This window comes from Osmerus mordax, chromosome 25 (assembly GCF_038355195.1).
Source record: "Osmerus mordax isolate fOsmMor3 chromosome 25, fOsmMor3.pri, whole genome shotgun sequence".
Lineage (NCBI taxonomy): Eukaryota > Metazoa > Chordata > Actinopteri > Osmeriformes > Osmeridae > Osmerus > Osmerus mordax.
The window spans coordinates 4,840,544-4,905,804 of NC_090074.1; the positions used below are offsets into that span (position 1 = coordinate 4,840,544).

Sequence of the window (65,261 nt, forward strand, 5' to 3'; positions counted from 1 at the left end):
TGGACAGCCGCTCACCAGACAGGGTGGATCATTGTGGGGGTAGTCATCAGCGCTGACATGATGGAGGAACCAGAGCGGTCACACAGGGGGACGATCAAGCGCCGGTCGTTTCTCACCCGTGGCATGTGTGGTTTTCAAGCTATGTTTCTATATCCAGGTGCAGGGGGTCCCATAAGTATGTGTGCTACCATTAGGAGGAGTACAGTTATGAGAGACCCAATATCATATTTGTATTAGGTTCCGTGAAGAGACAAGCTGGGACGTTAATTCAGCTTAATCAATTAACTGATTCTCTAGATGTCCCGGTGTGCGTTACAGCAGTTTCCTCAACACCAGCTGTGATAATGAACATGCAACCCATTTCTGAAGGCAGACAAACCCTGTTTAGCTGAAAGTCTTTTTGTGAATAGATAATGTGTATCTGGTACGTATTCCCTGATTGACTGGGAGGATTGATTCATCAATTTGTCCCCTGATTGGTGCCCTGATCGGTTCCCAGATATCCTGACTGATGACTTCACCTCCTGCCTTGAGGTCAAACTGTGCGAAATGTTCTTGCCCAGACAAGAGAGCTGTTTCCAAAGAGGCCCACCGAGTGCTCAAGGTAACCTTCATACACTCTGGTGGTCAGCCAATATTTCAGCATGCTCACATAAAAGAATAAAATATTGATTAAGTAGCTGTGCTGAAATTGGAAACCAGACGAGGTGATTTACAATGATACTTGATTTACAAAGTGGCATCATTTTCATGAATCATTTGCTTTTCCTCATTTATCCTGGTGGTATGTGAATCTATCGTTACGCAACTTCCACGTTCAAATGAGGTACTATGTTGCCACCTGCTGGACAAACTTTGAACTTCCCTTCCATGGTCGTATAGTGACTACAATATTGTGATGTAATATTAACGTCTTCATTTAGCAGACAGTTTCATCCAAAATGAGTTACAAGGGGTGTATTTGAACCTGTGATCTCTTCAGTTCCAGTTCAATATTCTACCACTGAGCTATATCTCTCCTAGTACGGAGCCATTTTTAAAGAGGGAAATCATTTTCATGAAAACTGCCTACTAAAATTGAGAAAAACAATATTTCAAATTATTAATTCAAGAGATTTGTTTGTGGAAAAATGACAATTGCCACCTGGATATAAAAAGCAATCTAATATGTGCAAACTTGTCTCTCATTTTGAAAGAAAACATTACCTTTCATAAGGAAGGTAGTGAATTTAATTCTCCAGTATCTATCCAGACAGGCTGATTTTCTTATTTATATTTCTTTTTTTTTTACATCTAAAGTATGACCAAATGTTATGGGTTAGAGTCCACAATTGTCTTAATGAATAAAACCAGGCAGCTCTGAAGGCTTCATAATATCTGCCAGGATGAGATTGGATTATTGCAAATATAGGCCTCTTTTTGCACTAGTAACAAACCCGATGATGTTGAGCCTGTGTGAGACCTAATAACACACTAGCCTAGTTACATGAATGTATTTACAATGGGAAGTAGGGGGGTTTCATTTCTCTATCTCGTTACAGGAGAGGAAGTGAGTGCTGCCCTCTCCTGGCGAGAACTGGTATCCCCGGTGCCTGAGATGAGCTTCAGAACTCCACAACCACCCACCAACCATATTGTGAATCACGACAAAGTAATCATACCCGCATCCATAGACTATGTAAAGAAATTATAGCTCATCTTGTTGTCTATTTATCCTCTTGCTTCTCATCTTTAAAAAAAAACACAAGAGGTTGAGTTAACAAATGAGGTGATCATTTCCTTTCTCAGTTTAACATCTGTTTCATGTTTGCACAGGTGGCATTGCATGCGCTTCTGCCACGTATCGCTTCTTCCGTATGTCTAAGAATAGAAAGCACGGCACTGAATGTGTTTCAGAACTAGACCATCACAAACTGTACTTTCCCATAAAACACAACTTCCTCTTCAATTATACAAACAGTTGTCAATTTGAATAATTACATAGACATACTGTTACAGCACCTACATAGACATACTGGTGATTAGTAACATACTCAATATGTTTTAGGAACATCAAGCCAAATCCTTCATAATCCTTTATTACGTCTGACAAGAAATACAATACTGTAGGCCACCTGATATTCATCTCTTGGCTCCTATCTCACAGACGACCTTCTTCTCACTCTGAAGGTCACAGCTCAGCTTCCAACAGGAGGCTCATCCCACGCTGAGCCCACTTCATGTCTCAAAAAGACCCACCAATGATATATTCATCTGCAAGCCGCTAACACTCATCATGTCTCGCCCATCTCTATGTCTCCCCGACACTCTCTCTCTCTCTCTCTCTCTCTCTCTCTCTCTCTCTCTCTCTCTCTCTCTCTCTCTCTCTCTCTCTCTCTCTCTCTCTCTCTCTCCCAATCTCAACAATTCTGGCATGCTTTTCAGAATTACCACTTCTGAATTCCACTGAACATAATATTTATTTGTAATGTTTACAAATGGAATTAGTAATATTTATGGTTTAGTAAACCATGGTGGTCAGACATAATAATGTTCTCAAACTTCAAGTTTTCAGTAGTAGGCATGCCATTACGTAATAACAACTACGGAGAACGTGTGATTTCAATAGAAGTCCAGTTTCAAAACGAAGGGAACACCAGTTCAGTTCAGTCATTCGCAGATAAAATACCAAAACATATTTTTGGAAATATGTTGTTGTTATTATTGGAAAATACAAAATCCTACATACATTAGATACAAGTTTAAAGTAGCAAATTACGTCATTCAAGAGAGCTTGAACCGTGACGTAAATGCAGTTCACCAAGACATGAGCAATCGAACAAAAAAGCGATCGAGCGCTATCTAGGAGCTTGTATTTTTTCATCTATTATGCATTTCCCATGGCGCCCGCTATCGAGCTGAGTAAGAGAGGCACATCTTAGCTGTTGTTTAATTTCATTTGGTTCTAAATAGGCGTTTTTGCCTTGGCTTGACTACATTTTCGTTTCATTCTGAACCGGCCATGACCGTGGAGCAGAATGTCCTCCAGCAGCATTCTCAGAAGGTAAGCCTGCGTGTAAAGCCCAATGTTTTCCTTCTCATTTGCTAGGCTACATGGCTAGCATAATAGCAGGTAAAGTTAGCCATCTAGCGGGGTAGTTATCTGTGTGTGCAAGTGTGGCGTCAGGTCCTAGGAGTCGAGCACATAGGAAGCTAAATACTCTGATTGCGTTTAACCAAACGCTGGCACTCGATGTAAAACAAATTAGAATGGTACTGTAGCTAGAGCTAGCTAGCTTGGTTGCTAAGTTATCTAACTCGCTAGCTGCTGCTAGCTATTTTAGCTGCGCTGGTTTATCCAACTGGTGGTGACACGCCTAGCGATACGCTCTGGCGCTTGAGTGCCCCTCTCAAATGACTGTTGTGATATGTTTGTTTACGTGCAGCCATGGCCAGCTGTAACAGCATAGATGAACTAACATGCCATTTGGCAGGTCTCCTTGTGAGGCTGTGACAACTGAACTAGATCGCCAAGCTGACGTCTAGAAAACATGTCTTGCAGTGTTTGTAAGCAAATTGACCTCAACTTGCTGTCTCGGTCAGTTTTGTGACATTGCTAATACTTGCAACGCTAACAACAGTAACATGCAATACCAATGGTACTTCCTTGGTAAATAGCTACTAGCCCAAATAATACATCAGCATAATTATTTTCTCCCAATCTGTTATCTGGAATGACAAAGTCTATGCACAGTATCTTGTTAGCTAACTAGTTGTGATCTAATGATCTGCTTAGCTGACTTATACAGCCTGAACACAGCCTCACTTAGAATACTGCTTCACCACGCCTGGTTATATAACTGATGCCTGTAGCTAAACTGGTTCTTAAGATATACAACTTTTTTCACAGTTCCAGAAATTCTCCCAGGTTACCAGTCTTACTAGTAGATTATCTCAATATATTCTATTAAAGACAGTAGTAAGCTTCTGCTACGCAATATTTACCAGGTGCAATAAAAAGTGAAGGTGTCTAGAGACCCATTCATTGGAAACAATTCTTTTCTTTGGGATATATGGACAATAATTTGTCTCCTTTCCTGTTATTGCATAGCAGCCTGCGTATAACTTTGCCCATATCCTCTCACATTGGAAATGCAGAGTCATAGACTGGTCAGACATGTTGTAATTGTTATTCATTCCTATAGCCTGTCTCAGCGCCTCAGAGTATCCTCCCTATGAGTTTGGCCGGCCAGTTAAACCATGGTGGTGTCGTTCCCTACGCTGAACGAATGAGCGAGTGTGTTAGTGCTTCTGTGTACACGAGGCTTTCATGTGAAGCCCAAACAGGCTTGACCTCCCTATAGAGCAAGGCCTACGTACCGCTGAGAGAAATGCGCCAGCCCCCCCCCCCCCCCCCCCGGAACACAATTGGCTTCATTAGCCGCGTGAATGAACCAGGTTAGACTTGTGTCCTTCGGAATCCGGGCCCCCGTCGCATTCCTGTTCCCCTTAATTGAACGCAGCAGCGATTTCGGTGGCCGTGCAAAACTTTCCGAAGCACCCCTTGGTGCAATCTCCTAAAATTCCAGTCGAGGGAGGAGTGGTTTGTTTGCTCAGCAAGGCTTGGCCAGCCGCCTCGACTTTGGCTAGGCCCGAGGCAGAGGGCTCGCTACATAATTTAGATACTGTTACTCGAACAGAGGTGTGACCTCGGGCCGTTATCGCTCGCTCTAATGGCCCCCACGAAAAACTGGTTCCTCCGGGAGAATACTTTCACTGCTGAGTCGGATGAAAACGCTGGTCGTTATTCTACCAGGAAGAACTGAACTGAACTGAACCCAAGGCTGGAGGAGTTAGGCTGCAACTCCTAACACAACACACAGCCCACATGACGTGTTGTTTACCCCGCGAGTCACATGAAAGTGTAGGCCGCTCTGCCAGTACCCAGAGCAGCCGACTGTAGCCTCGAGTCTCGACGGTAAGTGCACCCGGCCATTGTTCGGAGTGCACTCAGTCAGGGACAGGGGCGTTAGGATGCACTGTGTGACGGTGGGGCCGGGCATTGTGTGTGGTAAGCGCTCGTCTACCCCCGGCTGGGTTTGACGCGAGCGAAAACCTTTTAGCTGCACTCTTTAGCAGGACACTGTCACGTTGAGCGTGGCGCACAAATGCAGATTTCCCTGCTACGGCCAAGCAAAACACAACCTGGTTGTGTTTTGTTCACTCGTGGGTACATTATGGTCGGGGAATCCATTGGCAAGCCCGCCTGCTTTTCTTTTTTATAAAATGGAGAAATGTTTTCCTCAGAAATCTTGTCTCCTCTCTCTCTTTCTCTGGCCTGCTCCATCTCCATCCCTCTTCCGGATCGCTCCGTCCCCGTCTCTTCTGGTCTGGCCGCCTGTGTTTGCCCTCTCACCCCTGCCCCCCCCTCCCCCCGACAGCACCAACAGACTCTACTGAACCAGCTGAGGGAGGTTACAGGCACCACAGATGTTCAGCTGCTCCAGCAGGCCCTGCAGGTAACACACACACACGCACACTCTCACACACACACGCTTATACACACACACACCATTTCTCCTAGATCCATACACATTCACACTTCCATGCCCGGCAGGTGCACTTTGTAACATTGATGTCAGGGTGACGCTCACTCGCTGCTCCTGAATTCCCCTATCTAATTCCCCACTTTTTTTTTGAGGTCTTTTGATTTTCAATTATGATGTGTATTATTCCTTAGCCTAATATAGCTTCCAGACTGTTGGGCCTTTGATCAGTTGAAAAATTGCTTTTCATGAACTTCAACAGGCACGTCAGGTTTAACCGAAACGTGCATCTGAGTCCTTTTCAAAACAAGACCAAACGAATCAAGTCGGGAATGATCAAAACCCCTCCGCATAACCCCAACATAATCAGTGTTAGTCATAACACAGTCGTAGCATAATCATCCTAGCCGCAGTCGGTTTGAAGCCCCCCCCCCCCGGAAGAACCAACCGTCCCCGTGTCCCCCTCAGGTCAGCAACGGGGACCTGGCCGAGGCGGTGGCCTTTCTGACGGAGAAGAACGCCAAGGTCCCTCAGCAGGATGAAACCACCTACTACCAGACCTCCCAGGTGGCCAACGACAGATACATCAGCGTGGGCAGCCAGGCGGACACCAGTGAGTACCAGCCGCTCGCCTCACAGGGCCCCCACACACACACACCCGACCACACGGACAGACCTCGCCGCACCCCGAAACCACCGGGAGACTTCCGCGAAGAGATTCAGCCCGTCTGCATTTCTAGCGATACACCACAGGCATAGCTATTTGGGGGGAGAGAAAAAACGTAGTTTCTTTGCGGTTTAGAACTTTTTTTTATTTTTTATTTTTTAAGTGAGCAACAAGGTAAAGGGTGCAAGTTACGGCAGGGGGGGAGGTGGGGGGAGGAAACCACGAAGAATTTGCCGAAGTAGCCTTGTGTGGTCATGGGTGAGGAATGCCGGAGAGGGTCATGTCTTATCTGAGGAGGAGGGAGGACTATGTGGGAAGCGGCAAGAGAAGGTCATGTTCCTGCAGGCTCTGCTGACTGTCATGAAGGAGGGACCTGAAGGAAGAACTCCCTCACTGGAAAGCGTAAACAATTGAATTAAATCCAGCGTATGGGCTTCTTTGACACCAAATCCAGTTTATATCAATATAATTACCCCTAATTGTCAATTGTATACCTATCTTTAGCTACGTTTACCTTTTTAAATCTAAAAAGGCAGACCCAACGCATCCGGTGTAGTATCTCCACCGATTTCCGCGAGCGTCCTGTCCACGTCGCGGACCGTCCTACGCCCTGACGCCGCTGCTTGTGCTTCCCCAGACGTGATCGACCTGACGGGGGACGACAAGGACGACCTCCAGAGAGCCATCGCCCTGAGCCTGGAGGAGTCCAGCCGGGCCTTCCGAGAGACGGGCATCACGGACGAGGAGCAGGCCATCAGCAGGTGGGGCTCCGGGCCTGGGGGCGGGGGGGGTCGGGAGTGGGGGGTGGGGTTTCCAGGGTTCCTCAAAAAGCCCAAATGGAGGGCCGAGACGCAGCCCTGTTTTGAGCTCGTGCGTGTGGGTGGGGTCTCCCGCAGGGTCCTGGAGGCGAGCATCGCGGAGAACAAGGCCAGCCTGAAGCGCACACACACGGAGGCGTGGAGCGACTCCCCCAACCCCCACGACAGGAAGCGCACCGACAACTGCCCCGTGGGCCTGAAGAATGTGGGCAACACCTGCTGGTTCAGCGCCGTCATCCAGGTAACACACACACGCAGACACACACACACACACTCCAGACTCTGCCAAACTCTCACCGAAACACAGAATAATCAGAATCAGAATTTGGTTTATTCGCCATGTATGTTATACAAACATGGAATTTTACTGTGGCAGGGAGGTGCAAAACACTAAACATATACGGATCTGAATCGAATCTCCATCCCTGACCGGACAAAAAGGTCCCATTGCGAAAGCCTTACAATCGGGGTCTTTGTAAGTCCCCAAGCAGGATTGAATTCGATGAGAAGCCCTGGCTATCCTGTCCACACAAAAAAAAAAAAACTAAGATTGGATTAGCGAATCTAACCTCGCAGAGGCCCTTGTGGAATGTGACCTGAGATGAAATATGCGTGATGAACACTGGATACACCGTCACATGACGCTGAGCCCCGAGGGTAACGTGAGCTACCATGGAGATAGATGGCAGCGCACCCAGCCCTAATGCCTCTTCTGGGAATCCCAGATTCAGAGTCAACAACCCTGCTTTCTTTGCACACGCCTCACCCTCGGACCACCGAGCAGCTCTTTTATATAATCTGTGACCTATAGCGGAGGTCTTTATGCGCCTGGAATCCTTTTGGTTTCGTCAGACCCACAAATGCAGCACTAGCCTGTATTAGCAGAGTGGCTACATCCAATGTACGGAACCCAACCTATGTCTGCCCCCTCGATAGACCGTCTGGGAGCTCATTTGGTTTAGGAATATGACGCCTGTTGGAAACGTTTCATGAGCGTGTCGTGTGCTTGTTGTCTTGTTCTAGTCTCTCTTCAACCTGCTGGAGTTCCAGAGACTGGTTCTTCACTATGCTCCTCCTGCCAGAGTCCAGGACCTGCCTCGCAACCAGAAGGTTAGCGACACACATGCACACACACACACACACACACACACACACACACACACACACACACACGGCTCGAACTGACAAGACATATTTATCTGCTCTCAGCAGAGCGAGGCTTAAGGCCCAAATCCTCGGCGGCAGTCGGGGTGGGGGAAAAAAACAACTCCCGCTATGTCAAGAAAACGAGGAGAGGGCATTCGCCGCCAGAGTTCCTTTCGCACAGTTCCTTCCCCTGCAGAGCGCTACATACTTAGGTAGCTGGCTATCCCTCCACACACACACACACACACACACACCCCTGGAAAGCGCGACTCGACCCCTGTGGGTCGGCCGTGGCTGGTGGTTGTCCCAGCTTTGCAGCAGGGGAGACTTCCCCTCAGGGTTTCTCAGCGGGGTCAGAGGGCCTTAGATGTAGGTCCGGAAGCGTGGGTCAGAGTGTCTCCCATTAGCTGTGAGGAGTTTGGACTGGAGTGCTCTCTGGGTCTATACATGCAGCCGCGAGGGGGGGGGGGGGGCTCAGCCTGGCGCCCCCTAGCCTAGGAGTAGAGGACGAGAGGCGGAAGGAGATTCCTTGATTCGACCCTGGTTCCTGTACCCAGCATCGACCCCCACCGGGAAAATGAGCCTTCGCCATTGGGGGGGTTGTTCCTTCCTCTGCTTGGGCCTAGCCTCACCCAGCGACCACCACTCCCCCCCCCCCCCCCCCCTCCCTTCTGTATCCCGGCGACGGCGGGCCCAACTGTAGGGCGGTTAACGCACATCCACTAATCGGGGCTTAGCCTCTGCTGTAGTCCTATAGCTCCAGTCCTCGCCTGGGTCTTAGTCCCTCGTGTGTCACGGCCGGGGCTCGCTCCGTACCCGGCAGAGAGATTAGGGGGTCCTAATCTGTCATCAATATCCCTGACTTTGAAGAATGAGACCGTGCCACGGGGGCCTACATGTGTCTTTTCACACACACACACACACACACACGTTCTCATTAATCCTTTGCGCTGGGCGGCGTCTGGTTTAAAAGCACGCTGGCGTTTTTGGGTCGGTTTGCAGAAGACTGATGGGGAAAATGTTCAAAATGGCGCGCGTTTTGCGAGCTAGGGGTTAAGGCGAAGGTTTAGGGTCTTGAGCCAGTGTGACATACTTCACCCCCCCACCCTCCCCCACCTTGCCGGGGTAATTCAGCTGTGTGCGAGCGACGGTACCAGTAGCTATCATTAGATCGTTTTAATGGCTAAATAAACCCTTTCACCTGGAGCTGAACGGGAGTCGGGTGGAGAGCAGAGGTAGGTGGCCCATCTCCGTTAGCTGATACCAGGATGTGAGTGTGCGTGCAAGGAGGGGGCGCCGGAGAGGACGGGTGGGGGGAAACTTGTCACACTAACGTCCCCTCCCCCCCCGCCTCCCCCTTACCCTTCCTCGCCTTCTCCCTTTACCCCTTCTCCCCTCCTCCCCTCTCCCTCCCTCCCCCCCTTCCCCCTCCTCCCCTCTCTCCCCCCCCCCCCCCCCCCCCCCCCCCCGCAGGAGCACAGGAACCTGCCCTTCATGCAGGAGCTGCGGACCCTCTTCTCCCTCATGGTGGGCTCCAAGAGGAAGTACGTGGACCCGTCGCGCGCCGTGGACATCCTCAAGGACGCCTTCAAGTCCAGCGAGTCCCAGCAGGTGAGCTGGGGGGGGGGGATGGCCTCTCGGAGGGAGCAGCGTGGTTGGTCTCCTCGGCCCTGGAGACCTGAAGAGGGAGACACATTAAACATATTTGTAGACAAACATTGTTTTGGGAGGAAGTTGAACTACTACTTGTTAGTAGTAGTATGGGTTGGGTGTTGGTAGTAGTATTAGCATATAATACTGCGAATAATAAAACACCATTAGTTCTTGTTCTTGTCTCCCTGACAGCTGCCCCCCCCCCCCTCCCACCACCACCTTCTTTAATGTACCTACGACATACGATTTGAACCCTTCCCCCAATAAACGTTTCGCTGACTCCGCCGACTGTCATCGTTCCGGACACCTCCAGCTCACCCTAAACCTCACCTCGTCTAGAAACGTCAATCCCGCAGCCCCGCGACGCCTCCACCGAAAGGACCGCGCAAAATCGTATCGACCAGGGATTAGCCCGGATATGCTAATACGCTCCAGCCTAATGGGAATATGACAAGTGTCCAGAGGGCGATAGCGCCGAGCTAATGTTTTTGGCCAGAGGTCTAGGGAGGGTGTCCGTGTGGCCAGGAGGCTGGGGGGGGCAGGGACCCAGGTGGGTGGGGCAGGAAGGGCCCCCTGACCCTGGCATCGACACTGCACTATACTGCATCGGCAGGGGCCAAACACCACACCCAGTTGATGTGCCGTGGGTTTATGTTACTGTGTTTGGGCTTTGTTCATTGCTTCCAGGCGTCGTTGGAAATTGGAGCCTCTTGACCTTGGTGCGTGCCCTAAAGAAAAGGAGTTTTAATGTGTCTCCTTTTTTGTTCTCTTTCACGCTCTTTCTTTCTTGCTGTTTTTTTTTTCCCTCTTTCTTTTTTCTTTCTCTTCCCCCCCCCCTTCTCTCTCCCCCCCTCTCCCTCTTCCTCCCCCCCCTCTTCCTCCCCCCCCCCCCTCTCTCTCCCCCCCCCCCCCCCCCCTCTCTCTTTCTCCCTCTGTGGTGCCCACAGCAGGATGTGAGTGAGTTCACCCACAAGCTGCTGGATTGGCTGGAGGACGCCTTCCAGATGAAGGCGGAGGAGGACAGGTAAACATCTTCAACCCTCCGGCTGCCGGGGGGGGAGGGCACCCTCTAAACACTGGGGGTCAGGTGGCTGAGCGGTTATGGAATCGGGCTATTAATCAGAAGGTTGCCTGTTCGATTCCTGGCCGTGAAAAATGACTGTGTCCTTGGGCAAGGCACTTCACCCTACTTGCTTCGGGGGGAATGTCCCTGTAACTACTGTAAGTCGCTCTGGATAAGAGCGTCTGCTAAATGACTAAATGTAAACACGCATGCTTGGTTCTCGTAGGAGAAGCGTGTTCACGTATGGGATCACGCGTTGACCCTTTTTTCAACCGAGAATTCAAGCGGGGGCGTCGAAGCAAAAACCTGGCGTTTGTGTCAGTCACCCGCGTGCGTGCGTGCGTGTGTGGACTCGTAACTGTTCTTCTCGTTCCAGGGAGGGGAGAGAAGCCCAAGAATCCGATGGTGGAGCTGTTCTATGGGCGCTTTCTGGCCGTGGGGGTTCTGGAAGGTGAGAGGATGGAGTGGAACTCGGGTGCAAGGGAGGCGAGAGAGAGACTGAGAGAGAGACTGAGAGTGAAAGTGTCTCCTCGCACCTCCTCCCCAGCCCCCCCCCCCCCCCCCCCCCGGTAATGAAAGTTGACCTGCTTTTAATGAGAGGTGGCACATGTAGAAGAACCGGGGGTGAGGGAGGGGGGGGGGGGGGTGCATTGATCCTGGAGGACCTTGGCGCCTGATTGACATTGCGCTTATTATGCATGACAATACCAGAGAAGCGCCCGCCAGACACATCTGCTCCTCGCGTGACCTCAGCGCCTCATCTGCATGTCCCCTCTGCACCCCCCCCCTCCTCCCTCCTCCTCCCCCCCTCTCACTCTCTCTCTCTCTACCCTTGCTGGGGTCTGGAGGTCCTGCCTTTCATGGCTGCCAGTGAGGCAGAGATGGGGGGTGGGGGGGAGGGAGAGAGGGAGAGATGGGAGGGAGGGAGAGGGAGAGAAGGGAGGGAGGGAGGGACGGAGGGAGAGAGAGGTAGAGGGAGGAAAGGAGGGAGAGAGGGAGAGTTCCAAAGAGCTGCCTGCTGGAAGTGCTGGCTCTGCACAGAACGGTGCGGAACAGTGGAAAATCACCTCGGCTGTAAACGAGCACGAAAGGCCTGACCCATTTCCTCCCTGACGTCCCATATGGCACACACGCACACACACACACACACACACACACACGGACCAGGCTGCTTGGCAGCACCCCTCACACAGCCGTGTGCCTCTCATGAACATTTGGCCCATTCGGTTCATTTAGGTGTTGAGATGAAACGAGGAAGCAAATGGTTGTGAACTAGTTGTTAATGGTTTGGCGTGTGTGTGTGTGTGTGTGTTCCCTTCTCAGGAAAGAAGTTTGAGAACACGGAGATGTTTGGCCAGTACCCTCTGCAGGTGAACGGCTTCAAGGACCTTCACGAGTGTCTGGAGGCGGCCATGATCGAGGGAGAGATCGAGTCGCTCTCTCACTCTGCCGAGAGCACTGCCAAGTCTGGCCAGGAGGGTCAGCAGTTCACACACAACACACACTTTCACACACAGACACACACACGCACACGCACTCACACACACACACTCACACTCTCACAAACACGCTCTCATTCACACACGCCCTCACACACTCGCACTCTCTCACACTCACACACAAACACATGCTCAAAAATAACCACACTGCACATGCAACCAGCAGCAACAGCCCTCGACTGTGCCACACACACACACACACACACACACACACACACACACACACACACACACAGGGAGGGAGGAAGTGGAGGGAGGGAGGGAGGGAGGGAGGGAGTGGGTGGGTGGGTGGGTGGATGGAGGGATGGAGGGAGGGAGGGAGGGAGTGGATGGAGGGAGGGAGGGAGGGGATGGAGGGAGGGAGGGAGGGAGGGAGAGTGAAGGAGAAAAAGTAAGTAAGAGAGAGAGGGAGGGGAAAAGGTAAGGAAAGAGAGAGATGCAAGGAGAGAGAGAAGGGGGTAGAAAGAGGGAGAAGCAGAGGAATGCGGGTGTGGCACATTCCACGAGAGAGAGACAGAGAGAGACAGAGAGAGACAGAGAGAGACAGAGAGAGACAGAGATCGAGGGAGGTGGACTGAGGGTGAGACCTGGGAGGGGGGGGGGTGGGGTGAGGGCAGAGCGGGTGACCTGGACCGTGGAGTCAGGAGAGGAGACCTGGATGTTCCTCCCAGGGCTCCGCGGGACTGAAAGGGATTTTGAATTTTGCGGTGCAGCACAAGCGCCCAGCACATACCAATCCTGCTTCCCTACCCCGCTGCCTCCCTCGCCTCACTCCCTCCTCGCCTGCCTCCCTCCTTCCCTGCCTCACTCCCTCCTCCCCTGCCTCCCTCCCTCCTTCCCTGACTCACTCCCTCCCTTCTGGTGGATAGAAATGAGTCCTTAAGTCCCACGGCGAGCCTACCGTGTTAACTGCTTGAAAGGAGAGCAGCAATTGGAGCAGACCATAATCCCCCCCCCCCCCCCCGTCTTTTCCCCACAGCACTGGTTCACAGAGCTCCCTCCTGTGTTGACCTTCGAACTCTCGAGATTCGAGTTCAACCAGGCGCTGGGTCGACCCGAGAAGATCCACAACAAGCTGGAGTTCCCCTCCATGCTCTACATGGACAGGTCAGCCGAAGATCTGAATCCACAGTTTTTTTTCTTTTGTATTTCTGAATCCCACAAATAGCAGTTTGCTTTCAAATGCCACTTTGACAGTGGGTGTCCCGGTGGGTGTCCCGGTGGGTGTCCCAGTGGGTGTCCCAGTGGGTGTCCCATTGGGTGTGCCAGTGGGTGTCCCAGTGGGTGTCCCAGTGGGTGTGCCAGTGTGCTCAGGACAGTGTGTGTGCTGGTTTCAGGTACATGGACAGGAACAGGGAGATCACCCGGATCAAGAGAGAGGAGATCCGGAGGCTGAAGGAGCACCTGACCCTGCTGCAGCAGCGCCTGGAGAGGTACGCCCCCCCCGCTCTCCCAGAGCGCCCCCCTTAGACCGGCAGGCCTGGACGCTCTCGTCACGGAGATGGTTAGGTCGAATGGCCGACAGCCTCTGATGCCAGCGCTTTCTCTCCTTCCTTTGTTTGCTCCCTTTCCCTCCTTGCCTCTCTTCCTCCTCTCTCTCTCTCTCTCTCTCTCTCTCTCTCTCTCTCTCTCTCTCTCTCCCTCTCCCTCCCTCCCTGCCTGGTTTTCTCTCTCCCTGTCCTCACTCCTTCTCTCTCTCTCTCTCCCTTTCCTTTCCTCCATTCCTCTCTCTCCCTCCCTCCCTGCCTGGTTTTCTCTCTCTCCCTGTCCTCACTCCTTCTCTCTCTCTCTCTCCCTTTCCTTTCCTCCATTCCTCTCTCTCCCTCTCCCTTTCCTTTCCTCCATTCCTCTCTCTCCCTCCCTCCCTGCCTGGTTTCCTCTCTCTCCCTCCCCCTCTCAGGTATCTGAGCTATGGCTCTGGCCCCAAGAGGTTTCCTCTGGCAGATGTCCTGCAGTACGCCATGGAGTTTGCCTCCAGCAAGCCTGTCTGCACCTCCCCAGTGGAGGACATCGACATATCAGCACCCCCTAGTGGCACAACAGGGCAACTGCTGCCCGCTGCGAGGTAAATAACACCATCGCCTGTAAAACAACGACAATGACAAAATGTTGGCATTTTTGCCGTCAAGGCCGAGGCATGGATGAATCATTTCCAATCACGGATTCCGTTTCTGCTTTCATTGATAAGAGTTTCCATACTTGAAAGGAGTTCTGTGTGTACAGTGTTGGGCACTAATAAACTTTCGAAAAAGGGAAGCAAAAATCATTTCATAAATAATCGAAAGTAAATGTAAATAAACAAAAATGTCTCATATTGCCACACTTTTGGTTGTACAGGAGACAAAATAATGATTTAAGAATATTAATATCAAAATATTTCGGGTGCCAAAGACGTTGGCGCTGCACTGCATGTGGAAGATAACTCCAGCGTTCTGTCTCCAGCCCAGCTGAGCAGGGCCCCTCCTGCCCCCCCGAGGGCCCCGGCCCCGCTACGGGCCCCTCCGGCCTGCCCCTGCCTCCGCAGCAGCAGAGGGTGCCCATCCACAAGCCCTTCACCCAGTCCCGGCTGCCCCCGGACATGCCCATGCACCCGGCCCCGCGCCACGTCACCGAGGAGGAGCTGGGGGTGCTGGAGGGCTGCCTGCACCGCTGGAGGAGGGAGGTGGAGAACGACACCCGCGGTACCCTCACACACACACACACACACACAACTACACACACACACTTACACACACACACACCTATCATTACACACACACACACACACACACACTTACACACACACACCTACCATTACACACACACACACACACACCTACCATTACACACACACACCTACACACACCTACCATTACACACATACACACTTACCATTACACACATACACACACACACTTACCATTACACAAATACACATACACACTTACCATTACACACACACACACTTACCATTACACACGCACGCACACACACACACTCACCCACACATACACGCACACAGCACACACACACAGTGCACACGCAAACACACACCCACACGCCTGAATGTCCCACAACTGTGATTAATCAACACGATGCTTCCCTGCAGATCTCCAGGGAAGCATCTCCAGGATCCACAGAACCATCGAGCTGATGTACTCTGACAAGTCCATGATGCAGGTGAGACACACAGAGATGAGAGAGAGAGAGATGAGAGACAGAGAGAGAGAGAGAGAGAGAGATGAGAGACAAAGAGAGAGAGAGAGAGAGAGAGAGAGAGAGAGAGAGAGAGATGAGAGACAGAGAGAGAGATAGGGAGACAGAGAGAGAGAGAGATATAAGTATATTGCTGGAATTCCACCGTTGAACATGTTGAACATGAACATTCTTTCATGCCAATAAAGCCCATTGAACTGACACACAGAGAGAGAGGGAGAGGGAGGGGGAGAGAGAGAGAGAGGCCCAACACCCCGCACGCCCTCCTACCACATTTAAACTTCAACGTGCTCTGTTCACGACAATGTCACTTTTGAAACATGTTATTGACCCTTTTAAAAATGTTCAAACGAAAGGTTCCCTACCGGCTCCACGCCGTGCTGGTCCACGAGGGCCAGGCCAACGCGGGCCACTACTGGGCGTACATCTACGACCCGCACCAGCGGCGCTGGATGAAGTACAACGACATCTCCGTCACCAAGTCGTCCTGGGAGGAGCTGGTGCGCGACTCGTTCGGCGGCTACCGCAACGCCAGCGCCTACTGCCTCATGTACATCAATGACAAGAAGCCCTTCCTCATTGAAGGTACACCCCCCCCCCTCCCTCGCCTCTCTGGTAGTCCCACTACTGCTAATGGGGTGACCGGTATTATCTGTTTAGTCCTGGTCGGTTTCACTTTGCTGTTCCGCTGACACGCCTGTTTTTTTGTTTCGCGAGTGCTTGACTGGACTGGAAGGACTTCAGTCTGACGGACTGAAGTCCTTCAACAAAACGTTGAAGGACAAAATACAAAACGTCAGCTCATAGGCTGACGTTTTGTATCTTTTCTTTCTCTCTCTCTCTTTGTTTGTCTCTTTCTCTCTGTGTCTTTGTCTCTCTCTGTCTCTCTCTGTCTCTCCTCTCTCTCTCTGTCTCTCCTCTCTCCCTTTCTCTGTGTCTCTCGCTCCCCAGAGGAGTTTGACAAGGAGACGGGTCAGATGCTGAGCGGCCTGGACAAGCTGCCCGCCGACCTGAAGCTCTCGGTGAAGGAGGACAACCACCTGTTCGACAAGGAGCTCGCCGACTGGGACCTCCTCCAGGCCCGCAAGGCCCAGCAGGAGAAGCTGGCCCTGGCCGCCGCCGCCCTGGCAACCGCCTCGGCAACCGCCGCCGCTTCTTCCGCCGCCTCCCCTCAGCCAATGAGCACGCAGCCCAGCCCGCCCGACAACTCAGGTCAGGGTCACGCGCTGCTGTGCAGACGAGAATACCTAATGGCCAGATCGATGGTGGGTGGGAAGATTCCAGCTGGGTTTCTGAGGAGGGTGGGGGGGGGGGGGCGATGCTTGAGTAGGCACATGGGTGTTGAGTGACCGCCACAGAACGCCACACTGTTAGCCCGGAGAATGTTATCTTCCTCCGCGGTCGGCCCCCTTGGTTGAGGGTCGTTTCACCTCTTTGTGTGTGTTTGTAAAGGATGAGAAACTTGACCTTGACGGTCCTTTTTCCTGGGCCCTTCAAATGCTTTCCTTGGGGGGGTTTTTGAACTTGTGTTCGAGAACTACCCTAAGGGTCACGGTCAGGGTTAAGGAGCTAGTGGGTGGAGAACAGGAATGAGCGAATGGTCGGGCCTCACTAGGATAGAAAAACCAACCAGTGTGTGTGTGTGTGTGTGTCTCCAGACCCGCAGCATGACCCAGAGTACATGGAGCAGCCGTCCCCTACGGATGACTCCAAGCACCTGCAGGAGGACACGGAGAGGGCCATCGCCAGGGCCGCCTCGGAGCAGCTGGAGGAGAGGGGCCCCGAGGCCCTGCTGAACGCAGTAAGACCCCCACACACACACACAGCCCTGCTGAACGCAGTAAGACCCCCCCACACACACACACAGCCCTGCTCAACGCAGTAAGACCCCCCCCCCCACACACACACACACAGCCCTGCTGAACGCAGTAAGACCCCCCCACACACACACACAGCCCTGCTCAACGCAGTAAGACCCCCCCCCCCACACACACACACACAGCCCTGCTGAACGCAGTAAGACCCCCCCCCCCCACACACACACACACACAGCCCTGCTGAACGCAGTAAGACCCCCACACACACACACACACACAGCCCTGCTCAACGCAGTAAGACCCCCCCACACACACACACACACACAGCCCTGCTGAACGCAGTAAGACCCCCCCCACACACACACACACACACACAGCCCTGCTGAACGCAGTAAGACCCCCCCACACACACACACAGCCCTGCTCAACGCACCCCCCACCCCCTCACTGGCTCTCGTCCCTAATGCTGACTCCAGAAGATACTGCCTCTCCTTTATGTTCAGAGGAATTCAGCTCTGTGAGATTTCTCCCTTTATCCTGCCAGACAGACTTGACTCCACCAGGCTGACTTGACTTCACAAGTGTACTCTTTTGACCTTATCAAAGTCATCACTGAGTCACGACATAGCCATGCACACCAGTATTGATTTATGTTTTAACTCATCGTCCTCATCATCATAGCATAAAAAAAAAGGAAGGTTCAGTTTCAGTCGTTCTCGACGAGAGGGACTGAACTATACCTGAGACAAAGGCGAAAAGACAGACTTTGCTCGCATCCCCCAGGGATGGAAACGAACACCCTCCCTCTCTCTCTCTCTCCCTCCCTCTCTCCCATCCACGTCGCCATCTATCCCCACCTGTGTCCGTCTCCTTCAAGCCCCCGCGCACTCTCTCTCTCTCTCTCTCTCTCTCCCGTTCTCTCCACAGGCTCCCCCCGCCCAGGTCGAGGGGCGGGCCAGCTCCCCCCTGCCCCCGCCCCCTCTCCCCCCCGCCGCCCCCCCCGTCGAGGGCGAGGCCGGCGGCCAGCGGGTGGTGGAGGTGGCCATTCCCCACGTGGGCACCTTCGTCATCGAGTCGGAGGCGGGGGGGTACGACGACGAGGTAGAGAGAGCGGGGAGGGCCTCCCCGACCTCCCTGGTGTCTCCTGGGTCCTAGCTGCATGGGTGTTTTCTTCGTTTTGGTTTTCCTCCCCGCCTGGCTCAGACCTTCACTGGAAGGCGTTTTTTTTCTTTCTAGATTGATCCGACTAGGTTTGAGTTAACAGAGGGTCCACACAAGCCCTCCGGTTGGTTGCCGCCGAAGCACGTTGAGGTCTGGAGAGCTCCCTTAGCTTCACAGACAACCTCAGCTCGAACCTCAGGCCCTCACCTGTGTTTGCTGCCGATAATGTAGCTTTCGAATGCGCTCGTGGTTTGGTGTCTAAGATTCCTTTCATGTAATACACACACATATATATATATATACACAGAATATGCCTTTTATATATATATACACGATGTATATAAGTACAGCATGTGTAATTTGCGTATATTCAGCTTGTGTTACTTGTGTGTGACTGAAGCTGTTTATCAGCACCATGGCTTATTTCAAGGGGTTTGGTTTGGCTGGATTTGGCTGCACCCTCGACGGTGTTCCGTTCTGTGGCCGGCGCTGGTGCGCGGTTAACAAGCCTCCGGTCCCACGGGCGCGTGCTAGTCGTGACCCCCCACGGAGCCTTGGCTACACGCGGCCGGCTCCTACCTGGCTACAGGGCGGGGGGGGGCTTGCCCTAAGCCACGCCTCCCGGACGCCTGTGTGCGACTCCCCCCCCGAGTGCATGAGGCCCCCTGCTAACCGCCGTCTATGCACCGTTGCGACGCGCATGGCCGCCGGTGTTGGAGCTGCCGGTGTCAGCGTTTGCCTGTCCTGTGGTGACACGGTTCCCATTGGGGGGCGGGGGGGGCGTGTGCATCCCGTTTGAAACGAGGTCATCCCAGGATTGCTGTGTGTCCTGTTGTAACCCCCCCCCCCCCCCACCCCTTCCCCGGACAGGCGATGATGACCCCAAACATGCAGGGTATTATAATGGCCATTGGCAAGTCCAGCGGTGTGTATGAACAGTCTGGCCCTGAGGCGGCCTTCTTCAAGGTACGCCCTCTCCTTCTTTCTCCCTCTCGCAACCCATATTTGGTGTTTTGTTTTCCCTCCCTTCACCCTGTCTTCCACTGCATGCCAGCCATCCCAGCAACTGTCCCATTCATCTTTTTCTCTCTCTGTAGTCGACGTCTGTCGCGCTTGCTCGCAGCCGTCGCTCGGCAACGACGCCCATGCTCTAAACGGCCCTCTGGTGTGTTGTCGTAGCAGTGACTTTGCAGGAGACCGATATTTGACATTTGCGTCCGTTACTCGGCTGCTTAGCTCAGGGAAGGGTCTCGGGAGGGAAGTGCATTAGCAGACATCTGTATTCGTGTCCACACCGCCGTGGGATGATGCCTGTCTCGTCCTCACTCGGGTCTCTCTCTCTGTCTCTCTTTCTTTGTCTCTCTCTCTCTCTCTCTGTCTTTCTGTCGCTGTTTCTCTTTGTTTCTTTCTGTCTCCATCTCTCGGTTTCTCTCTGCCTCTCTCTCTTTCTTTCTGTCTATGTCTCTCTCTGTCTTTCTCTCTCTTTCTGTTTCTCTCTCTCTGTCTCTCTCTCTCTCTTTCTCTCTCAGGCCATCAAGGTAGAGTACACTCGCCTGCTGAGGTTCGCTCAGGAGGACACGCCCCCCGAGAGCGACTACCGGCTGCAGCACGTGATCGTGTACCTGATCCAGAACCAGGCCCCCAAGAAGATCCTGGAGAGGACCCTGCTCATGCAGTTCGCCGACAGGAACCTGGGCTTTGACGAAAGGTGACCGCCAGCCGCACGTCTTCGCGGCCTTGTCATTGAATTTATTTCGAGGAACAATTGTCCCTTCAGTGTTGACAAGCCTGAAGCCCCCAGCAGAGGGCGACAAAGCCCAATTCCACGTCTCAAACGATGAGTCGGCCTTTTTCAAACAGTTTGTTGCCTGTAGTTATACAGTCGGTTCCAGTTACGTTCAGGCTGTGCGTTTATAAAAAGCAGTCCGGTCATACACAGAGGTTAGTAAGCTAGGTCAGACCTGTATCCGGGTTTGAACTTTCTCCAAGCTGTGTCGGTTTTGTTGCAGAACGCTGCCTAGGAAGGGAGAAACTGTAAACCGAGACAAATGAGAGAAAAAATGCCACATCACTGTAGGTTACTGACTGGATTACCTCGGTCAGCGTCCAAGATTGTCATGTACACTTTGAAAATGTTCGGCGGGCGATCCATATTCACGAGCAAATTGATTCCACTCTCCTATTTTGAGCGAAATAATTAGATTTGCGTGCGAGCGTGGCCTCGATAGCAGCCTCCAGAGGACCGGATTAGTTCTGTTCTCAGCACTAAAGGGTGATTAATCGGCCTGTGTCAAGGCCCAGGGCCACTGTGTCCCGTTTCCATCTCCCGAAGTACCTCTCCGAGACCCAGGGAGCGCCCGGACCCAACCGCCTTTCGTCTCTTCCTGTCTCGGCCTCTTCCTCATATCGTTTTGGCTTTTCGTAACTCCCCTCTCCCCTCTTCACCTTCTTCCCCTTTCTCCTTCTCGTCCGGCCACAGGTGTAAGAGCGTCATGAACGTGGCTCGTGCCAAGCTGGACATGATCAAGCCGGAGGAGGTCAACCTGGAGGAGTACGAGGTGAGTCGGAGGGTCGTTCGCGTGTGGTGGAAAAATACCTAAAAATGCTTTCCCCTGAGACGACTTGGCGTCCACAAAACGCACTAGAGAAGAGCGCACCTCTAAGCGCCTGGACGCGTGCAGCGTACGGCTCGGCGGATCGCGTGCACCTTTTTGCCCGACGCGTTGAAATCGATGTGATGGTAATAGATGTGCTTTGTCTCTGCCCCCGCTGTTCAGCATCCTTTCTTTTTTCGAGCTAATTGTCATTTGATTTCCCTAGATATGGCATCAAGACTACAGGAACTTTCGCGATACAACCGTCTTTCTGATGATTGGCCTGGAATTGTTCCAGAAGAAAAGGTGAACGCCCGACTCCGTATTCTGAACGTCGAACTAGTGTCCGTGTCGTACTCCGAAACAGAGTTGGTGTTCCTGCAAACCCCCGCTGTTTTCGCCATTTGCAAGCCATGAACTTCCCTCTAGCCACCTCCAGAGGGCAGCAGATCCTTTGACTTGAGAACCCGTCTGTCTTAGATCAAGACGGTTGTTCGAGTCGATAGATAAAGCCTCTGTTTCTTTCGTGAACTTGTGGCGTTGAATCCCGCCACAACGCCATTCCTTCTCCTGCGTAGTTCTCATTTCAAACACACATTCAGTTCCCTGGGAACATAACCCCACGGACAAGTTAGTCCCGTCTCTCAATGCTACCATGTATTCGACGAACGATTATGTTTTTTTTGAATGTTGGTCTGTTTCTCTTTTTTGTTCAGTTACGTGGAGGCCTTGATGTACCTGATCTACTCCTATCAGTACAACGGAGAGCTGCTGCTTAAAGGGCCGTACCGGGGTCACGACCAGGAGGTCGTCGGTCGCTACCGGAGGCAGTGTCTACTGGTGAGTGCTTTCCCCCCCTCCTCCCCCCTCCTGCCCCCTCTCAGATGCACTTACAGCCATGCAGTGTCTCTACATGGATGTCCCTCCATGTCTACCTAATGAGGTTAGTGGACTCTTAAGCCAAGGCTCCACGAGTTCTCCCAGACGTTAAAACGAATGCCGCGGAGCCCTCTGTAGTCATCCGTAAAGCACCGATCCGTTTGATCGATAACGATAATGTTTTAATTGGCCATTCATACGTCTGTAATCGAAAGAATGGGCCACGGAGGAAACGTTTCGGAACGCGCGGATTCCTCCGGAACACGAACATTGTTTTTTTTTTAAGCTGTCGGCTTCTCTCCCTCTCTGACCCCGGTCGACTCGGTCATCCTACCCCTCCCCCCCCCCCTCTCGGTTCCAAATTACAGGAGTGGGTCAAAGTGACTCAGCCAAACTGACTGTGCAGAGAACGTGTCACTGTAATTTCGAGAATTGATGGAGGGAAATGAGAAATGGCTTGTTCTTGCTGAGGCATTGCATTGGCAGTTGAGATTTTTTTTATATATATATATATATACGACCCATAAAAAGATTCTCTGGAGCCCGTTTCAGCAGACGCTCTCAGTTTGGTCGGCGATCAAAAACTCGGTTCGATACTCCAACCAGACTACCGTTTCCATAGCGTTTCTCTCCCAGGCTGCTGGGTGTGGGGAGCAGCCAGGCGACGTCGCCAGAAACCCCCCCCCCCCCCCCCAGAACCTGCTCCTCGGGGGCATGCTGTAGCCTGCTGCACCCGGTAACCTTACACCGGCATTGTGCTCATAATGTAATCATCCGAGTGGGAATAGGAAGCAGGAGGCCCTGGCGAGTGTAAACACATTACCCTGAGACACGGCCCTGTCCTCAGCTAACCCCTCCGCTCCGAGTCAGGCCGCCATCTCAGATCTCCGGCCAGATCCCTGGGTCTCCTGTCCCGACCGAGCTGTTTACCCTGGGCTCTGTTTTAATTGAAAACACTGCTAACATTGACATAGTTAATGTACTGGGATGTTTCGCCTATTCCCCCCAAACCCACTAGTCCCCCGGTTCCGGAGAGAGGCCTGCGAAAGGGCTCTCCGACTCCCCGAGGTCAGGGAGTTTGGGTCTGCGTCGGTTTCGAGGCAGGATGGGGGGGGGGGGGAAGAGATGAGACGTGCCCGTGTGCGTCACTGCGGACGTCAGCCCCGCCGACTGGAGAACATTCGGGGACATTGAGGATGTCTGAGGGGTTGCCTACCACGTACTGTGTCGGCGCAAATGGGACCGTGTCTTACCTGAGCCGCCGGCGAGGCTGATTGAAATGGTCTAAATGCTAATGAATGCGCTTAGCGGGGGGGAAAGGGAGGAGGGGGCGGGGGAGCAAATACTATACCGGTCTTTGTCTGAGGAGTATGACAAACAAACAAATTTCCTGAACTCTCCTGGCGCGTTTGCGCGTTTCCCCCCCCCCCCCCCGCAGAAACTCAACGAGCATGCGGCGACCCTGTTTGAGACGGGCGAGGAGCCCGAGGTGAGCGACGGGCTGAGCATCATGAACGAGCTGGTGGTGCCGTGCATCCCCCTGCTGCTGGTCCACGACACGGAGAAGGACCTGCTGGCCGTGGAGGACATGAGGAACCGCTGGTGCTCCTACCTGGGCCAGGAGATGGAGTGTGAGTACATTTACATTTAGTCATTTAGCAGACGCTCTTATCCAGAGCGACTTACAGTAAGTACAGGGACATTCCCCCGAGGCAAGTAGGGTGAAGTGCCTTGCCCAAGGACACAACGTAATTTTGCACGGCTGGGAATCGAACCAGCGACCTTCTGATTACTAGCCCGATTCTTTTAACCGCTCAGCCACCTGACTCCCACACCTGAGTACGGAGGAACCAAGAGGATAGGGGAGGTGTGTGTGGGGGGGGGGAGATACTGTAGGGAATCGGATGTTTGTTCTGTCACTGTTCACCTTTTGCAGTGCAGGTCGACTGGTCAGATGCACAGTAATACAATGACTGAATTGAAGATGGACACTTGTTGACGACGATTGTTGGCTAACGGTTGTCGACATGTGTAGGCGTTGGAGACCCCGAGCACCCTGACTAGTAGAGAGAAAGTGGTTGTGAGATGTCCCTCCTGGCTTGAGCTCGACCAATTTGTAGAAAGCTCTGGCATCCCCATAGCACCTTCCCAGAACTACAACCAGAGCCTAGTTCCTCTTATGTGTTTGTGTTTTCCTCGAAGAGCATGTTCCGGAACATGAAGTCATATCTTTGTGCAAATATTTGTCTCGTGATGGAGGACGGGGGGAAGGGGGAGAACTGAATGCGATTGACGCACAACCACGGTAATAATCTTCCCTCTGTCGTCGTCTCCCCTCTAGCGAACCTGCAGGAGAAGCTGACAGACTTCCTCCCCAAGTTGCTCGACTGCTCGACGGAAATCAAGAGCTTCCACGACCCTCCCAAGCTGCCCACCTACTCCACCCTGGAGCTGTGCGAGCGCTACGGCCGCGTCATAGCCTCCCTCGGGCGGGGGCCCGCGGACGGGAGATGAGCTGGTGGGGGCCCCCCCGCTTGCCCCTCCTCCATCAGCCCCCCCGCCTGGGGCACTCACCCAACGGACCTCTGTATTAACCCACGCCTTCCTTATAACCTGGGGTCGCTCGCCATAGCTGTTTACTTCTTCGTTTTTTCTCTTTTTGCTGCTATAGGTTTTTATCCTTATGAATACTATGATTTCAGATGTGTTTTTAAAGCAAAATGCGACAAGAGAGTGGTAAGGGACAGTCCCGGGATGAAGGAACTCGAACGAGGAGTCTAGTGACGGCGGTCTTGCAGTGATTAAAAGCCAGCGCATGCTGCTCCAGCTTTGTTAAACAAGGTTGATTTAACTTTGACGTTTTTTTTTTCTTTTCGTAGTTGTCAGGTTTTTTTCGTTTGTTGTTGTTGTCTTTCTGGTTTAAGCCCCCACACCCCCATTCCTTAAGCACCCCCTTTTCTGCGTGAAAACACGACCTCCCAGCTGCTCTGCCACCAGTTTGGTACAGTATTATCAAATATTTTGTTTTTGTTTTATTTTTCTAAATAAAGCGACGAAGAGAACCTTGAGATTTATCAGCGGCTTTAAGTATCTCAAGTGGGTCTCTCGACCCGAGGACTGCACCAGAATGAGATGTTTTGAGTGCTGTGGTAGACAACCATGGACGCTCTGGTTTGTTAATAAATCGAGAGAATAAAGTTTTATTTATGGCCCTTTTAGGCCAAATACATACTTGCTTTGCCTAATGTCCTGTGATTTCATTTCTGCATTTACAACACATGAAACACCATAAATGTCTACATTTGTCCCATACCATGGTCATGGATGAACCATAAGTAACGAAAAGTAGGCTATGCCAAGAGATTATGGCCAAATATTTATGGGTAAATCATTAAGTTGTAATGACACAGAGCAAAAGCAGTTGTCAAATAATAGATGATAGAATTATAGAAAATGGTGAAATGAAATGTGGTCACTATCTATATTTTGTATTTTTATACACATTCTTCGTTTTCAAATACACTGGACCCCTTTGCACATTGTGCCAAGATAATTAACCAATCGGAATAGCCTTTGTGAAATTGGGCGCCAACCCGCCACATTTAATTAGCGTTTATCGGTCAAAGCCATCATTACCCGATCTTCTCACTTGAATTATCGATAACTGCCCACACCATCTTGCTTAAAATCTACTTAGTTAGACCAAGGAAAACATCTTTAGCCTACCGTGAAGCTGTTTTAGTGTGGTGGCCTACTGTACAGGTGATGGCATTGGGCCTACCAGCTATTTCGAAGAAGGCCTCTACTAATGGAAACCTTCCACCTCACAACGCTAGCTCCTGGTCGGTTTGAAGTAAGTAAAACGAATGCTCCCTCGACTAATTGCTCGGGTAAATTTAAAACGGCATTACACAAATGCAATGTAATCTAAATATAGCCTATTTGTCTGTTGCGCCGATAGGGCCTACTATATAACATTGTTTTCGAAATAACAAGCACAATAGGCAATTTTCCTGAAATGGTTTTGTATGTATTTGATATTACACATGAATGTTGTCAAGCATTGGGCTTAGCTTCTTTAGTAGGCTATTAGTTTACAAATGTTAGCAAAATATTTTCTCGTTACCCTAAATGTGGAATATCATAAGATTTCGATGATTTTTTGGCTGCCAAAGATGTAAGTTTTAGAAGTAGCCTAACTGTTTCCTCTTAATTCAAATCATGATAATAGGAAAAATAACCTTGCAAGAATTTCATTAGGCAAACGGAAGTACCCGCCACTTTCTATTCAATGAATTGTTGCCTTTTAATCCCTTTTGGGAGCTTTCTCTAAAATTAGTCTGGCTTTCAAAGGCCAGACAGAATCTATCTGTTAAACATGACTTCTCTCCATTGTTGACCGCCACACTCCGCTGATAAGAGCCGTTTCCATGGTGATGCTTCATTGTCCGCCAGTCTAGACGGCCTGTGACACATGACACGCCGTCCCATCCCTAGCCGAGGTGGATCACATCTGTCCAGAAATCAATGGTCTACTTCTCTCATCTTCTGATTTGTTGACCATTGTCACAAGGTCCCCTGCCCCCAATGAGGTGGAGATCTATGCAAAACTGTCCACACCCAGACCTTGTGTTTATCGCCATCTCTTCCAACTTTACTCCCAAGCCATGCATATTTGATAGGTGATATGATAATGAAACGATCCTTCTTCTTGTGTCAGCATACACAAGCACACACCCCTTAGCTGGCTTAGCTCCCAAATGAGGACTCACATTTCCAATAGCATACAGAAAACCACCGTTTTCTGTGAATAACCACTGGGATAATGTTACTATCTGGAATGTAAACTTTAAAGGATTTACTGGATGTTTTGATATTCACAATTAGATCAAAATGAAAACAAAATTCCAATTGTGTTGACAAGAAATTCTATGTTACTCCTTATATTTTTTTTAAATAGTAACATAGGCTTTTGCACAATAGAGCTGCTATTGAGGCAGTGAAGATCGGTTACCTATATGTTTATTACAAATAGGTAACACACTAGGTTTACACTAAACGCTCATGTTCAGGTTGTCATTTGTATTTTGCTGTGAAGCAGGACTCTCAGACAGTGACTCGGCAGCTGTGCTTTACTGACCGGGCCGTCTGAATAAATGAGCAATACAGCCTTGTTCTGCTGCCTGCCACCAGACTTTCCAGACAGCATCATGGCTGCCACTAAACTATTGTCTGGCTTCCGAAATGAACTCGGCTGTTACTGCCCCTCGGAATCGGGAGCTGACGATTCGAATGAAATCACGAATAGGTGTGCCATTGTCTGCCTGATTCATTTGATACCACCTTTTCCCACTGGAGGTGTGGGGGGGAGGGGGGGACGGACGTGTTGATGAATTGCTAGATTGCTGGAAATATTCTGCTCTCTATCCAGGCACTCGAAATGCTAAATTCGTTCAAATGTCTATTTCGGCAGCGTTATTTAATCCGCTGAAAGTTGGCAAATCAACTGAGCTGTACACGGAGGGGTAAGGCACCGTAAAAAGATCTGCAGCTCCAGGTTGATGCCGTTGGCAAACCGCAGACGTTGTTTAAACAGAAATCTGTAGAGGACACTCTTTACAAAGGCTCCCTGAACAGATATTTTCCCCTTTTTGTTCATGGGGCTTTTTTTTTTTCTCCCTGAACTGAATATCAATCAACGGACACCTCTTTAGTTGGGTAAAGCCTAAGAATAGGGGCGGGGGGGGCGGGGGGGAGAGAGAGGGGAGAGAGAGATTAAAAAAAAAGGAAAACGGGTGCTCAAATTGCTGTCTCTTCACTTAGCGCTTAATGATGCTCTCTAAGAGCCCTGCCCTCATTGGGCTCTGTTTTACGGATCGGATAAAAGTTGTGCAGGGAAAAAAAAATGTCGTCTGGGCTCCGTGCCAGTGGGTTGGTGTGTCACAGCAGCCACTATCTTGCACCGGGGTGCTCTGGGAAGCTTGACTGAGAGGGGGGGGGGGGAGGGGGGGAGGAATAGAGGGATGGCGGGCTGGCTGTTTTGGGGAGGGGTGGGGGGGGGGGGGCAAGAGCCTCACAAGGTACCACTTCCATGGAGACGCAGCTGGGCTGTACAAGGCTCCCATCAATGGACAAACAAGAGACCCGGAGCTATGTCTGGCTGCCCCTGTTACTGGGAGACCCAGCAGCCAATCTCAACGCCAGGCACCGGGGCTGTGAGGCGCGGCGCCGCTTCCCAGCCAATCACCGACTTCATAAGAGGAAGAAGCTCATTAACATCACGCCGGTAATGAATTACGTTTCGGCATGTTACTTTTCTCACGTAGATTGGCTTTCTGTCCATTCGTTTTGGCTGCCCGGCAAATCAGTGTGTCTCCTTACGTTGAGGGCTGTTTTTGTCTGTTTTCTGTCCCGCTAACATGTTTGCATCGGCGCCCTATACCTCATTGAGTGCTGTATATTTTCTCTTGCTTGGCCTGATTTTTTGTTTTCCTTTTGTTTTCTCGGCTCATTGGCAATTTGAATTCAGTCTCCTCCCCCAAGAGCTCTCGAATATCTCTCCTGCGTGGTTCGGTCCTGTGAACTATCAGAGACGATCGCCTCATTACTTCGTTTCAGGGGGAAAAAAACGACGCAGAGGTCACCTCAGTTTCTCTTTTTCCCTTTTCTTTCTTCCCTTTCTTCGTTCTCTTTCTCTCGCACACGTGGACTCGCGTGGACACGAGCACGCGCACACGCACGCTCCATTGCGTTTTCTGTAACGCTCCGCTGGACTTCCTAGGGGAAAAAAGTTGAAAGTATCACAAGCCTGGCAAAAAAAAAGAAATGTGTTCTCCCTGATAAGACTGCCACAGGATGCAGCACGGATTCTGGTCGACTTTCACAGAGACTTCAGTGTTTATGATAGCTGGCTTACCACACGTATAATGCGGGCATACGTGCAGGTTGCTGGAATACCTGGCACTTCACCGTATCTTATAGAAACATGCACAGAGGGTTGATATAAAGGTATTTAACCTGCTTTTGTTGTAGGGTGCTGCCTGTTTGGTGCCAACCCAAATGCGTTAGCTGGTATGAGATAACCCATACTGTGGCATTACCAATACCCAAGTCCAGTATAAAAAGAAATCAAATTCAAAGAACAAACAGCTAAGTAGACGAGAGAAAGAGAGATCTACTTTGGGGTGAAGGGGCCTTGTCCTGGGTTGGCCGTAGGTAGTAAGCTACTCCGGGCTTGTGGCACGCCAGCAGCCCTCCAGCCACGGGGAATCATGAGTCAGAAAAGAGAAGGGGGGGGGGGGGGGGGTGCTGTGCTGTGCTTCCAGTCCCTGACGAAAATGAGCGATGCATTTAACATGTGAAGAAAACATTTATTTCAAACCGCGGGGGTTCTAAATCGTTATCTTAAGCCACTTTCAGCGTACGTGTGCTGTCGTGTAGTTTATTTCATTTTTTTACTTTTTAATTTGCCCCTTCTCTCGCTCCCCGCTCCAGATCACAGAGGAACTCACTCCGAGCATTGTTTTTCCCTGCCAACCCACTTGGCATATCTAGTTTTATTTTGAACCCATGAGCCATTTGGCAGCCAGAGCGAGCGAGTTGCGTTCAAGGTATTTATGAGGTTGTCCTTAAGAAACCTTGCTTTATATCAACAGTTGACTGATGTATGTGACAGTGAGGCTCGTTTTTTTGGAAGGCCTTTTAAAGAAGTTGTCCCCGTGAATAATGCCAGTCGTGGCCATGCCAAACCAAAATATATATATATTAATTCTGATGGCTTTCAAACACCAGGCACTTTCCTGAAACAAAAGTAGAGGGGGGGGGGGGGGGGGGGGGAGAATATCCTGGATGTTTTGCCCTCCCCCTTGCTATTACAATACCCAGCCATGTTTTTATTAAATCAAATATATTCTAAGATCCTATTTGATTATGTATTACCCCTGAGCAGAGATCTGCAATGGTATTTTGTTACCATGAAATGTGATAGAATCCAATAAGAGAGCTCAGGATGAATGGCTTCTAAGCTGAAATCTGTGGGACAAAACTGAAAAGTGAAATAACTTCTTCGGGGCTTCCCAGGTTTGTTTGGGTAAAATGCGTACCACGCAGGCAAAGTTCTTACCGCGGTGGCTCCGGGTTTGATTCCAGCCTGGGCCATTTACTGAATGTCTCCCTCCCTCCCCTGCCTTTTCATATCTCTACATACTGTGACTATCAAAATACAGCAGAAATGCCATAAAAGAAAAATAGTTTACTGTTACAATATTGCTATTGCAAATTAAAGCCACATTTGAATGAAATGTGACTTGGTTACTTGGCGTACTTTTACGCCAAGTATCTTGAGCATATCATACCATACCCATTTCAATATAAGCCTATTTGGGATGTTTTCCAGGTTTAGAAAATGTTTCATCCAGTAAATGTTGTCTGGGACTAAACCCGAGAAGAAGGGAGCTTTGGAATCATTCCTCTCCCTAATTTGAAGCTAACATCTCATGAAAACAGCCAAGACACCACAGGGTGAGCTCAGTCAAGCAGCCGTTTGTAATTGTCCATCATTTCCATCAGAGCCTTTTATATTCAGCCTGAGATCTCCTGTTTCTGCATCATTCCCTCGGATTCACTGAGCTGTGTTATTAGTTCATCAGCAACAGATTTCTCCTTGGCTGGGAGCGAGTGTTGTGAGTTGTTTATGACTTTGATAGATCGGACTGAATGGGAGGCAGGGGCCCAACCTACCCAGCGGAGGGAGTTTGTAAAGTAAACACCTCGATTTGGATAGATGGTTTCCAAAACCAGACCTTTTTTCCAGTCTCGACAACCTCCAACCTCTGGGGTGGGTAGAAATGGCAGTAGAAAGGAGATGTGGGTATGTTACAGCAACAGCAAAAAACGGACTTGCTCTATCGTGGGCCAGAAGTCATCTCTGATGCAACCGGTACTTTTACCAGAATTCCCTTTCAAGTAGGGACAGTTTTATCTTTGTTAAGTGGCTACCGAGGTCAGGTTATATGATCTTGTGTGGAAAATTAGGCCCAAGAGCTTTTAGTATACACTTACACACTTTAGTCCCCCCTCCCCTCACACACACACTCACACACACACTTGCTGTGTCTGACCCTAGGGTCACGGTGCAGTGACTCTGAGGCTTGTCTAGCGGGGCCTCTTGAAACCCTGGCCTTTACATTCCATTGCCCCGAGGAGGGGGTTGCAGTCAGGCTTATTAACACACAGAAAGACGTGGGGAGAGAGAGAGGGAGAGAGACAGGGAGAGAGAGAGGGAGAGAGAGAGAGAGAGAGAGAGAGGGAGAGAGAGGGAGACGGGGAGATTGAGAGAGACAGAGAGAGAGACACACACACAGAGAGAGACAGATAGACAGAGAGAGAGAGAGAGAGAGAGAGAGAGAGAGAGAGAGAGAGAGAGAGAGAGAGAGAGGGAGAGAAAAGGAAGTCTCTGGATTATGCACTGTTTCCTTGCCTGAAAGCCTGAGCCTGTTCCCTCCCACTTTGCCAGCTGAGCAGCACTTCTGCAAACTAAAGGAAACGGCGAAAACTTCAACTTGCTATTCTCCAGCTGCCCCGCTCTCCTCACTGCCCTACTTGTTTTCAACTCTCCCCTCCCCTCGTCTCCCCGCTCCCCCACCTTCTTTCTCTCTTTCTCCCTTTGCTGGTGTGTGTGTGTGTCTGTGTAAGGGGATCACTTTGTTTCCCTTGCCTTTTTCCGCGGTGCGGCAGACACGCGGTGGAGCGGATTGGATCGGAGAAGATACTGATGGGGCACAGCTGCACGGAGTAGAAGCCGGTCAACCCCCCCCCCCCCCCCCCCCCTCCTCGTAACCTCCCCCCCCCCCCATCTCCACGTCCCTACAACGGGACTACAACCACTCACCCTCTCTCTCTCTCTCTCTCTCTCTCTCTGTCTGTCCCTCTCGCTCTTGCTCGCTCTCTCGCCGTTTCTCTCTCCGTCTCTCCCCGAAGAATGGGGGGGCTCCGTATGGGAGCTCCGAAACATGGAGTGGATCCGAGGGCTAGGGAGAGAGAGGAATCTTTTTCACTTCTGGCGCAGGATGAGCTGTGTGGGGTGAGTGTCTGCCTTTCTCTCGATCCGTCTTTCTTCCTCTCTCTCTCTCTCTCTCTCTTCTCTGTCCTTTTCTTTCTCGCCCTCTCACTCTGTTTTTGACGCTTAAAAAACAAAACAAAAAGTTAGACCCATGCAGCATAGGCTAATGTTCTCGGGTTAATGTAACGTGAGCATCCAAACAAATTCCTTTTGGAGTTGAATCGCTGTCTTTTTCACTGGATAAAAAAAAAAAAAGTCTTTCTTTTCATGGTATATTTGTGAAATAATCTTTTCCACGTGCTTTTGGAAGAAGTTGATCGTTTTCCCCTTCCGTCCTTCCCGGGCAGTGAACTGTCGATGCTTTGTCGTAGCCGTGGCGATTGAGTTGCAGTGTTACAGTGGAAAAAGAGGGCTTTGTGCTTCTTTTTTTGAGTTTGCACTTTGCTTGAGGGGGCAAGGTAGAAGGGGGAGGGGGGGGGGGAGGGGGGGGTGAGAAGCTTGGAGGGAGTGGTGGCTTTTGTGTCAGAACTACCCCCGAATTCACAACCCAGGCAGGTCATGAACAATGCTATGAACTCAAGTCAAACAAGCGCCTGGTCTCCAGCCTAGGGGAACTGTTGTCTAGCAGTTGGAGAACATGTGCCTGCCTTCAACTTGGAAATGACCGTGTGCCTAAATGGACTTTTTTACGACGGCTCATTATGGTGGCTGATTATTGAGCTAATTGACATGGTGCAGTTGCTCTGGGTGGTTTCCCTGTTTGTGCACACACAGGAGCACAAGTCCCTCTGTTAGCCTATTTAGCCGTGCCCCATGAATCCTTATTCTGTGAACAAGTTGCTGAAAGGCTGCTTGTTTTGCAGTTGCTTTGCAGTTGCTTCATCTATGGAACGTCCCTTAACTGATCACAAGACATTTTGCTCGATGTGCAACTGCTCAGAGGAACTGCTGTAAAATTTTAGCTTATTGAGAGAGAAATCTGGTTAAAAACTGCTGGTGAAAAATGGCAGTGTTTGATTATTCGCTTATTTCTTTGCGTAGTTTCAAGAGGTTTTTTTGTGTCTTAAAAAAGGATCTCTTGATTTCTGTTCAGTTTTCTTTACAAATGAGAACATAACCTTTTGTAAACTCCAGTAGAAAAAAATGCTCAGATTGAAATGTGAATAACTGGAATCAAATACTCTTATTTGGTTGTGATTACTTTCAATTTACAGTGTAGGTCCTAGGCCTTTGCCCGTGTAGGTCCTCGGGGAACTGTGATAAGTTAGCGTAACAGCCTAGCCCACTGTGAGAGACTGGACTCCCTGCAGCCTCCCGGGAACTGCATAAAGTTTCTCACTTTGATGTTTGTCGTCTCACTTTGATGGTTTGTGGGTTGTTTCTGTTTCAACTTCCCTTTTTTGTTTCATTTTTTTTTTTTTTATCTCACTCACTTTCCTCTGAAGAGAGTTCTCTGAGTTTAGTTTATCTTCTGAATGTCCATCAGATGTCTCCCTGACACAGGAATGAAGTGTTTTGACAGGCGTTAATGGACTGCTCTTTCTCCCGTGGAAGTTGGCATTTCAGAACATGGCCTTGGGCATGGAAAAAGAAAATAAAAAATAAAAAGAGGGAGAAAAAAAAGAAATGGACTAGCGCAGAGTTGCGCTATAACCATTGTTTTGGGTCCGTGTTGTCAATGCGGCGTTCTAAATGTGTGCGTTCTTTCAGGGGCACTACTCGAAGTGTGAGAGGAAAGCGATCAGGATCTCAACTGTCTCCACTGCACTTTTTATAAATACACGCAAATGTCCTCCAGCCAATCTAGTTCTCTATTTTCGTCATGTAGGTCACTATCTCCTGAAGAAGCAGAATTGCACACCTTCCTAACGAGCGCTGATGAAGTCATTGTAGCAAAGTTTTATTTTTGGCCAAACTGGCTGCTGTTCCACATTAGAGGGGCCTCGGATTCTACGGCTCATTCTCCCCGAGAATTTGTCTTTCGAATGTGCTTTTTTTCGGGGTCTAGCAACACATCTTTACCGCTCACATTATTAATAAGCAACCACTAATGTTCTTGTGTGAAAGCGACATTAAACTCACGTTCTGTATTTTGTGGGGAACCCAATCTCCACGTCAAAAGGAATATGAACACGGTTTCTCTGCGGCAAGGATAACGATAGCAAAATAATATTGTTCCATTTTTTGGGGCTGTCTTGCATCCCTGCTGCTCAGCATATGACAAATCTATCTCGGGAGTTGCTCCATGAAAAAAACATGGCTAACCTGTGTAAAAAGATACATTCGAGAAATCTTCCCTGGCGTTGTAGTCATAAGTGTAGATGCAGTATAGCTTCTACCTTTTGTCTGTACAGGTGTGGCTTAGTTTTTTTTGTTGCTTTTCTGCCCGGGCTATGTACTGTTAGCAGCTGTCTGTACGGCAGTCAGAAGCCTGTCACAGGTTGTGGAGAGACTGTAAACGAGCCTGTTTGCTGGGAATAGAAGGAAAAGCTCAATTAGACCCAGTGTTTTATTAGCTGCTAGCCGCCGGTGCTACGTGACTGACAGGGCTGCCTAGTCAGGATGGCAACACCAGCTAGAGACCCAACGGGAAGTCAGACCGGGACCAGAAGGCAGAGGGACGTGGAAGAGTGACACATCTTGGAGAAGAACACATCTTCTTAACGTTTTGACGTTGTGGAGGGGGCTGGTTCAGTGTCGTGTTCGCGGCAGACAGGGCTAACGCTGAGGTACGACTACGGCACACGGAGACGGCCGTTTTCGTTTCAGTTTGGTTCGAAACTCGCAAAACAATACAGCCGCTCTCTACTTAACATATCTTGACGAAATGAATAGGGGTACTGCTGTAGAGAGAAGTCCCCCCCCCACACACACAAGGAGACAAACTCTTACACATTGTGGTATTGAATGTGCACCATGTAGCAATCTCCTAGAAATGGCCCCCATTGGGGTTTGTTGTAAAGAGGATGATGTCATGTCTGTGATAGAGACTGTGTGTCGCTTCACCAGCGATCCATTTCTTATCCAGCTCCCCCGTCGGACACAAAAAGTAGAGAAAGAGAGGGGCAAAAGGGGAGGATTGTGGGAGGGGGCACATTCCTCCTCAATAACCCCCCCCACACCCTTTCACGCCCAATTCTTAGACAAATGTAACCCACTCACCCACTTGTTCGTTCTTTTCTTTTTTTTTGCTGCCAGCTTTTACACAGGCAAGAGGATCTCTTCCTGAGATACTTAAGTCTGGATTCATAAGGAGATTGGGGCCAAAGACACTGGCCCAACCTGGACCATTTAAACCACCTTATTTATGATGAAGTGCTGAAGTTGTTCTGTGGCTGGTTAGATCAATTTACATATTCCATTTGGCAGATAAACGTGTCCAATTTGCGCATTTTCCCCCCCCTCCGCTTTCAGAGCGGTTTGTTTTGGACAGTTGGCCCGTTCTCCGAGGGGTCAAAGGATCACAGGCAATTTGTCTGCTCGCCTTTTGAGCTGACAGGGGCCCGTCCGCCTTGTTTGCGAGCCGAGGGGAGCTCGTCTGGTGTGTGCAGCGGGGTTGTGTACGTGTGTGTCGACCCGACTGTCGAGAGCCACATGACGTTGGCTCTGCACCACCCGCGCCGGCTGGGGTCCTTTTAACCACCTCGGTGCGGCCTTTTGATTGCCAGACGGCTGTGTGGGTGTCGCGGACAGGGTTGGGGGGGGGGGGGGGAGGAGAGGGAGAGGGGGAGAGAGAGAGAGAGAGAGAGAGAGAGAGAGAGAGAGAGAGAGAGAGAGAGAGAGAGAGAGAGAGAGAGAGAGAGAGAGAGAGAGAGAGAGAGAGAGAGAGAGAGAGAGAGAGAGAGAGAGAGAGAGAGAGAGAGAGAGAGAGAGAGAGAGGAGAGAGAGTGAGAGGAGAGAGAGCAGGGGTTCATGGGAAAATGGCTTCCATACATTAACACTTCCATCTTGGGAGAGTGTGGTGGGAGACCTGCGACGGGTGGAGTGTAAAGGGTGTTTGTGTGACGAGGAGGGGGGTGGGGGGGGGGTCTGTGTGTGTGTGTGTGTGTGTGGGGGGGGGTGGAGGATAATGGAGGCACAATGAGCCACAGCAAACATCGGGAGTGAGACAAAAGGCAGCTTCCACGCAGGTCACAGTTGGGGCTAACTCTTCCCATTGTCTGAGGGAAGTGATCTTAATTGAGGGATTTTTTTTATTTTTTTGTAAAAAAAAATTAAGCCCTACCAGCAAAACGATAGGCTCTGCTGAGGGGCTGATGTGCAGGGTCGCCGCCAGGCTGATATGTGTGTCTGTTTTGGAGAGAGAGGGGTTAGACAGGCGCAGCGGCTTCTCTATGTGGGCTGCGTTCAGCACCGAGCATGGAACACTGAGGTATTATTATCACAGCCGGCATATCAGGGGAAACAGGGGATGAGCCACTACCCTCTATCAACCACTGCACTGTAGGGAAGGACTGTACGTGGAAAAAGCTCAGACAGACATGGTAACATCCGATAACAGGTCGCCCACATGTTTTATCGCACGATTAGGCTCCGCTTTATGGGCCTTAAGGCGTTTTGAGGGTTAGGATGAGTTTGTATACTGTACGTACGAGTGGGTGAAATATGTATGTGCTACTGATGAAAATCTGTTTTTGTGATGTACATTTGAATAAACCTAAACCTAACCTTTTGATTATCCCCAATGATATTACCACCAATGTCTGTCAGACAATCATGTTCATTGTTTAAAAAAAAAAAGGTTTAGCTGCCATCACTGTTCATTAAGATTGCTTGTCAAACTGCTCCATAATTTATTACACAAAAACAAGCACTTATTGCGGGGTAATATGTTCTATGAACGCTAAATGGCATCAATGTTTGTACTACAGTTTTTACTCTTGTGATTGAATATATTATTTTACAGCCTCTACCCAAGCTCAGTTCTGTCTATACAGAAATTCTTTTTAGCAGTCTGACATTAGGAATCATCCAAAATGTTCAAGCAAATCCAGTCTAGTTTGTGTGTGTATGTATTGTGTAAGTCTGTGTGAAATGCTATGCATGTTTGTGAGACTGAAGGGCTGTTATGGGACAGGTTTAGAGGCTTTTAACGGAGGTCTGGGAAGTGGAAACCTTATACGTCTTGGCTGCTGCTCTTGTGTACATGAACCCCACAGCTGCCGGGGACAGAGAGAGAGAGACAGAGAGAGAGAGAGAGAGACAGAGAGAGAGAGACAGAGAGACAGAGAGAGAGAGAGAGAGAGAGGAGAGAGAGAGAGAGAGAGAGAGAGAGAGAGAGAGAGAGAAAGAAGGGACAGTGGAAGAGGGAGAAGGAGAGAGGGGAGAGAGCGTGGTGTGCGCAGTAATTAGTTGTCTGGTTTTCTATTGACCAGTCTGGTTCGGGGACCTTGGGGACTGTTAAATTTGCTATTGAAAGTGAAAGGATTATGCACCCAAAAGAAATTAAACAGGGGCAATGAATAGATGGTGGCCCAAATGGACAACTGCTGTTTTATCTCTCCCTCTCTCCCACCAGTCTTTATGTCCAAGTCAGGTGGATTTGATTTTCCTGCCAGAAGAAAGGATTTATTTGTATTTTTTTATGATGGAACGGAGAACATGAAATAGGTTCTGATATGTTTATGCAGTGGTAATAACCCCTCGTGTTAAGGAGAGCTCTTAAAGCAGTCCTGGGGTCCATCGCGCTCTTGAGCCTTCGCAGCAGAGTGTTTGTCAGGAGGGGGCCCAAATCCCACATCATTTCCCCCCCGGCGTTCGCACCGCACAAGGGTGCGCCGCCCAGAGAGTGTAATGATATCCGTTTGAATGAGGAGTGGCGGCGGCGGCGCAAGGGGGAATCCACGTCGCCTTCTCAGTCCCCCCCCCCCACTTCCCTCCCTTGGGGGGGGGGGGGGGGACTTGTGTCTCTGTTTACCCCTGCTGTGATTGGTCTCACTTACAGTGCGCCCAGCCAGGAGGAGAACATCTGGCTCCATAGATACGGAGACACACTGCGTTTCGCTCCACGGTGCCTCGCTGGTCGGACGGCAATGAGGGGGTGACACGTCCAGGTTCTGTGTCACCAGACAGATGGGTATTGAGGGGGAGGGGGGTGGGGTCTAGGGAGGGTCAGGGGGGGCGGCTTAAGGGGCGGTCAGAATCCTCAGACCAAGCAGTAACCCAATCCCCTTGTAATGACTGCCAAGGTCTGCCAGAGGGGGAGAGAGAGGTGGTGGGGGGGGCGGAGGAAGGGAGGCAGGGAGGGAGGGAGGGGGGGAGGGAGGATGGGGCGCGTACAGTATGACGGATCTCTTGCCTCAGTGAGTTAACATTAGCCTTCATCTGCGTGCAAGCGCTTGAACCTGTTGAACCGCGGGCCTTGAACGTATCTTGGGAATGACAGAGGCATGATGTCATTCCCTCTCTCTTTCTCTCTCTCTCTCTCTCTCTCTCTCTCTCTCTCTCTCTCTCTCTCTCTCTCTCTCTCTCTCTCTCTCTCTCTGGGTGTGTGTTTGTCTAGCTGGCAGAGTGAGGCCTGCAGCCTGAGAGGGCTGTGGTTGAGATCCAGGCAGCAGGGACGCACCCCGGCACAAAAGGGAGAACTATCCAAACACAGATAAAAATGAGTCCTCTTTGCTTTCTCTTTCCTCACACTCGCCACAAAAAACCTCCACAACCCCCCTTTTTTATTTTTTCTTCTTTTCTCACAACTTCAAAGGCTTTTTGCTTTTCGGCGGCGGGGGTGGGGGTGGGGGGGGGGGGCGGGGGGGATGTGGATTCTGTTTTCCCTTTGATTGGGTTTTGACATGATTTAAACTCTGCCTTTTGTGTAAACCGGGGATTTTTTTGATCCAGACTTGGCTCTCGTGTGTCCTCGCTTTTTGATCCACACAAGACCGAGCACCCTTGCCGATAAGACGTCCAATCTGGCTCAGATCGCCTCCGATCATGACAGTTTCAAAACAGCAGACTCTGTTCCAGGTGGCCGGTATGGAAACATTGGACCTCCTCCTCGCAAACCACCAACGTTTTGGACCAGCAGAATAACATGTATACATCCGACTGTTGTTCATGACTTTTTTTCCCTAAGACACAGCACACAATCACAGCTATTTCCTTTTTCAAGAACCTTCTGTTGAATCGGCTAGTACCCCAGATTGTGTTTGCGTCAAGGGGGTGGCGTTATGGCATGAAACCATGACCAGTTTCACCTGTGTCTTGGAGACAGGAACTGGCTACTGGCTCTGTGTTGCAGCGATGCAAGTGACAAATATTTGAGGCCAGCCTTATCTGCATGTGGGGGACCGTTGCCCTATGCAGTATGAAGCCCCCTTTACTGAGAGGCCTAGGAAACCCCAAATTAATTACGCCCCCCCCCCCCCCCCCCCCCACGCACACACACAAAAATAAGAGAGTTTTTCCACAAGTACACTTGCACTTATAGCAGTTCATGTTGTTTAATTGTAACTTGTTTAACTACATGCTCTTATGGTTCTTCCCTTTGGCACTTACTTTGGTTGTTCACAATGTGTGCTTCATGTTTTGGCTACTCGCAATGTTTTGGGGCTATCTCGTTGTTATGATCAGTGACCTATGCACTTTGTAAAGTTCTCTCTTGCAAGTCGCTTTGGATAAAAGCGTCTGCTAAATGAATAAATGTAATGTAAGAGAGAGCAAATGTCACATGTCCAGGTTCTGAGAGAGGCAGCGCGCTCGCCGTTTCACACGAACGCAATTAGCGAGCGTGCGGTTTGTTTAGAACCAAATCACTCAGCGATGTTATCGCCGAGTCGAGTGCTATTTGTGTATTTGCTTTTTTCTTCTCCCTGCCGCTGTTTGTTTATGATTACCATGCACAGGCCCAGCGCTGTGCTTACCTGACCCTCCATCACAAAAGCACCGAGTCATCGTTTTCGGCAAATCACTGACGCCGATGACTCAAACAAATTGCCGTGAACGGCCGGGTTCCGAATCAACACAGCGCCAATGGAGGATTTTGCTGTTTCGCGAGAAGTTTTCTCCGGAACAATTTCCAATGATTAGAACATTTCGTGGTACCTGGGGTTTGTGTGTGTGTCAAGTCACGTCCGTTCATTTATAAAGCCCATTTCAAAACAGCCAACGCCGACCAAAGTGCTGTACAAAGTGATCAAATAAGGCAAGCAACAATAAATAGAAACAACAGACAAACAAAACAATTAAGCACGAGTGACCCCAAACTCGCGCGTGTGTGTGTGTGTGGGGCTCTGGATGCAGGGCGCTCTGATGCTGTGGCTGAGGTAGATGCTTGGCTCCGAGGGCTTTAGGCGTGACGAATCGCGTCGACTCGCCCGTCCTCCGCACACGCAAGAGACGTGGGGGGCGGCTGCAGCTCCACCCCGTCTGTCCCTCTCTCTGTCCGTCTCGCCGTCTCTCGGGCCATGTGTTTTCCTAAACCACCTCCATATGATTGTGTGTGTGTGTGTGTGTCTGAGAGAGAGAGCGTGTGTCCGGGTGCGAGCGTCACCAGGCTCCCCTTGTCTCCCAGTCCTCTAACCCCTAATCTCCATATTGTCCGGAGCGTCTCCTAGTCCTCCCCCCCCCCACCCCGGAGCAGGAGATGGGTCGGGGACCACCTTCTTTTTTTTCAAGGGTCCGACGGAGGGCCCCGCTGGGGTACGTCCCAGGCCGACCCGCGGAGCAGGAACAATGGGAGTGTTGGGCTGTGTGTGCGTGTGTGTGAGGCACACGCATGCCCATGCGAAGGGGGCGAGGCGGAGGGCTGGCGTTCGGCCTGCGAGGCAGAGAGAGGAGAGAGGACGCAGAGGACACGGGGTATGCCGAACGAAGCTCTACGCTTCCCTTCTCACTGTCTAACTGACGGCTCGTTTTTTTTTGGGGGGGGGGGGATTTGGGGGGGATTTGTTTTGTGCGTGCGCTTTCGGGTTTGGACGGGCGTGTGTCGCGAATGTCGCCGCTGAGCCGCTGGTACTGTTTGCTCGGCTCGCTCTCTTCGCTCGGCTGAGCTTTGTTACTTAGGTGCTGGGATATAGGCTGCGTGGAATTTTTATTACGTGTATTTGCGTGTGTGCGGGTTTGTGTCTGTGTGTGTGTGTGTGCGGGTGTGGGTTTTGTCTGTGTGTGTGTGTGCGGATGTGGGTTTGTGTCTGTGTGTGTGTGTGGGTTTGTGTCTGTGTCTGTGTGTCATAGAGCCCATTTGTCTGTGTGTATGCATGAGCGTTTTGATTTACAAGCTGCTGTGCTGACAATGGAGTTGACCTTTTGTGCGTGTGTGTGTGTGCAAGCTCTCGTGTGTGTGTGTGTGTGAAAGCTCTCATGTGTGTATGTGTGTGTGTGTGTGTGTGCGCGCAAGCTCTCATGTGTGTTTGTGTGTGTGTGCAGGATGGCATTGTATGTTTACTAATACCGTATATGCATGCATGAGGGTGCTCTTATTTTGGTGTTTGTTTACTGTTTAAGACAGGCGTACGGGCTGGCATGTCAGGCAAAGTGTGTGTGTGTGTGTGGGGTAGTACCCAGGAGAGCAAATGTGTGTTTTCTCTCCCTGCGATGGCTCCCTAGTGCAAGGGTCCCGCAGTTTTTCTAAAGCATTCATATGGAAATCGAGGGCAGCGGAGGGGCAGATTCTCACATCAACTTGATCTGGTCATGAATGGCGACCAGTGTTTGAGCTAACCCAGAGCTGGCTTTAAGACACTGGTCGCCTTTGGCCCCCCTGACCAGGGGAGAAATAGGGAGAGCTGAAAGGCAAGCACATTCCAGCAGCACTACACACACACACACACACAGACGCAAACCAGCGCACACACACTTGTCCCGGTACCTTGGAAACGCACACCCACTCCAGTGTGCTCAAACACACTTTATTAGGAAACTCGAGGTACCGCACACATTTCTGGAACCATCGAATACTGTCCCTTCTGTTTTTGTCTTTCGCTCTCTCGCACCCTCTCTCGCACACTCTCTCGCACAGTCATGTTAGGACTCAGGCGAGTCGAGGGAGACTGCGTCTCTCCTCCTCCTCCCTGTTTTCGATCCTCTCCATTATACCTTTTCTTTCTCTTCCCCCTGTTGCCCACCCCAAATGTCACGATGACTGTGACCCTGAGCCTCCTTGACTAAGTGGATGCATTTCTCGACTCAGCCGTCACTGTTTGGATTTGCATTCTGGTTTTCTCACAAGCCACGTTTCCACTGAGAGCTTCCTAAGCAATAATTACCCTCAGGTTTGACATACTAGGCTACTAGCCATTTATGGATAGTTGTGTTTTTTTAATGGTTGCTCTTGCCTAAAATGTGTACTGTGTAGGGTATAATGTTATAGTATGCTGTGTTTATATTGTAATATTCAGTAAATAAGCTTTCTGTATTTGGTTAAATTATTTAATTCTGTCCAAGGAATGGTTTAAAAGTACATGATATTTAAAGTACATGATATTTCTATTTTATTAATAGGAAAGTAAGAAGACAACAATTCACACACGATTTAAATGAATTGTAATTTATTAAGGGATATGAAAATGTAAGTATAAAACACCACAATTACAGAAATGCAATTCTTTAGTGCTGTAGTGCAATTAAATAGTTCTAAAACTAAAGAAACAGCCATGCTGATTTTCAGTAAATTCGTAGAATGTTCCAGAACCTGAAATGTGTACAGTGCTTCGGTATGTGTCCTTAACACTGAGGATCCCCCAGACTGAAGCTGGATCAAGCAGCAGGGGGTTCCATCAAATAAGATTGGTCTCGGGGTTTGTCCTACAGGATTAACTATACCACCCAATCGGTTAGAGAATTAGCTTTTTGTTGCTACTTTTATTAAAGTATCATGCAGACTTGGTTTGCTTCCTTTTTTTAAAATCTCTTTCATCTTTTTGTGTCACATTTTTGATCTGTTTATATATTAAATTACTTCTCTTTTTTTGAACAGAGCTATGCTTTTTTGGCTAAACACTTTCATGTCATTGTGTGCAAAAATATTGCATTTAGCATGGTAAATATTTTTCAGGGGAGAAGATATTAAATCCACCATTCATTGAATTTCGTTTTTTTTTTTACCTTCATTAAGTGGAACATTTTATTAGTTTTAATACTTTCTATTTAAACATACCTAAAGCAATTACACAGAGAGGTCTCGACAATTTAATTCAGTATTGTATACAAATGTTTACAGAAATTGACAAATGATGTACAGATTGGATAAACTAAATGTGGCTAGACAAAAAATGGTAGACAATATTATTTTTCACATTTTGCCATCTTCAAATGCAGCAAGCTTTCCCAAAACAATTTTCAAATTGTATCACCCATTTTTGAGTGGTGAGTTCAAACGAACATTTAGCGTAAAAAAAAAAAGCATTACAAATTTGGTTAATTTGCTGGTAATTCACCACACTGTTGAGCGATCATTTGATATAGCATTTTCTTATTTTCACTCTTTTTATTTCTTTATTTATCTATCATATAATGTGTGACATCACCTTGTGACAAGTTCAAGACTGTGTCCCAGCCTATTAAGGGGGACGCCACCAGGGTAGGCGTCATTAAAAGAGCAGCTCTCTCCAGGAGGGACTCTGTGTGTCCTGTTGTTTTGTTTGTCCATTAGCCCTCATTTAAAATACAATGAATAGGAGAGGCAGACGGTGAGCTTGTTAACACACAGGAATCCGTGAGTCAGGAGTGTGTCTTTGTGAAGGGGGGGGGACTCCTTCAGCATTATGATGATCGTCTCTCTCTCTCTCCCTGGCGATACCCTCCACTCCACCACCACAAGTGTCCGACCAGTGAATAGGCAGGATTTGTTGCTTTACACCTAATTAAACGGCCCCTTTGAGTGGTTTGCATGCGGAGGGTTCGTTTTGTTCCAAATCACAGCCAAAGCACCTTCTTAAGCTAATGTTAGTGTTTGGTGACAGAGCCAGGCTGTGTGTTAGGACTCTCACCTTGTGTTGATGCAGACGAGCTGGCCTTTGAACACGTGAACTATAAAGGGTTAGGGATTGTAGCAGGGACTGTTTTCATCTAGTGTCTATTTTGAACCTTAAATGACCTCGATTTTATAAAATGGCCTAGCTGCTGACTAATGCCTGTATAATTATAAACGGCTCGCACTACCACAACACAGCTTTATTAACTCAAATAACTCAAAACAATGTTATCAAACAAGCACAACCAGTGAATTACCTTTTTTTCAACAAAACAAAAGAACAATTTCTGCTTGAATGTTTCTTGGTATCCAAAAATAACCACATTAGCTGTAAAAAAAAAAAAAGAAAAAAAAAAAGAAAAGAATATTTGCGGTGAGCCAGAGCCATTGCAGATGGATTGTGTTGTCTGACGCATGAAGAGCCTGTCTGCAGAAGCTGCCGAGATTAGGATGTTCATTGTGGTCTGTGCTGGCACCTGTGGGCTTGATCTGAACGAGGGGGCCACTAGCCTCGGTGGGTGTCGGAGAGAGGGGGCAAAGGGGTTGACAGCAGTAGCAGCGTGTGTGTGTGTGGTGTGTGTGTGTGTATTAAAGGGGTAATATTAGGCAGGCAGATTGTGTGTCCCCTCCCCAGCCAAACCACATGGATCAGTTATACAGTCATGTCACATGTGACCCCCCCCTCCCCTCCCCCCAGGAGTCACGTTGGAAGCTGCCTGTCCAATCGGCAGCCAGAAAGCGCCACAAGAATAGAGAAAACGTAGGGAGGAAGCTGTCCGCCTGAATGCCGCCATCATAACTTCTCTGTCATCTCCCCGCATTCTCTGTGGGTTGATGGGGGTGTCTTACTGCCAGGGTCCTGGGGCAAACCCCTCCTCTGGGGAGCCACATGGCTCCAGGGAGTCAGATGGCTGAGCGGTTAGGGAGTCGGGCTATTAATCAGAAGGTTGTTGGTTCGATTCCCGGCCGTGCCAATGACGTTGTGTCCTTGGGCAAGGCACTTCACACTACTTGCCTCGGGGGGAATGTCCCTGTACTTACTGTAAGTCGCTCTGGATAAAAGCGTCTGCTAAATGACTAAATGTAAATGCTCCAGAAGAGATGCTGTTGTATCTGCCGCAGGAGCCTGCTAATACCCAGGCAGTCTCCAGGCAGGATTGTGGCGATGATGGGACGGCTTGTTTGCTTTCAGGTCACGGGGGCCGGCCCACGAAGATGGGGCCTGTGATGAGGAGAGGGGTGGGTGGATGGGTGGGTGGGAGGGAGGGAGATGAAAGAGGCCCAGACAGTGACTTGTGTGAGGAAATCCAAAGCCGTCTCCTGTTACCTTTTTAATCGATTTTTGTTCTGCTGTCATTCAATTACGACCCAAATGTGATGGATGGCCCAGAGTATGGGCAGTATCAAGGCAGACTTGCTCGCCCAGAGCTGAACGCTCGCTTGGTTCTCTTCTGCTTTTCCTCAAGTGGTCAAGGTTAAGTTGAGTAGCTGTTGAAGTGAATTGATTCCATTAAAATGGCATATCCGATTCCTCACTGCACTTGTTTGTAATTCTCTGGAAATCAAAGTGAATGTAGGCCATATTTTTTTGTCCAACTTTTTTTGAATACTTACTTTGTAAATGAATAGCATTTATTTTTTCGGGAGCCCTTTGTATTGAATTTTGTAGGCTATGTTCCATGATAATGATCCACCCATAAACATTTCAATAACATCCCTTTATTAACTGGTGTAAAATAGATCTCTAGACACGAGACAAAAAAGTAAGCTGTCATTTAAATGTTATTTGGTAAATACTTTGCTTAATTATTATCTCACGTGTGTCTGTGTGTGTGAGTGTCTGGGAGAGGCAGACAGATGAATATATAGAAAGGAGAAAAGGAGATTTGTCATTTTCGTGTCTGGTTTGGCCTGTCTATGTGGGACATTGCATTGTGTTTCCTATTGGCAGCTCCATGCTCCGCTAGCCTCCTCGGGCCCTCGTTCCTACCGCTGACGCTGGGTGTGTGTGTGTTTTCCCATCTTCCAGCCTCAGGGCCCCATCGTAACACTCCTACCCTCCCTGTCGGGTAGCCCCAGATCTGGTGGATCATCTGGCATAATCTGGATCTTTTATTTTATCTTCGTTTAGCCTTTCTGTTTACTAGTTTGAAAACAGTGCAGATATCTGGTTTGAGAGAGACCTGTGCCTTACAAATGGCAAATAAACTCAATGTGATTTCATTACATTTTCCTTCAATCACATATTTCTATTTCTATATTTCTAATTTGCCTAAATTCTCACTCCCTTGAATTAATGAATTGCGTGTGCAATTTTAAATCGGCACGTTATTACAGGCGATATACGGATACTCTTGTTTTTAAGATGTTTTCGTTTTATTCTCATACTTTAAAACGACAAGGACACGTGCTATCCTAACTATCTAAATATTTCAACTATTAATGCACATAAAATTGATGATTCAATATTTATTTTCTCCAGAAAACGTGTGTCAACATTTAGCTTATTAGATGGGTCCCAATATAAATCCCAGTGGTTATCAAGAAAGGTTTATATCCTGGTTCCCAGCAGGATTCATCCGATGCCTGTGGTCCCTATCTTCTATATGTGTTCCAGCCACATCTAGGTGGCACCGACCTCAGATCCCTCTGTTTGCTTGTGCCGTGTTGGGTGTGTGGTGGCTGTGGCCCAGCCACTAGCAGGCCGGGGATTATTGTGGAGGCAGCCGGGATTGTTTTGAGGATCCTGGGGCCACAATGCCTTTTGTTTTCTCACTCCACTGGTTCCTTTGGTCTCCCTTTCCTCTGTCTTTGAATTTGCTCATTTTCTGCCCTGTTTTGTCCCAACCCACCCCCCCCCCTCCTTCACAAACCCTTCCATAGCAACATGTTTCGTGGAGTACTGATTTTTGGACCCTACATTTTGACTTGTCTACAAGTGAACCTATACATTTATTTCGAAATGTTTGTCTATTTAACTTATTTAACAGCTTGCATATTTCATCCAACGAAAGTGAACTAGTACTTTGCTTTCAAATATGATCAATTCAGATGCAAATGTAATTCAGGTGATTCTCAAATTCAAAAGTTTACATGTCTGTAACCGATTAAACCAATAAAGTGTTGGCATTTTCTGATATTTGCTATATTTAATTTCTAAAATATTTGTAATAATTTTGTTAAAAAAAGACATAAATAATAAATGCCATTTGATTCGAATTAGACAAAAGGAGGGGTTCTTTTGTTTCAAATGGACGACAGCGCTAATTATTCAATGGTAAAATATTGACATTCACCCCCTAACCTAGGCTAGATTTTCTACACAATATGTGATACTCAGAGCTGCTCTGTCTCTCTCTCACACACACACACACACGCAAGTCTACCCCCTGCGCCCCCCCCTTTCTATTAAAAACCCATACTCACGGTAAACATGATCTCACAGCAGGACATGAGACTACCTGAAGACACAAACTGTAATGACAGCTATCATTTTCGCTTTATTAAAAGCTTTATTGCTTTCAGATGGCCTATTCTGACTTAGAATAGAGAGTCCTTGAGATAAAATGTTTACATTGGTTCATTCTCAACAGCTAATGTTCATTCATTTGGAATTCAAATTGTGGACAATAGTTTTATGCAATACTATATAGTATCACATTATGTGGACTATAACAAAATTAAGACTGGGTATAAGGTTTCCTGCCGTGTTTCTTCTCTAAAATTAAAAAACCTCCTAAATAAATTAGGACAAATGATTGATTTGTTGGTTTGTGTATTTTTAAGTGCTTTTCTTAGATTACACTATTACATTATGAAACTCTTAATTCTATGAAACATTGATTGCATTCACAATGCAATATGGGCAGTATGAAACGATGATTCAGGGACTTGTAATCAAAGTTCAACTTCATAAATCCGTTTTTAAACTAAAATACATGATTTTCGGGGGGTTCGGAACAGTATGAAAAACACACGGAAAGGAAAACGACGGTCTTACAAGTGAGAGCGAAAAAAGAATCCCAGGTCTGGCGCACAACACAGACCTGAGGTAGAAACAAGAAAACGCTTGCTAAGCTATCCGTTTCACACATGCACGGACAGAAGGTTCGATATTCATTCGATCGATGAATGAAAAGGCACAATGGCAAAATCGGACGGGGGGCTCCTTTTCAAATCCACGTCTCCGATGTCCCCCCAACCCCCCCCCCCCCCCTCCGCCACCCCTCCACAGTCTGCAGTCGCTGGACGGCCGGCGTGGCAGGCGGAGGAGAGAGAGAGAGAGAGAAAGAGAGAGGAGAGCAAGGGTTACATCAAGGCTGCTCCCTGGACCGTGCAAACAAGTCTAGACCAGTGACCTGTTCAATGGCTCCTTTTGAGGAGCGGGGCAAGTTCGGTCAGAGCGAGGAGAAAGACAGGCGTGCCCTCTTTTCACTGACGGAGCAGCTCACAGCCCACGGCTTCCAGGAGGTAAGGAGGGCCGGGGAGGGCAAGCATCTGCTTCCATGGTTACGGGCCGGGTATGGGGGACCCTGCTATTGAGGAAACTTGGTTCTCATGCTCCCTCTGAGGCAGTGTCACGCATTTTAAAATTGCGGGCGGGCCGGTGCAAAGGAGCAGATCCACAGCGAGTCGCTCTTTGAGTGGGAAATAAAATGATAGCACATGGCAGTTTGAAGTGGGGAGGAGGAAAGAGAGAGAGAGAGAGAGGGGGATGCTTTGGGGATGGGGGCGGCAGGAAGGAAAGAAGTACGTCACATGATCGCCGTGTTCAAGATTCAAAGTAAGATATTTTTTGGGGCGTGAGGTGAGACGTTATTTTTCATCTTTCTATCTTTTTTGTGTGTTTTTTTTTTTGGGGGGGGGGGGTCTCGGTTAAAGCAGCTTTTGTCCATGAGTCGTATTGTTCTGTGGAAGTCGCTAGCGTAGATGATTTATACTCTGAAAGAGCAAAGGTCAAGGTTTATGTGGTGAACTCTTTTGTTGGAAGGTGAGGAGGTATTCTTAATGAGAATTCGCCCCAGACATCAACATTTACGTTTGGCCAAGAGTTGTTAAATAAATAGAATGGGTGTATAATCTAAACAAATAACGCTGTGCGGATCTTTCTGTGCACATTTGTTGCCTAATCTTTTTATTTTCCTGCGTAGCTCTCCATTTTTTCATTCATCTTAAACTATTCCTATAAAATATATATTTTTGGAACACTGTCAACATTACAATGTTGTAAAGAGTACAAAAAAAGTCCCAAAGGTATAGTCGTATTTTTATAGTCTGTTACAATCAAATCATAGACAGGGTCATTTTTTGGGGGGAGCATTTGTGAAAACCCACGTTCAAATTCCCAATTCACGTTTGTTTGTTTGTTTTGCGTTTGAACCCGTTGCTGTGTGTGGCGAGCTTGTTTTGTTGTCGTTCTCTACGGAGGAGAGAAGTAGGAGGCAGGGGGAGCGTCGGAACGTTGAATTTGGCCGCAGCAGCTGATGCTCGCCCCCCTAACACGCTCCAAACAGAGCGGACAGATGGCCGCCCCCAAGGAAGGGCTCGGGGCGGAGGATTTGCTCCCAGGGACCGTGGGAAAGTCTTTGGCTGACTTCACCTGCTCAGGGAGCTGCGACCGGATTAAATACCAATAAGAGAAACGAACACTAACGTTAGCGCGGCGAGAAAGGGAGTCCTTTCTACGCAGTGGTTTTGTGCCTGTGGAGGCTGGATTCGGAGACTCGAGATGTATTTACGGGTCAGAATCTTTTATTTCGAGATGAAACTATCTCACGTGAGACGTGGGAGAAAGAGACGAAAAAAATCTTTTTTTTGTCGTTAGCTTGGCGTTGGGACTGCAGTGTCCTGGCCTTTTCCCCTTTTGAGCATCATCTCTGTTCTCTATTATCGTCCTCGTTTCGGAAACGGAGGCGGTTGATCTGTGGTTTGCACGGCCCGTTGACACTGTTTGACCATCTTCTTCTGGGCTTTTAATTATCTCGGGCTCTCAGAAGGACGGCCATGTGTGCTCTTTGATTTAGTGTTATTAAAAAAGACTCGAGGCTGCTTGTTAGGCTTTGAACTGATTCACACACACACACATCCAATTCCTAGTGATTGAAAGAAGCCACATGCATTGCATTTAATGGAACATTTAATCAGTATTTGAACAAAGAAAAGATTCACTTGTGATTGAAGATAAGTGCTGGAACATTAGGTTACGTTTGTAGGAGTGTATAATATACAAGTCTACATAAAGGCATTTAAGGGGGAGAAAATGGATGTACAGACTGTATAGAAAAGTAATAAGATCAAAACTTGTCGTAAACAATTCTCAAATATATTTAGGTAAAAATAAATTGCAAAATAAAATATATAGTATAACGCTATGTGTTCAGAGGCAGATTCTTCTGTCTATTTTGACTGATAAAGTGTATATTTAGGCCCTGTAATGTCCAGTCATCAATCTTGAGTAGCTTTTACTGTGTGTTACCCAGGGCCCTGACTTGGGCACCCCCAGATGTTGATGGAGCATAGAGACCCCTGCCTCATTTCTATTTTAAGTTCCTGGTCCTCACAGAAAAAAAAAAAAAAAAAAAAAACAGACCAATACTGTTGTCACTGAAAAGCATTTTGTTTGATGGTGGTTAAGGAGTTCCATTGGTTCGGAGTCAAGTGCACTTCATCTGAGTGGGGTGTGGGTGGGGGCAGGCAGATTGTGGTGATCAAAAAAAAAATGGTTATGCATACTGCAGTGCAGTAATGCCAACAGTGTTTGACTTGCAATGTGAACTTGACTTAATTTTCGGATGTCCAAGAGACCTTCTGAGAGTTCTGCTGAGAGCACCACAGACATATCTAGACGCACAGACCCAGCCAAGGCTGCTTTTCTAATCATGAAATCACCTGGGGGGAAACCGGAACAATGATTATAGGATGAAATACATTTTCGCAGTACACTGTGTGTGTGTGTGTGTGTGTGTGTGTGTGTGTGTGTGTGTGTGTGTGTGTGTGTGTGTGTGTGTGTGTGTGTGTGTGTGTGTGTGTGTGTGTGTGTGTGTGTGTGTGTGTGTGTGTGTGTGTGTGTGTGTGTGTGTGTGTGTGTTTTATAGTGTAATGTCAACTGAATTTCAGGAATCCACAGCAATAATTTGTGTAGCCTAGAAACATGTCAAATTATTTTCTTTATATTGTTGTTCCACGTTCTGGTTGTCATCCTTAATTTATGCTATTATGTTATTATCCCTAAATGCAAGGATTACATCTTGCTAGGCACATTAATCAAATCACTATTGTAGATTTAGCCAGGGCATGACTATAGAGTCTATCATATTTCAGTTAAATTGTTCCATACCTTACTTGGTAAAGACACAACATTTAATCACTGGATGATTTAGTCATGTTCTGTAAACAAGGAAATTATATCGCTCTTGTCTCTTAGTATCTTAAATTGCCCTAAAAAGAACGACTAACATCAACTTCAAATATTCTTTCAGTTCAGACGGTGTTTTACAAAGGCATTTGTCGTAAGTTAATATTATATTTTTTTTTTTAAGTAGTTACATTTAATGGTAAAAAACAATGCTGTTTGGTAGTGTTTTTTGTGTTTTTTTGATTTATTGGCCTCTGTGTCATACTACTGTTAAAACCAACACCTCATTTACAGTAGAAACCTACAATGCTTAGTATGGACACACAGGCCCCCATACATACTCTACACAGTGCTGGACTGTGTACATGGATGAGAGGAGAACACTAATTGGGTTATTAGACCTGGTTAACCATGTGTGTCCCTAAACTCTACATAAATACACACTGAAACACATTCGAGGGCTCTGGTCTACCAGACCTGTTCACATCAGCTGCTATTTTTAACATGCTAATTTGCTATTGGCCCAAAGTACTGGTTTCAAAGCTCCACATCATTAATCATAGAGAGGGTTACTGCAGTAATTACACTTTTCTCTCGATGTGCATCACTGTCTCACAATGTATCAACACCACAGTGTATGTGTTTTATCTGTCAAACATAGCCACGCACTTGGGCATACCTTGATGAACAGTCACACAACACTCTAGATTGTGGTCCAAATGTTATCCCTGTGTACCTGAACATCCCAATCAGCGGTAGTGAATGCTTTGTGCCTGCTAATAACGATTTGGCCATGGAAGTCTTGTTAGAAGGTCAGAAAGGGATTGTCGAAGCAGAGCGTCGTTTCAACGTGTCCGCCATAACTTGAGATGACGCATGATCATAATTAAATATACAAACCTCCCAGGAAACAAACAAAGGGGTGGTGGTGTGTGTGTGTGTGGGGGGGGGGGGGGGTGGTAGAATCAGTGGCAATGCTATGTAACCCCTTTAAGATCATTGTTCCACAGAAAATGGCCCCCCGGGGCGAGTGACACTGGGTCTGAATGGCCTCTCTTCCGTGGGATTTAACGGGTTAACGTCAGACAAAGGGAGCGGGGAACATGTAGCACAGCAGGGGAGGCCCCCCAGTGGAAACACCAGGCTGCCGTCTAATCCACCGCTCTGTCCCTTCCTGTTTGCTCTGCCTGGGATCATGGATGACTGACACGCAGCGCGCTCCGGAGCTGCTACACGGCTTTTTAGTGAGCAGCCACATGTTTAAGCAGGAACACATCTCTGACTGCAACCCCATCCTCTCCTCCTCCTCCCCCCCCCCCGCCCCCCCCCCCCCCGCCCCCCCCCCCCGCCCCCCCCCCCCCTGCCCCCTTCCCTCCTGCCCCCTTCCCCCCCCCCCTGCCCCCTTCCCCTCGTTCTCTGGCTGAGCCTTCCTCCAGGCTATGCTACAGTTTCCCAGTCTTTTGTTCAGGCTGGCCACAGAGATGCTATTGGAAGACAAATGTTTTAATTCCAATTGGATGAACATGAACTTCGGGCCAACTCTCGGCTATGATTCGCCCCAGCTGCGTTCGAATATTAAACATTTGCAACGTGTTGACAAAACCTGAAATTAATCTTGCACGTGGACCTCACAGTGGTAGGGCACGTTCAGCTCAGTCCAACCTCTGGGACAAATGTCTTCGTATTTTCCTAAATATATTTTTGTCGCTAAAGTTTAGATACGTGGAAATGCTACTTCCATTCTGCCAACGTGCACAGATGAAATATCACTGCATCCAAGTCATATTTATTAGGATCCTTTTTGGGGAGTAATGGTTGTGTATTTCAAGATGGCTTTATGTCACTTTTTTTGTTCTTGCATATTATGAATTTAGCTGATGCTTGTATTCAAGGCCACATACTAATAGTGAGGAAGCACAGTAGACTTCTCATGTTGAACAAGGTCAAGAAAATGTGTTCATCGTAAATATATATTTTTTTATCCTGAAAATATGCCATGCTTCTCGTGAACATTAATTAGCTGTAAATGTAGTCAAGCAGGGAGTATCGTACCTGACAAAATGTAATGTTTCTGCAGTAATTCATACTACAGTAACAAAATACCAGGTGCAGTTAATAGTGTGACAGAACTGTTGAGATATCCCTAACGATTTAGTTTCAGAAATGGGAGAAAATAAAAATAGCAACATTTGTTGCTGGAAGTTAAACAGTTCCAAAAGGAGCAGAATTAGCTATTTAATGCTCTAGAATTCCCATGTAACTATACTTGAGCAAAGAGCAGATAATTATCATGTCATGACCCAGTCCTTAAATGTATTGTGAAAACAAGACCTGGTTTAAGTATTCCAAAATGTATTCAAGCTACACTATACAAATGTCTCTGACAGCAAAAACTGTGGCAAAATTATGCAGTGACCATCTTAAGCATTCAGTTCATGCCTACCGTACCTTTTCAGACGGTGCAAAGAAAGCCAATTACAGTCTAATGGTCTTCCCCCTCATTGTGAGGCAATACCGCTGATTCACCTGCATGTCACCTGCTCTATTAGCTACTGCAGGAGCTGTTAAGACTCACACAATCCTGCTCGGTGCCAGGAGGGAAGATACCTTAAGCGCAAATAGTCATTTAAAAACAATTCAACTACGAATACATATCCCATGTATTATGAGTTCTACCTTATTGACTTGTTCTTGCTAATTGTGTCTGACTGCTTCGCAAAGAGCCTAATTGCAGTCTTAAAGCAGGCAATATATTTTTCCAAAAGCTTACACTAATTTGAGTAATTTCCTGTGTCTCTTCCTCCATTGTCAGTCCATTGCTTTGATAATGAGAGGCTGGGCAGGGGATTATCTGTGGGACAGCGTTTGGTAAGGATGTGCAGAGAAAAGGTATCATTATGAAAACTACCTCTTCTGCCTGCCAAATGAGAAATGTATCACTCTATATGATAGCCTGCCCTGTACACCGTCTGCAGAGTAACTATGGAAAACATCTTGTGGTTTAAATTATAGTGGGGTTTGTGGTTCTGACATATTTATGAACAACTTTTCCTCGCGAGTGATAGACTGTAGACTGTCTCAGGGTTGAAACAATTTAGGTCGATGGTCGTTTTTTATTTTTTTGCGGGTTATTGGCAAACGTCAAATATACCATATCCATTCCGTTTCTTCCTTGAGAAGGTTAAGGAAACAAGTTTCTACATGGTTTATCTTGTGGTTCTGTAGTTATTGCGTCTTGTGGACACCCATTCCTCAACAGTAACAGGCAGAACTTAGCTTGGCACATGCCACTCCTAGTGGGATGTCGTTGTGATCTCAGCCTTCCATCTCTGCATAATAGCAATTGTATCAAGCCTATCAATGCTTATCGAATGCAGTATGTCCAAAATTTGCATTTCTGCACTGCTTTTGTTGTCATTCCTGGGCAGCCTGATATGAACCAGCAGTGGTAATTAAAAGCCGAGTCATAAGAGATCCCGGACAAAAGGTGCCATAGAAATCCAATCCATTTAAATTGTCTTTTGAATTAATAAAAAAATAAAAAAACGCTCAGGTTAATTAAGACGATGCATTTATCCAGCACTGTGTAATGCCATATTCATTGATCCACATTGAGAATGTATGCACTCATGTGTAAGATACATTTATGCTTCCCAAATTCAGATGTTTGAAATTCATTAGATATTGATCCTTTATAGTGATGCTAAAAGCACAAGGTCTGATAGCGGGCCCTATCTGGAACGCTGTTCCAACCAGGTAATCAATTCGCCACCATTCACATACTGATGTCCTTTTAGTTTGTTATTGTTCTGCTCCCCCCATTGCTTCCTTGGCAAAGGCATCCCTATCTATCCTTGGCATAATGACTTTAACTCAATGCCACTACTGTTCATCTTATCTTAATTAACGCCAAGACCCCTCCCCTTAAGAAGCAGCTTTGTTTTAGGTGGGTTCGAGTTATAGGGATTATCTGTGCCCAGTCTTCCTCCAGGGTCAACTGCTGGCTTCTCTTTACCAAATCACCGTGAGACAACATTTTCTATGTCATTGGTTTCCTTGTGAAGCAAACAGACAATGGAGTGATTGGGAAACATCTTTTGTCAAGACCACAGAAAAAAACAAGATTTAGCATTGTACAGGGTTTCTTTTGAAATCGCTCCTTGTTTCAAGTCAGTCGTACCTGGTTGGTTGAAAATCTTTATTTTTATTTTTTTGTCCCTTATCTCCACACAGCCTCTCACTCTCCCCACCACTCAGAACCCTGGTCCTCATCTCCCAGCCCTCCCTTCCTCTCTGCTGATTGGCCCCAGTGTGGCCAGCTGCAGCCAATGAGCCTCGCTAAAAGTGTCAGTGTTTAGTCTGGCGCTAGGCAGCAGGATCGACTGACAGGCAGGTCAGGGAAAGTCATAGTCCTGGCTCCCTGCCTGGCAAACCTCTGTTAGCATTTAAGGAGTGGGGCCAGACCAAGGCAAGGCCAGGCCTCTCAGTAGGGGAAAACCAGTGAAGCTTGTGTGCACAACCTCAAACCCTCTCACCCCTTTCTCACTGTATGCTACTTTGTTTTTCAGGAGAGTTTTTTTTTTTCTTTCTCTCAAGACTCCAAAAGAAACTATGAAGGCTTCCTCGGTCATAGAATCTTTGATTTAAAAAACATTGTTCTAGTTTAACGAACGATACCCCCCCCCCCTGCATTTTTAGGAGCGGTAGCACAGAGTTGACCTATTGTCAGAAACATGCTGTACGTTCCCCGCGAATAAACAGACATGGACCTGTACAGTTCCCTCCCGATGTTTGGCCTCTCTGATTATAGTCTGGATTAACCTGTTGTCTGTTTTTGTGTCATGGCTTGAGGCAACATTAAATTAGTGGTGATAAGGGCGGACTCGCTGGCTTTGAGACAAAAATAACTGTGTGTCTCTCTGGTGAGCCTTTAGAGAATAAAACTGCGGATATTATCTTCCCCCAGAGCTTAGGCTGCCTGTAGATCAGGCTTGTGGTGAAGATTAACAAGCCATGTAAAAATAATGTTTGACATTTTACTCTGACGGCAAATGACATGCCTCAGAAATGTGGGGAAATTGCATGTGTGTATGTTCATGCAGCAGCACAGTATATTAGTCTTCAGACAGAAAGGCTGCCTTTTATGGGCTAGCTCACCAGATTTCATCAGAATTGTCGTCCTCGGTTTTGTGGTAACCAGCGTTATTTAATGCAAAGGGGTACTTTTGCAATTTGATCAATAAATTCATGTCCAATTCTCTTTTGAAGTAAGCGTTTTTCACTTTCTGTCTCTCGAGTCAACTAAATCTTCATTTTTCACATCACTGGGAGGAGGTGTGTCTGATTTTTCACCCCTGTCTGGTTTGTGATGGTATATTCCATCCCAGGGGATGCAAAAATCCCCCCCCACACACACACACACCCCCCGGTCTTATTTGAACTGTGACCCTGGCCTCCTGCCTCTCAGGATATGAAATGACCCCCTCCTTCCCCTCAGTGGGGGGGTGCAGGAAAGGGAGGTGGTGATGGGCTGTTTTGGATCTGTTTCAGCTGAGTCTGTTTAATGGATGTGGAACCAGATGAGTCTCAAAATCCTGTTCAGCCCCTTTGTCCGAGACTCCTATTACTCTGCCTATAAAAAATCGGCTCTGGACACTCGACCGGTCACCCCACTGGCCGTGATAAAAGATGAGGCCCACTGGCTGGACAATGGATGACGCATGAATGACTTATGGTTACCACGCAGACCTATTATGTGGCCATATACTAGTATACTCTCTGGCCCTTAGCGTGTCCAACTTTGTAAATGGCAACATTTCTTATTGTGTTGCTGAAATACCGACACAAAGATGTATAAATATGAATTTGTAATGTGGAGGAGACAAGCCCTTGTCTGGCATGCCAGACACTGACAGACAGGGTTGTAATCATCACAGGAGGTGAGCAAGCACGGCACATGTTCAGCAGTTTAGATTTAAGGCTAAATGATGTGGGGGGAAACACATGTAAAAGAGGGTTTTGTGGCATAAATTAGATCTCCTCCCTGGTGAATGCCTCACTCTGTTAGAGCCAGAGGTACATGTCATATGCTTAAGTTATTGCCATGAACCGACTGACTTGTTCTGGCTCCTACTGTAAGGATCCAATAAACTACAATAGTAAGAGTAGCTTTCTCCATGATGTGTATTCATGGGACACCCATCAGGAAACCATAGAACAGCAAACTATCCGATCTTGTGGGATATCTGCAATCCATAGCAGTTAATTCCACAAGTATCCCTGCCCAGTTTGAACCGCAATCAGTTTGATAGAACCTGACACTGCCATGTTATTGATATCTGGTATCGGTCTCATTTCGATACTGCCATTTGTATCTCAGCTTTGTGTATTTTCAGGCCAAGCTGCCTTTCTGTGACCAAATTATCGTTATGATCAGTCTGCTGTACCCTTGCAAAATTGGTAAAAGGCAATGTATTTGAAACAAGCTCCTAAACGGTCTGAGCTAATTAGACATCCTGTTTTCATGGCTGCCATGTTAGTGTGCTGGTGCTTTTACATAGGCCACTATGTAAGACCTGCTTAGAGTCCACTGTGCCAACACAGCTGTCGACCTTTTCTCAGTCTAATACGTGAGTTCTGTCATCTTGCACTCTAGAAATAGTGTTTCGATTACGGGAAAAGTTGTCGTTTGGGGGCTATTTCTAGTTGCGTTTACGTTTGCGTGTGTGTGTGTGTGTGTGTGTGCAAGGAGGGGAGGGGGGGGGGGCAGGCCCACATAGTTGTGTGTTGCAGAGCACCACAAGTCGTGCCTTTTCTCATTTACGTAGTCGAAAAGAGTGCGGTCGAGGAGCTGAATTTGAAGCGGCCAACATGAACATCAAATTGACTTTGGAAGGCTCCGAGCATTCCTGCTCGACACCACATTAGCCTCCCCTGCTCCCCACCTCGAGATGATGGGCAGCCTGCCAGGTAGGGGTTGCCATGACTCCTAACGCCACCCCTTTGCACTGACTCCCCCCCGCCCCCCCCTTGAAGGTGCCGAATTTTCGGGGCAGGCTGGGCTAAGGTTTTGATTTAGACAAAAGATGTCTTCACAATGTCAGCAGAATGCTTTATGAGAATGCCCAAGCTCTCTGGTAGGAAACCATGTGACCTTCCAGCCAAGGTTTTGTAATGGTGCCAGAAGGGAGAGAAAGAGAGGGAGGAGAAGGGGGAAAGTTGGAATGCGATGCTGGCAAAAGGTTTTTATTCATTTTTTCTTTTTTTTCTTCTTTCATTCTTGTGTTGGCTTAGAAAATGGCGGACGGCGCGGTGCTGAATTTAACCCGACTTGCCACGGAACTGAGCTGCGAAATACAACTCAAACCTTTTCGTTTTATTTGGAGTGCTTGTTTAGCCTGGCGCCCATGTCGCATTGCTTTTTAATTCGCATTCAATCCGGCGGCTTGTTGCCGGGTAGAAAAAATGGGCTTCAGAGGAAAAAGCCAGAGCAAATAGATGATAAATCCAACATGATAGTAGCCTGGGTAAGTGGCATTGACACAGGCACTGTCCCATTACTCTTTACCTGGCTTTGTCGCACTGCGGCCGCGGGAATTTTCCGCTGTTTGGGAAACTCTGTTGTTGGCACGGTTACTGGTAGCTGACCGTGGCACGCTCCATTACTCTGGCAACCCTTGTCCATCCAGCAGATTTATTTAGCTCCTTGCCATGGGCTTTTAGATTGTTACTGCCTGGGCTAAGTTGGGCTAAGCTTTGCCACAACCTCAGAGCCGATGGCATAGGGAGGATTGGCTAGCCTCGTCTGGGGTCTAGACTGGGACACAGACCTCTCCTCCACATTATTATATTCCCTGAATTATGGACTTCCATGCAAATGTCATTTTTGCAAATAACCTGAAGCGTTTTGGTGATTCTCAACCGAGTCACTTTCCTCCTGCCTGTTTCGTATTTGTGAGTTTCCAGTGTGGCTGAATACAACAACTTTCCAAAAGAAGTCCTTGTACAAACACTGATGAAATGTTGAGCCATTTCTGTCTAATTCGTTTTATTGAATTCATCATGCTTCATCATGTTCCATTTTGATAAGTGCTTCAGCATTCAATGTTGCCATTGATTTATTGCTCATAATGAATCGTTCCTCATCTGGAACTTAAAAAGAATGTCGAAGGATGTCTAACTGCTGGTTTTTGTTCAAGCCATAAATCTAGTTTTTTCATCCTTTTTTCTTTGCAGAGGAGATGAAAGCAAGAAAATTACCATGGACAAATCAATCACCTGAGAGAAACACAATCAACCAAGTAAGTCATCACCCTTCACCAAAAAACACCATTCATATTTTGCGTTTCCTGTGGAGCTTTCGAAAGTTGTTACACTTGTTTGCAGAAGGCACTGTGCTGTTGGCCCTCCTGACATGTGACTTGTTTGGTCATGTTTTTGGGCCAGACGAAATCAATGGGTTTGCTTGTAATATCCTCATGGCGCTCTCTCTCTCTCTCTCTGTAGTCTTCTGAGAAAGCAGAGTTGGGATTATCTTGATGGACGATCGACCCATCCGTATCGGTCTCGATTCGATTTAAACTCAATAAATCAAAAAAAAAGTGAGTTCCGTTCAAAAGCAAACATATTTGTGATGTACTTTATCACTGTATTGCATGCTGTTTTGAGACTGTTTACCTACAAACTACAACTATCAATTCATAATTTTCCTTTAATTTTCCTTTGAATGAAGAAAGAATTTAGAGACAAACTGAGTTGACCCACACTCTGCAGTCCAGCACTTTATAGTTTGGCCTGTTGTATTGTTTCATCTGCACATCTTCCACTCATGGACATGGTCTCATACTTAATGTAGCTGTATCTGGTTCTTAATAGCCCTCACCTCACGTCCTACTGCAAACACAAAACACAGCATTCACGAATCCTTTATCATATCGAGTTACTTTCATACTTTGAAGCTTACCACGTGGCACAAACCCGTAGATCCGATCTTGTGGCAAATCTGACCGCACAAGCTCGCCTCTGAGGGTCTCTGTCATTGTGGTGTGAACAACGAAAGTGTTTCATTTGGATTTTATTTACTACATTCCAACCTTTCACATTCCCTCCCTTAGCCACGGTCAGATGAATGGGTCAGATATTCAGTCATGTCGTAGTGATGTGCACCTGTTGTCCTGTGGCAAGTTGTGCTGTCATCCTCGACTGCCGGAAGCGCGCCGCGTTTTGACCAGTCGAACCTAACAAATGTTTGTAATGAGTCGCAAACGATAACACTTTGCGCGACACCCAGCCTTTTTTTTTCCCCTGCCAAAAGGAAAATGCGTGGGACAAAAGCCCAGGAGAGCGCGTCCGTGGACCGTAAACAAAGAAGAGGAGGTCTAGTGAAAACGTGTGCATCCGGGTTGAGGTAGTAGGTTGTATGGTTTAGAATTACACCCTGGGAGTTAACTGTACAACCTTCTAGCTTTCCTTGGAGCACACTCATGACATCACCCAGCAAACGCTGTGCCCAGTCGTTTCAGACGGGGAGGATGAGTCGTACGAGATATCGGTGTCTTTCAAAAATGTGTTGGTTATCTGAAGGGACTGGGGTTCTCGTGTTGAGACCCATCCGCATTTTGTAGACCTCAATGAATTCCGTGTACGGGTATCATTTGAGCCATTCTGAAAGTGTAGCAGTTCTCTCTCTCTCTCTCTCTGTCTCTCTCTCTACTGTGGGGCACAGCATTTGTTTCCTTCAGTGTTGTGAGAATTGTGTTGAGCATTTTTCGAAAAACATCACCCATGGCATCCATCACTGAAGCTGTCTGTAACACAATACCCTCACTGTACCGTATCTCCTCAACCACGAAACCCTGCTCAATTCAGATCCATCATTTGTTGGAAGGAAGAGTGAGGGATCCAGAACAACCGTGCATGATTCCATGTGTGTGATTCTTTTTGCTGAATCAACAAATCAGCTTTGTATTTAAATGGTACTATTTCTGCTGTAGGGAAGCTGCAAACAAAGCTCAAGTAGAAAGGAGATGTAACAACACAAATCATTTTGTTGAATATTACAGTGTTGATTACCGGTTGGTCAATTTTCTTCGAAAGGCGTAATTGTGTTCCACGTGTTGATTTTCCTGTCGAGCTGGCCTTGTTGAGGCCTATGTTGCCTTCCCTAGCCAAGGTGCACTCAGTACAGGGCCTTGACATCGTCTGAACCAGTCTCCAGTGAGCCCTGACCCACCGCCAGACTTTATGACGCACAGATGGTTAGACATAAACACAAAGTATGAAATGTAATATTCATAATAAATCTGAAGGTTCTCGGTTTAACAGATGCTTTTGTCCTGAAACAACTGACACGGCCTCTCAGTTTTACGGCCTATCCATTTTTGCGCCGTCGTCGTGTTTTCAGGTTCACTCAGGTTAAATGCTTCACTCCAGGGTTTAGAGGCTTCACTCTCCCGCTAACAAGCCCACAGGCACTTACCCGACAGCCAAAGCAGACTACTTTCATATTTTCAATATTTTTTTGGGCAAAGATGGAATGTTTCCAATGTGCTTAGTTCACCTTATCCAGCCATACGCCTCATTAAGTGAGGGATGGGAGTACAGTTGCAATATGTGGGCTGGTTCGGCGTTGAAACTTGTCCCAGAGATACAGAAGCCTCCATTACCACCCACCTGTCCACGAAGCAAAGAGGTTCTTCCTGTCCATCCGGCCCAGCGTCGGAGCTTGTGAAACGAGTCGGATCACCACTAAGGGGTATAAACGGCCTCACCTTTTAGATTTACCGCCGTCGACTTGCGTTCGACTTTGTTTAAAACGCGGTAAAAGGGAGAGGGTGTCGATGTAGTGGTTTGTGTCTCACTGCCGCAGGGTTTTGTCTATTTGATAGATGACACCACTCATATGGCAGAAGGTCAAGGATGGATGGACCACTTCTAATGGCTGCCATTAGCTCTTAGGTTCATGTAAACAATCGGTCTCGGCCGTCGACAAGCTTTGTTTTGCTTTTAAGTCAGACTTAATTGACACGGAAAGAAAGCCGTTGACTTTGCGAAACTTTTACCGGTATTTACTCGGAGCCCAGCAGTGTTGCAGACTGGAGTTGGCCCCTTCGTTCCAAGGATACCCCCAAAATAATCCAGCTAGACCCCGCAACCTTCCTCCACCACCAGCAGGCCTGCAGCAGCAACCTCAGCAGAGCCTCCCACAGCCCCTTTACCAACGCAGGCAGGCCGGTGAAAAGGAACTTTGCAGCTATCAATTAGGGCCCAAACAAACCTAGAGTGATATTAATGGGCGTTCAATGGCGGACGTGTGAGGGAGGCCTCTTCATTGAGGCTCAATGACCTCCCCTCCCCCTCCTCGGCTGGCTCACAATGCCAACAGGTCGACAAGGGTGTTTTAATCTGATCCTGCTAAAACCCTGGAAACCCGAGAGGGCCTTTTTTTATCGCTTCTCCGAGGCCCCACGGGCTACCGGGGGGGGCGGGGCGGGGCAATGTGACGCACCGCCATCCTCCGGCCACGGTGCAGCTACCACACCTCAGCTCCGGGCTGCGCAGATGGAGCCGGACATGGCCAATGGTCGGGAAAAGCTCTCTGAACCCAGACCCCCTAACGAAGGCCAAGTTGAGGCCAAAAGAAAACGCAGTTGGTGGGCAATCCTGTTCCCTACACTGTCTTCGCCAATCTATTTCACAAAAAGCCTTGATCCTTATTCCTCGTTCGCCCCCACCCAACCCTCCCCCCTCCTTAATTAGTCCCCCAACCCCCCCCCCCCCCACACACACACACACACACACAGTTAAACAGACCAGGAGAAGCGAGCCACATGGTGCCCGAGTTTATTTTAAGAGCTCAGTCCCCGTCCGTCTCCCCCTCGTCTTTCCTCACCTCTGAACCTCGATGGCTCCCCCAGATGTGCGGGTCCGGGCGGCACGCTGCAGAATCCTGCCGCCTCAGCATCGCTCCGGCCAGCTGGCCGGCGGTAACGCTCCAAGCTCATTGGTTCCAGCTGGGCTTCCATTTACGGGACGGTTGGACAAATAAATTCTGGGATTAGATAGCTGCGGATAGGGGCGCTGGGTTTTTTTGGACTGCGCCAGCCGTTCCTCTAATGGGGGGGCTCATTCGGAGACCTCTTCTTGGCCAATGTCTCAGAAGTTTTTGAACTGCTATGCTCTGCAGAGTAGAGAGAGTGAAGTCTAATTTGAGGGTAATGCTCCTTTCCAAAATACGCCAGAGGTTATTTTGCAATTTATTTTGTGCATTTCTGGCCATGTACTTCAGGCCATGCAGTTATGATAGAACATTTTTAAAATAAATTACATTAGGTATCAGGCAATTTGTCCAATAACCAAATGCAATTTATCATTGAACAAAAGGAAGTGTGTCTCGACTGACGATCGAGATTTTTTTTTCTCTTTCTTATCTGTAAACACAAAGGAAATTTATGAACATCAAAATCTCTCGGCTAAAGACAAGCTTCTCTTGCAAGGTGATGTTTACCCCTTCACTCCCTCCTAGTTTACAGTTAGTTTGACCGTCTAAAGCCACTGGCTATGTCATTCCACAGCCTTTATTCATCACCCAAAAGATTCCCCATCTACACATGAATCCAATTGGCTCCCGCTCTTAGTCTAGAAACCCTCTCAGTGATGTGATTGGCTGAACGGTCGTCACGGAGCGCCCGAGACCTTAGTAACACGGTGTCTGCGACTCAAAGTCGGCCACCTCCTTCAACACATCTTCCACTCATACACCGGCGTCACCTTTTTTCTATTTTTCTTCCCTTCTTCCATGTGTGGGAGGTGCAGTTTCTCCCCCCCAAGGCTAGATATCCCCCCCCCCCCCCCCTAATGGGATCCGTTTAATGGCAAATGAATAACCATAACCCACCCGTGGCAGACGAGGGTGTCATTGATCTGTCTGGAGTAAGGACTCCCCTCCTCCGCCCTGCTGCGTCAGCCCCTCTCCTCTATCTCGACGCCCCTGCCCCTTGACCCCTGGGACAGGTCGATGCCATTGATCGGGGAAGGGCAGGGGCAAGGGCAGGGTCCGCCGACTGGAGCGCCTGCTAGTGTGACAAGACATGATCGTCATTAATGTCCCGCTGGTTGCCTGGCTGTGCTGTGCTGGGTGGCTGGCTGGATGCCTGCCTGGCTGGCTGGCTGGCTGGCTGGATGCCTGCCTGCCTGGCTGGCTGGGAGGCTGGATGGCTCGTTTGCTGGCTGGAGAGGCGCTGCTGCCGCATCAGAGGCGCTCCCCCTCCTCCTCCCTCCGCCCCTCCTTCATGTCCCTGTTCTCCTCCACCGGAGCTGCCTGTCTGAGACGGGTCCTTTGTTTAGATACCTGGGTGATGCTCGACTGAGGTGTGCGACAGCGACACGGATCGCTCGCCGCCACGTTAAAGGGGAGGTTTATCACGCGGCGGATGGCGTGATCGTGTATTGATAGCACATAACGGGGGGTTCGGCGCTTTGCGCTCGCACACTTTTGAAACGGAGAATCCGAGTGGAATGGCAGGGTGGCTGAGCCTGAATGAATTGCTTGCACAAAAAAACAATGAATAAAGGTTTAGTAGCAGTTCTGTTCCTGTAACCCAATCAGAGCGCAGTATTAAGGGGCATTAACAGATGCACTTACCTGGCTGAAACCCTAGGTGGCTTTTCCCCCATTCTGCTGGGAGGTAACAAAAACAGGATTACGGTAGGGAATTGCGCAGGGCAATATCGTCTTATTAGCGTCCCGTCCGAAATCTAGCGAGGGTCGTTTCCCTAGTCTAGACGAGGGCAGCGACGAGGGGTGGGAGGAGGAGGATAAGGAGGAGGAGAGGGCGAAGGTGCAGCAAGAGCAGGGGGGGGGGGGGGGGGTCAATGCGTGTTGTCTAGCCCGTGTGTAAGTTGCAGGCGGGGGGGGGGGGGGG

The 65,261-nt window shown here is 48.5% G+C and overlaps 1 protein-coding gene and 1 long non-coding RNA gene across 4 annotated transcripts; both read left to right on the forward strand.

Moving 5' to 3' along the window:
• Positions 1 to 2,861: 2,861 nt before the first annotated feature.
• Positions 2,862 to 25,251, forward strand: usp25 (ubiquitin specific peptidase 25). Of its 3 annotated transcripts, XM_067228668.1 has the most exons (26): positions 2,862 to 3,043; positions 5,421 to 5,498; positions 5,994 to 6,138; positions 6,830 to 6,953; positions 7,089 to 7,251; positions 8,034 to 8,120; positions 9,630 to 9,767; positions 10,757 to 10,833; positions 11,253 to 11,323; positions 12,196 to 12,348; positions 13,349 to 13,478; positions 13,709 to 13,804; positions 14,272 to 14,436; positions 14,814 to 15,052; positions 15,460 to 15,530; positions 15,923 to 16,151; positions 16,518 to 16,778; positions 17,225 to 17,367; positions 18,311 to 18,484; positions 19,415 to 19,510; positions 20,074 to 20,252; positions 21,024 to 21,102; positions 21,365 to 21,444; positions 21,855 to 21,978; positions 23,456 to 23,648; positions 24,359 to 25,251. In XM_067228668.1, the coding sequence occupies exons 1-26, from the start codon at positions 3,002 to 3,004 to the stop codon at positions 24,529 to 24,531; spliced, it is 3,510 nt and encodes a 1,169-aa protein (XP_067084769.1). In that variant the 5' UTR covers positions 2,862 to 3,001; the 3' UTR covers positions 24,532 to 25,251. The 3 variants fall into 3 exon arrangements, with proteins under 3 accessions (XP_067084769.1, XP_067084770.1, XP_067084768.1); XM_067228669.1 differs by lacking the exons at positions 18,311 to 18,484; positions 19,415 to 19,510 and having other exon boundaries at positions 2,864 to 3,043; XM_067228667.1 differs by lacking the exons at positions 2,862 to 3,043; positions 5,421 to 5,498; positions 5,994 to 6,138; ... (5 more) ...; positions 18,311 to 18,484; positions 19,415 to 19,510 and having other exon boundaries at positions 11,230 to 11,323.
• A 6,683-nt stretch (positions 25,252 to 31,934) lies between these two features.
• On the forward strand, positions 31,935 to 59,934 carry LOC136933797 (uncharacterized). The gene is made up of 3 exons (XR_010874839.1): positions 31,935 to 32,098; positions 59,575 to 59,639; positions 59,845 to 59,934. It is a non-coding gene; the product is annotated as an uncharacterized lncRNA (long non-coding RNA).
• The last annotated feature ends 5,327 nt before the right edge of the window (positions 59,935 to 65,261 follow it).

Bases quoted from the DNA above. Each gene is read 5' to 3' on its own strand.
- usp25 (XM_067228668.1), top strand. From the start codon at position 3,002: ATGACCGTGGAGCAGAATGTCCTCCAGCAGCATTCTCAGAAG. The intron at 15,053-15,459 runs GTACCCTCACAC...GCTTCCCTGCAG, and splicing joins GGTGGAGAACGACACCCGCG to ATCTCCAGGGAAGCATCTCC. The intron at 21,979-23,455 runs GTGAGTGCTTTC...CCCCCCCCGCAG, and splicing joins ACCGGAGGCAGTGTCTACTG to AAACTCAACGAGCATGCGGC.